The 72,089-nt window shown below is 33.0% G+C and overlaps 5 protein-coding genes across 6 annotated transcripts in view; 4 read left to right on the forward strand and 1 right to left on the reverse strand.

Moving 5' to 3' along the window:
* Window positions 1–35,707: 35,707 nt before the first annotated feature.
* On the forward strand, window positions 35,708–36,647 carry LOC142628575 (uncharacterized). The gene is made up of 3 exons (XM_075802645.1): window positions 35,708–35,711; window positions 36,004–36,413; window positions 36,510–36,647. The coding sequence occupies exons 1-3, from the start codon at window positions 35,708–35,710 to the stop codon at window positions 36,645–36,647; spliced, it is 552 nt and encodes a 183-aa protein (XP_075658760.1).
* A 1,686-nt stretch (window positions 36,648–38,333) lies between these two features.
* LOC142628577 (uncharacterized) lies at window positions 38,334–39,656 on the forward strand. The gene is made up of 2 exons (XM_075802646.1): window positions 38,334–38,700; window positions 38,854–39,656. Exons 1-2 carry the CDS (start codon window positions 38,334–38,336, stop codon window positions 39,654–39,656), a joined length of 1,170 nt encoding a protein of 389 aa, XP_075658761.1.
* Window positions 39,657–40,879: 1,223 nt separating this feature from the next.
* On the forward strand, window positions 40,880–47,434 carry LOC142629696 (uncharacterized). Its single transcript, XM_075803737.1, has 4 exons — window positions 40,880–41,336; window positions 43,560–43,754; window positions 45,255–45,436; window positions 46,804–47,434. Exons 1-4 carry the CDS (start codon window positions 41,030–41,032, stop codon window positions 47,119–47,121), a joined length of 1,002 nt encoding a protein of 333 aa, XP_075659852.1. The 5' UTR covers window positions 40,880–41,029; the 3' UTR covers window positions 47,122–47,434.
* A 6,398-nt stretch (window positions 47,435–53,832) lies between these two features.
* On the reverse strand, window positions 53,833–57,483 carry LOC142627532 (GDP-mannose 3,5-epimerase 2). Its single transcript, XM_075801412.1, has 7 exons — window positions 57,330–57,483; window positions 56,042–56,452; window positions 55,837–55,930; window positions 55,609–55,738; window positions 55,378–55,510; window positions 54,560–54,767; window positions 53,833–54,352 (listed from the first exon to the last, which is right to left on the reverse strand). Exons 2-7 carry the CDS (start codon window positions 56,449–56,451, stop codon window positions 54,197–54,199), a joined length of 1,131 nt encoding a protein of 376 aa, XP_075657527.1. The 5' UTR covers window position 56,452; window positions 57,330–57,483; the 3' UTR covers window positions 53,833–54,196.
* Window positions 57,484–69,876: 12,393 nt separating this feature from the next.
* The window catches only part of LOC142628107 (V-type proton ATPase subunit F), a 7,676-nt gene continuing 5,463 nt past the window's right edge, over window positions 69,877–72,089 (forward strand). Inside the window, exons 1-3 of one of the 2 annotated variants that reach the window (XM_075802099.1) lie at window positions 69,877–70,101; window positions 70,885–70,966; window positions 71,902–71,983. In XM_075802099.1, the coding sequence (XP_075658214.1) occupies window positions 70,904–70,966; window positions 71,902–71,983 (145 nt within the window). In that variant the 5' untranslated portion in view covers window positions 69,877–70,101; window positions 70,885–70,903. Of the gene's footprint in view, window positions 70,102–70,429; window positions 70,566–70,884; window positions 70,967–71,901; window positions 71,984–72,089 lie in introns of those variants that run through there. The other variant, XM_075802098.1, reaches the window with a different exon arrangement.

Consider the following 72,089-nt stretch of genomic DNA (forward strand, 5'->3'; position numbering starts at 1 on the left):
GTTGCTATAGGACTAGATCTTTAACCACCACAGCAGGATTTGAGGACTACCGCGTCATTGTTGATAGTAAGCACTGCCTAGCCGTGGCTTGGCTACCCACCAATTCTCCCACCCTCCCCTGAGTAGGATACTTAACCTTCAGATGCAAGGTTGAGGACATAACACCCATAGCGTAAAGCCAGGTTCTGGCTAGGATAGCTGTGTAGGGGGAAAAAGCCTCCACTACAATGAAGTTAATATGCACCTCCTCATCCCTGGATACTAGTAACCAACACCCTCCTTACATCATAACCCCCAATCCTAATAGTAACAACCAGTGCGTCATCATGTGGTTGGAGAGATCCCTCTTTATCCTCCTCAGAGGAACCCAGGGTAGGGGTGACCATCCCTCTAGCTTTCTTAGAGGATTGAGCATCGTACTTTAGGTCACAACCTTCACCTATGGACATAACCCGAATACTCGGGCCCCCACTACCCTCTGGCTTGGTAAAGATCACATTGATAGTACCCACCGCTGGCTAAGGAGCGCTATCTGGGCTAAACTCAACCCCTGAGTGACTGAACTGCTCTAGAGGCTGATGCAAAAACCGATTAAACTTCCCCGCCTTCACTAACTGGCTCAGGTAATCTCGCAGGATTCTGTAATCCTCGGTGGTATGTCCCCTATCCTTATGGTAATGGCAATAGGGGCTTTGATTTCTTCTGGACGAGTCGCTACCCATCTTATTAGGCCATTTAAAATAAGGTTCATTCTTAATTTTCTCCAGTATTTGATACACAAGCTCCTTAAACAAGGAGTTGACCAACTGAGCTCTCGCGAATGATGGTTGATTAGAAAACTCCCTTCGGGGGCGATTACCCTGGTATCACCCCTCCCCCGTAAGTCCCTCCTATCCGAGAACATCTTAGCCTTACCCTTTCCCTGTATCTAGTCCTCCTCTACCTGCTTGTAGTCATCTATATGCCCATAAGTTGGCTCATGTTCAAGGCGGACTTCATCTTCAATGACTTTCATAACTCGTGCTCGGCAGGGAGCCTAGCCTTAAAAGTCCTCTCGGCCACATCCTCAAAGTCTCCCTCGATCTCATTATATGTTTCCCAATACCTGTCCGAGTAGGTCTTGAGGGTCTCTCCTTCCTTCATCGCCATAGATAGCAAAGAGTCTAATGGCTTAGGGACTCTACTGCATGTTATGAATCTGGCCCCGAATGCCCTCGTTAGCTCCTCGAAAGACCCCATTGACCCTTCCTCCAAGGCATCAAACCAACGCATAACCACGGGCCTGAGACTAGAGGGGAACACCTTACACATAAGGGCCTCATTGTTGGCATGGACTGCCATCTTCTGATTAAAGTGACTGACGTGCTCCACGGGATCTCTTCTTCCATTATAAACGGTATACGTTGGCTGAGAAAATCGACGAGGAAGCTTGGCCTTGTTAATCCTCTTAACAAAGGGTGACTTAGAAATTTGCTATAACGCCTTACTTATTGCATCATTCCCTATGCCATGGTGAGAAGGCCTTTTCTCACGCTTATGACTACCCCTCTCCCACTTATTCTAGCGCGAAAATGTTGAAAAGGACTCACTAGATAGAGTTCTAGACCTGCGACAATATGAACGAACCCTGCTTCCCCCAAAACCATCGCTTGGTAGGAAGGATGGACTTCTCCTTTCACGTTCCCTACGCTTTAGCCTAGCACGCAAGTGATCAACTTTCGGTTGCAACTTTCGTATCTCCTGATCATGTGAGATATGACTCCTAGACCCTAAGTGACTCCACTCAGTACGCTCAGTATGATAAGACTCCACCATAACACTTGGAGTACGTTTTAAACCCTAAACCCTAAACTCTAAACCCTAAAACCCTAAACCCTAAACCCACTTGGAATGCCACAAAGTCCTTTTGACTTATCTCTTCCCCTTCCCGAGCAACCTTCCTCCTCGGGCCTGTGGCATCCCCCCCCCCCCCCTCCCCCTCCACACTACAACTCTTCAACTTCAACCTCGGTCCTCGGGCACCCACATATGGTATGGTCGATATATTAAATTTGTTCAAAGTTCAATTAAACTGAAATGTCATGTATTAAAGTAGAAAGGGGGCATACATGTTTGTCATAATTTAGAATTTTCAAAAAACAATAATCTTTTTTTCAAAAGTTCAAAAGACATTAATCACCCAAAAAGAATCTACTTTTTTTTCTTTTAAGACAATATTTTCCAAGATAAAATTCAGGAGAAATTTTCCTTTATTTGCCAACATAGAGGGTGTAGGACGCATAAATTTAATAAGGTAACAATGTCACGTGTCATATCTGAGGCCGAGGAGGCCACGTTGATGCCGAGAAGACCCTACCCTCGGATGGCGAGGCCAGGGAGGCGAGCCTTGACCGCGTCGATAGCGCTCTACCCGAGGAGGTCACACCATGGAGAAAGGGCTTCAGACAAGGGTTAGTCCTGTCATGTCTAAAGGGATGGAGGCTACCGTCATCGTAATTTCTCCCCACCAAACCTTCTGGTCACATTTATGTGAAGAAAACCCCTGAACAGTGCTGTCTTGGTTGCCGCAACTCACAGAAGATTTTGGGAAACGTCTGATAGGACAAGCACTCAGGTGGTGGCCTACATGATCAACAAATTGACAGTCAAGATCAACGGAAAGAAGTTATATAATGTAAGAAACCCTCCAGAAAAGGAGGGCTACTAAAATTTGGGGAAGAAGACACTGTAGCAACAACAACTGGAATTGTAACCAAGTCTGAAGAAATATATTCAAGAACTACTCTCCTCGAACTTTGCTGAGGAAGGATTTCTTTGCATAAAGCTTGTTTTTCTTTACTTTCTTATTATCTTTAATCCACCGTGAGCGTTGTTCAATCCATTGAAACCTAGTTTTTAAGCCCACTCTCTACAAATTCATTGAGTTAGACTTTTTGGGCCCTAATCCTGTTACTTCTCGGGCTTAGGATCCAAAACGTGCCCTTACAGAAGGAATTTCCCATTAAAAAGAAAAAACTTAGAAGGATTTTATTAATATTTCTAAGGAAAAATCAGGTTATTTTTATAACCATTTCCCTAACTTGTCGTGAACCAAACACAAATAGAGTACCTCTCTTCAAATTAAGTTTCACACAAAATCAAAGGAACAAAAAAAAGGGCATATTCCATGAAGTCTCCATTTTTTACCTTTGTTGTGTTCAATTCTAAAGTTGTTAAAATGTTCAAATTAAAAGTCACATAAATAGAAAAGTTAATAAAAATGGAAGGGAGTCATGTACCATATCCGGTACACCATCCTTCGTAACATAACGGGTCATTGATAGTGTTATACTGTTTTTTTTTTTTTTTTTGATGAAAATAGTGTTATACCATTATTAGATGTTTTAAAAATAAAATAATTTTTTACTCAAAAAAAAAAAAAACTAAAATAATTTTCCTAGTATACCCTTTTTCTCTTTTACACAATAACCCTACACATAGGCAAGTCGATGCCAAACAGAATGAAATAAAAGAAAAAGAAAAAAATCATTATATATATATATGTGTGTGTGTGTGTACTAATTTTAGCAATTTTTTTCTATAAAATTACATTTTGTTTCTCTTAAAAAATATCATTGATTCTTTTAAGCGTAATGCTATACTCACAAATTTTTTTACAACATTTTTACAAACTGTTTTGATAGCTAATTCTTATTAGTTTATATAATAGGTCCACCACTTGCATCATTTTTTTATTTACCAATAAGCACTTAGCAAATCAGTAATTTGTAAAAAAGTTTAAAAAAAAAAATAATTAAAAAAAAAAGCTTGAAGCTCTAGCATTTTCCTCATTTCAGTGACAATAAAGAAATTTATAGATCAAAATCTAAAATAAAATATACTAGCCCAAAAAAAATAGTTCAACAATAAAAATTACCAATAGTAAAACTAAAACAAATTAAGCTTGACTAGCCAATTTTATCCAAAATAAACAACCTTGCCCTTTAAAAAATTCTAAACAAAAATAATTTTATTCTTACCCACAAAAAACAAAAATCTCAGCAGCTAAGTAGTAGCAAAGTAAAAGGTTGAAACTGTCGTACATGTACACAATAAAGCCGCTCCCCTAACTCAAAGTTTTGGCTCCTTCCTTGGTTGCCACTACATTTTAGGTGAGAGACTAATGGATATGAGAAAGTTACAATAATACCTAACATTGTTATTACTTTTTTTTTTTTTTTTTTGAGCTCAACCGTAACTTTCATTCATTCAAAGGTAAAGAGTCATGATACAATACTTCCAAAGCTGGTGGAGAAGAATCCTCCATTCAATACATATCCTCATCTACATTCCTAGCCAATCTAGCCAAAGAGTGTGCCACAACATTAGCACCCCTGTTTACACAACTAAATCCCACCCGTGAGCCAACCATTGTATGTCATGAATAATATGTTTTGGGAAAAACAATTTTGGGAAAAATTTAGGAGGTGGGGAAAATAAAGACACACAAACAAAACTTAAAAACTAAGTTAAGGATACACATGAAGAAAAATATTCTCTCTTTCAATAAATGCAAACCTGACACTATGTGACCCATAAACAATTGCATGAGTAGAAAAAATATTTGCACATTGATTATCTATCATATCTCTTAAGAAAAATATTTTTTGCAATTCACACATAAAAAATAGCATATACTAAAACGTACAAAGGACTTAAAAATTAATCAATCAATTTTTAAATCAAGTTGAGTACCCAATTTAGCAAAGTGTATGCATGTTATGTGTGAAAACAATTAGAGATATGACTGCAAAACTGCAAGATGGATACAAAAAACAGTGCAATGCATGTGAATCCTAAACACAACTGATGCATGGTAAAAATTTGGTCAAAAAATTAGAAACTGAAAATTTTTCAGTTTCGATCAATCGAGCATCGATCGAAGACCAATCAAGTAAGACAGAGGCTAACCAAAAATTTTAACGCATTTTCAATCGGTCGAAAAACACCCTCGATCGATCGAAAATCTGGAAAAATGAAATTTTTGAAAAACAAAAGAAGTTTTATGTAGAAAACACTCGAACCAACTGATTTCATGAATGAAATACATGAGTATAAGTTTAAAAGTTTTTCAAAAACACTTGAATTCAACCCAGATCTTCCAAAACAAGAATGTAACACTTTTTATCCCCAAAAATCAATCAATGAACATATTTTGTATCAACATCAAGAAACATATAATCATGGATGGCCAAACCAAATTCACACACAATTTCATGTACTTAGTTTAGCAAAGAATGACTTGTGTAGTGTGTGCAACTAGTAACAACATGAGATACATGTGAGATGATATGTAGATAGTAATCAATCACAATTTCTACATTATTCATCACATAAATTTAAAAGAGACTATCACCTAAAGAGTTACATCCTATAACTCTCACATCTCCTAGAAAACAAGTTTGCAATCATGTATTTTTTTTTTTTGCCTCATAATGTACACACTAATTTTATTTCATTGATAAATTGATATTTAGGCCAGATATTGTACACACCAATTTCATTTTATTTGAATTTATTATATCCGAGGCTACACCTTATGTTCTTTTTGTGCATTTACTACACTTTCTCGAGCACAAAATCATATGATATGCACTAAGGTGTTCATGATTGGCTAGTAAACAGTGGTGAGATAGTTATTTATGTCTTTCTCTTAGGATTTTTTAGTCCTTACAATCAAAAGCATGCAGTGGCGGCTCTAGGAATTTTTTTCAGGGTGTTCCTCAACAAGCATAAATTACACAATCTAATAAAAAGAAAATTTTGTATATTGACAACAACAACAATAAAAAAACAAGCAAATACATAAAGTTTACAATTGCCTTTTATGTGATTTTCTTATCAAATATTTGTCCATAATTCTAGCAAAAAAATAAACAATAAACTATAAGTTCATTTGAAATATTAATAAAATTTTTAATTATTGTTGTTTAGTTGTTTCATTAATTTGTTTGTCTTTTATAAACTATAATTTGTTGTATTGTTGTTTCATTAATTATAAAATTATTAGTTATTGTTTAGCCTAACATAATTTAATTTGTTTGTCTTTTATAATGTATTATTTCATTATTGTTTAGCCTAATATAATTTAATTGTTTAATTTGTTTATTAATTGTCTTCTATAATTTGTTATGTGTATAATTAATATGTATAATGTAATTAAAAGTTGAGTGGGCCAATCAAGTGATAAACCCAAGCCTTTAATTATACCCATGTCATAACCCAAACCATAAACCAAGGCCCACCCTCTAATTTAATTTAATTTTTAATAATTTTTTTCCCTTTTCCTTTGTTTTCTCCGACAGGTTTTTTTTTTTTTTTGTGGTAAAAGGGAAATCACATTTAACTAACAGCCCATTAATATCAGAAAGAAGAGCAAATTCCAAGTCCAGGCTCATTAACTTTTTTTCCCTTTTCCTTTGTTTTCTTCGTCAATTTTTCTTTACCCTTTTTTCTCTCCTTCACACGTGTACATCTTATCTCTATCCTATCTCTTCTAGATATTTCTTTAGATCTACCTTCCTCTTTTCTTTCTTCTTTTCTTTCTTCGTTCTTATTTTTTTTGTCACAGACTCACAGCTTTTCTTCTATCTCAATGTTCTCCTCACACCGCCACCATGCTTCTTTCAACAAGCATCATTCATCCCTAATAGCACCTCCATGCTCCTCTCTCAAGCCACCTCTACCCAGCAAAACGTCTCCTCACCTCCATTACTGATCTATATCTACTTTGTTTGGATTATAGGTTTATATTTTCATTATTTTGTATGGGAAATCAAGAGTTTTTGTTTCGGCCCAGAATCCTTTTTGGTTGAGGGTGTTCCTAATTTTTTTTAAGGGTAAAAAAATAAATAAAAACTAATTAGTATATATAAATTTTTTTTTTTCAGGTCAGGGTGTTCCTAGGAACACCCTGGCCTGAACATGGCGCCGCCACTGAAAGCATGTGACTTCAAAATTAAAATCATGTGATCAAAAACTATAAACAATTCCCACACAAAATGCACTATATAACTAAAACTAGCAAAGTGCAGTAAAATTAAGCTCATCCAAGCTAAACAAGGTACACAAGCATGTTATGTAAAATACTATGGCCAGCCTCAATTACATATCCATGATGTGTAATACAAAAGAAATAAAAATCTTTTTGGTTAAAAAAAATTTATGACCAAAACTAAAAGTACACATTATGCTAAATGATTAAAAATGCAAATGCAATGCATGACAGTGCTTAACTAAGCTATAAAGGTACACAAACAAGAAATATCAATTTCTTAATTAACCCTTAAGTACATGTACAAACTAATACATACTCATACAAAATCAAAAATAGCTTATCACTTATATAACACACACTATTCAAGTTTCTCCACAATGTCAAGCATGTTCTAAATTAAGAGAGATATTATAACTCATGTAATCCTCAAAACAAATAAAACAAGACACAAAATAAAATATTTTTGTCTTTTTGAAATTTTCAATGTTTTTGGATTTTTTTAATAAAAAAACAACCAAAGAAAATAAAACAACCAAAAACTAAAAGTAAACGAGTCCACAAATAATTGAAAGAATTTAATCAGGGACAAGTCAGTAGCACTCAGTTATTCCTCAGCGTCTACATCAGAACTTTTTCCTTTGTCTAACCTAGCAAAATAAGCCTTTTCTTTATTATTCCTCTTGAAAGGAGGGATATAAACTTTCTCAGTTTTAGGCTTAAGAAAAACAGAAACAATTCTGTTATCAACAGCAGGCTTGGTACTAGTCAAATTTTCAATTTTAGCCTTAAATTCAACTAACTCTTGTTCCAAGTTTTTCATCTTCTCATCTTGAGAGGAAATTTGATTTCTCAAAAATTCATTTTTTCTATTAGATTCATTTAATCTCACAATCAATTCCTCTTGTTCAAGATTAGCCAATTTTAACTTTCCCTTAAATTTCTTAGCAATTTTCAAAGATTTTGATAATTCCTTACAAAGAGTTTCATAAGCATCAAAAAGATCAACAGAAACAATAGTGTCCTTTTTATTCAAATCATCACAATAAAAAACAGTAAGACACTTAAAATTATCCATGATAACAAGGATCAAGGATCAACTCTTAGATCAAATGATCTAAACACTAGAGCTAACCTACTCTGATACCACTTGTTTAGTTTTAGATCCCTGTAAACTAGATTGTTTAGCCTAATTAATTAACCAAGTGCATACTTAGGTTTATTATTCAAATCTAGGTTAAAACAAAATAATCACAAATATTTAAGCAGTGAAAAATAAAGAACACAAAGATCTGATGACCCAGGAAAACCAAACCGGTAAAAAACCTGGGGAGAATTTAACCTAGTTATCCTCAAGGTAAAACAGATCCACTATAAAAGAATTGAAGTTTGTATAATAGAACTTAGACCACTAACATTATATTGCTACATCGAGTAGAAAACTTACTACCACGACCCCATGATAGCTCTGAGTCCACAGACTACTTATTTCCTTGATCTACAGCAACCACAAGTTCTCCTACTTGTGAATTTTGATCTTCTTGAATGTTCTTTATGCAGCAACTGAAACGATCACTAAGTTCTTGACATAAATCTTGATCTTGATAACCCTAAGTGTGTATGAAGGTAAACACATCTAGATCTCACAAGAGATTCAACACATAGCAGAAACAAAAAGACTCTAGAGAGCTTTTGGGTACAAAACCCTAGATCTACAAAAGAGGCACACTCTTCTCTCTCTAAAAAACTCTTTTAAAAATGTGCTTAGGGTTTCCTTTATATACTAGAAGAAGTAGACCTGAAACCCTAATCCTTAATGGGCTTGAACTACTGTTGGGCCGAACTTAAAATTCTATAGAAAATTCTTGATCCACAATTCTCGATCAATTGAGTCTATTCTTCGATCGATCGAGCCTTGCAGAAATAGAACATTAATTTCCTGTAATTACTTGATTCCAAACTTACATTAAACCAAACTTTAAGCAAGTCTAAACCTAGACTAAATATTTGATCATCGTTTGCCAACATAATACATATTGAAGTTCTAATACATTAATCCCTAAGGTCTTAGCACTACAAAAAAATCGTTCTATCCCAGCATTTTTCCCCGGCGTTTTTAAAAACCGCCGCAATAGAGAAGCCTATACCAGCGCTTTTTGAAACCAGCGGTATAGGAAACCCTATTACGGCACCTCAAAACCAGCGCTTTATAAATCGCTACAATAGGAGACCTATAGCGGCAGTTTCCAAAAACGCTAGTATAGGATGCCCTATTGCAACGTTTTATAACCGCCGCTATAGGTTAGGGTAATTTTTTTAAAAATTAATTTAATTTTTGAAATTATCCTATCCCGACACTTGAAAAACGCTGGAATAGGGTGACCCTATTCCAGCGCTTCAAAAAGTGTTGGGATAGGGTCACTCCATAAGGGAATGGAAAGAGGTTTATCCCAGCGCTTTTTGAAGCGCTGGAATAGGGTCACCCTATTCCAGTGCTTCAAAAAGCGCTGAGATAGGGTAACTCCATAAGGGAATGGAGAGAGATCTATCCCAGCGCTTTTAGAAGCGCTGGAATAAGGTCACCCTATTCTAGCACTTCAAAAAGCACAAGGATAGGGTCACTCTATAAAGGAATGGAAAGAGGCCTATCACAGCGCTTTTAGAAGCGCTGGAATAAGGTCACCCTATTCTAGTGCTTCAAAAAGCGCTGGGATAAGGTCACTCTATAAGGGAATGGAAAGAGCCCTATCGCAACGCTTTTAGAAGCGTTGGAATAGGGTCACTCCATAAGGGAATGGAAAGAGGCCTATCCCAACACTTTTAGAAGCGCTGGAATAGGGTCACCCTATTGGGTATTTGAGGGTTGGTTTGCTAGATCAACTATATGGGTCTTGTTGTTGCATATGTTGATATGAGTTGATTTTTGGAATTTTTTCTTTGCATTTTAAATGACTTTGGGAAATGTGGGTGTGAGTGAAGTGATAACTATGAATTTATGCAAGTGAAGTGTGAGCATGTGCTTTTTGCATACCAAGTGTTTGATAAGTTGTTTATATGAGATTTTGGGTTTGATTCCTTGGTTTTAATATGATTTAAATCTTGTGGTTTTAATGGGAGTGATTCTCAAATAATTTGGGCTAGTCTTAAAACTATAACAATTTTCTAAAGCTGTCAGGGACAGATTTGAGTCAGCTGCAATACATGATTTTTAATTAATTATAGAAAAACCTTTTTGAGCTGATTCTTTGGTGGTACATACTAGACACATAAAAGCTTCTCTCTATTTAATTTTAAGCTTTATGGATAACACTAAGTGGACCAAAAGAATTTTATAATAAGGGCTGACATGTTGGAAGTTATTTAAAAGTGTGATTAAGATGCTGAGACTTTAGGGAATTTACTCCAAGCTTTTGTTGTGTGATTTAGCTTGTAAGTTCATATGTGCTTTCTTTGACATGTGTTTTACTTTGGCTAATTTTATCATGGTTTGGTAGTGACATATGTTGTATCAAGTTGGTACATGCACATTGTTTGCGGAAGGGAAATTAAAGGCTTTGGTTGTGTTGTAGTCCTAAGAGTTTCTTGTATGCTTCCCTTTTAGGTAGGGGTACTTGTCAAATTACAAATAAAGTTCTCTTACCTTTTCTTTTTTCAAATTACAAATTAGAACCTCTAACTAAAATGGACAACAAATCATTGTTTTTATGTGGTCCAAATCAACTGGCGCCACCACCCAAAGCTATGCATATCAATCCCTCTCTGCACATCTTAATCATTGTTGCCCACAACCCCAACTATAATAATTAAATTGTTATATCAAACAATCACAGAAAACTTGGGAACATGTGTTAATTTTGATTTTGATTCTGTTCTTGCTAATGGATTTATGAAACTATTTGGCCAAATGTGTTTAACATCCTTGTCTTTCCACGTATTCATGTGGGTTGGAATCTTTTCTAGCATAGAAAATTTGGTCAAGTTAGGAAATACAAGCTGGCCATGTTTGACACAAATATATAACAAAGAAAAAGAAATGGTACAAGTAATTGAAAAGTACCAATACTATAACATATGATCTTTTGAGAATTCATAATATACATTTTGTAATTTTAAAATATATACTTAAAGCATTTAACAGCAATGATGATATGGGTTTGATGCTGGAGTTTTATCAATCAATAGCATTGATTTACATTTATTAACATGATCACCAAAGTTCTGTACACATTCCATACATACATATTAGTGCAGATAAATCTGATATGCTTTTTCTCTGCAGATCTTCCCTAGCATTATTGTACAGCAACATGTATTTCAATAATACATAGTGATGTTGACAAATCTAGCATGTGATTGTGAATTGAGGAGCTTCTGTCCATAGCATGTTACCAAGAAACATGTATGTCGAAAAATTAGTTATGAGACTATGACAGTCTTAAAACATTTTCCCCTTTTAGATTGTGGTATTGTGTATGAATTAATTGAACAATCATGTATATAAGTGAGCCAAGAAACTGAGGATGAAGGTATGAGTGATGAGTTGGTACTTTTCAACCTTATTTATGATATTACTAAGTTCATTTGTATTATTGCTTCTGTTGTATTTCTCCTGCAAGTATAATGTGAAGTTTTAAATTGTGAAGGCTTAACTAAAACATCTCTAGGCAGAGCATTAGTAACTTCAAAAGTTTCCTCCCTACGACAGCAGTGATATATATAATTCTTCATTACTTGTTCTATTACAAATCTTTAGAAGGTCGTGTTTTGTATATCATGGAAGTTTGTAAGCAAGCTCATGTACCGGTCCTTAAAATCTTTTCAGCAAAATGTTTGATGGTTAGGGAATTTCTCTTTTTTCTTTTTAACCTTGAACTACAATCTTGTTTTAGTTGTTAAGTTTTACCAATTACTTAGTTTTTATTTGTTGATTATATTTCAGGAAGAATTGAAAAATTGAAGCCTGTTATTGTACTCGATTGTGGTAAGGTCTTCTTATAAGAGTTCTTTCAATGATTTTTGGTTACATCTTGATGTAATTGAGATGTGAAAAGGCTAATGCATTTAGTACTAATAACTGAAAGGTTTTCTGATTTTGGTCCTTTCATTTCATGGCCTATAATGTGGCCGTTTCTTTTATTTGTAGGTTTTTAGGCTATGGGTCAAATGTCCTTGTCTCACCATCCTTATTGAGTATCTAGACTTAGTTGCATTATATATATATATATATATATATATATATATATATATATATATATATATATATATATATATATATATATATATTCCCCCCTCTTTTTTGCCAATATGGTACATTGCAGGGCAATTCTGTCAAACTAAAGGCTTACATTCATCTATGTCAATTCATGTCTGGTTTCTTAGCCAACCATTTCATCCATCTCTTTCTTTATTCCTTTTTGCTGAACAATCTTTGCAACCATTGTTTATTTTGGTGTGCTAACTATTGATTGAAGTTGCCTATGGCCATCTTGTTGCACATTGATGGTGCATTTCTCTTCTCACAAATGAGTCATTTTGGATTACATTCTTTATTTACACGCTACTCATACCTACTTCTTTTTTTTTCTTTTTTTTTGATAACCCATACCTACTTCTTTTGAATAAGTAATATGAAGTTTTATTAGAATGCATAGATACCTCATGCATACTAGATTACAAAAGGATTCTTGAATGAATTATAATCTAAAATTTAAGAAATCAATAAAGTCTTAAGATGGAGGAGTGGATAAAAGCACTAGACCACTACTACAGGGTCCACAAGAAATAAGGCTTGAGTTGTAGAGGTCTGGAATAAGAATGGTAAAATTGATATTTGTATGTATTTACTTTGATGCCCTTTTTCTATTTAATCATCATGTGTATATTTTTATCAGCCGTTGAGTTTATTTTTATATGTTGTTGTCAGCTACTTTATTATGAAATAAATGCCTAAAAGTTAGTTGCAATTAGTTCTTTATTATCAGAACTCAAAATTAAGTATTTAGCTTAAATGGAATCCTTTTCTGCTAAATGACTTAATCCATGGTTTTTTTTTTTAATAAAATGTATTGATTTACTAATTTTTATGTTGTCAAATCAAATCTAGCTGAAATCAAAGAGTGGGATTGGTGCAATGTGGTAACATGTCATATGAATTGGTATAATCTATTTGCTCATTTCTTTACCATGGAAGCTTCAATTTACTCTCTTGCTTTTGGTGAAACTCTAATGAAATTTTAGACCCACCTCTATTTACTTATTCAATTGCTAAACAATATTGGAGCCTCTTAAATTGATTGTGTACCAAAAATCTAGGATGCGATGTGGATCTATTACGTCAATATACAGTCATCTCCCTACGACCTATATTAGAGTGTATGCGCTTCACATCTATTGTTTTATTGTAATAATATTGATAATAACTATTTTAAGCATTTTTTGTTTTCTTATGAAATTCCAGTTCTGATAATTGAATTGAATTGAATTGAATTTATTTTTAGTTTTCTTTTACACTACTATTACAATTTCCAATTCACATATTTATTGCTATTTCTCTATTTCCTAGTCTTCTTCTACTAGTCTCTTTTGATTCCTTGCACATTTTTTTTATTTCCTAAGGACTATGTTTGTACCTTACATCTTTTTTAGTATCAAACACACTATATTCTTTACTTTAATTTGATTCTCTCTCTGTATGTGTCTATCTGTTTGTGCTTGCCACAAGAATTTAAGTAAAGTTTTACAGTTTGTGAGTCTACCAAGCAAGCTCTCTTATCTTTTGGCTTACTTAAAGTTCATATTATATAATTAAACTTTACTTTTAATAGAAGAAGAATGGTCATGCATTTTTGAGGCAAGTCATTTCATGCATTTATCTTTTGATTTTTGACAAGTTAAATTTATTTTAGAGAAAAAAAGTAAAGCCACAAATCGTCAGGGGTCCACAAATCATTCTGTTACTCCTTTTTGAATCAAGCAAGCGCCTTTAACCATGAGATATGCATTAATCTTTCCACTCAGTTTGGTTGATAATTTTATTTTGCTTTGCCATTTTGTTTTTTATTAAAATAAAAAACAACTCAATTCTAATTGTTGGATTTGTTATTGCCAGATTAAACATTTAGTGGCTGCTGCAATAGTATTGAAGGGTCTTGGAGTTCTTCTTTTCATCTTTGGCATCTCCCTTGGAGCAAAGCAAGGTAGCAACTAGTACGTTAACCTCTCATTCTCTAACTACGTATGATTAAATTATTAAATAACTCATGTCTACTTGTGGAACAAATGCAAACTAGAAAAAATATTGGAGCTTATCTTTTGGTTTGTATATCTTTGCACACCTCTCCCTATTTTAGTTTATATTTTGTTCATTCAGTGTGCTTAGTATATCTTTGCACATCTTCTCCTTTACATGATTTTGGACGTGAAGTCACCTAATTTACGTCTTTTAAGTTATCTTAGTAGTCTATAATTTAGACTTAGATTTTGCAGGATTAGCAGCTTGCTCTAAGTTTGAGTTCCTCTTTCCGTGAGCAAACCAATGAATTGCTAAAGGGTGAGTAAAATTTGCTTCATAATACCTTACTAGTCTATAATTATATGTTAAAAATTCTGCTGTGGTGGATTGTTGGTTTGGAGCAAGCGGGTGGCTTACATGGTGATATAAGGTGGTCTACTTATCATTATTGGGAGTGTTGATTGTCTTGTGAATGTTGTGATATTATTGTTCAACTATGTGTGAATTTATTTTATCAACTGTTAGTAAATTCAAATATTCTGCTGTGGTGGGTTGTTGATTTGGAGCAAGCGGGTGGCTTGCGTGGAGATAAAAGGTGGTGTATTTTATATTAGGAGTGTTGATTATGTTGTTCCTATTGTGCTATAATTATTGGTGATGAACTTGGTCATTCTCACTGGAATTTCTTTAATAATTCCATCTTTTATATGATCATTTAAGTTTACTTTTTATCTATTGTTGGTTGAGTAATACTCATGCATTGGTGTATTCAGTGATTAGGCCTAGGCAGATCAAGTATGGATCTAACTTGACTTAAACTTATATTTTTTTAGTTTCATGAACACTAGGTTCCTAGGTGATTAGAGTGGTCTAGCATTTTTTAAGCTTTTTCAACATCAGCTATAGAGTCAAATTCAAGGCATTCTTGATTATTACCCATGATTAAGTTCAGATTCATCATCGATAAGTATATGTATGGTTTGATTTTGTCTATTCATCAAAATTCTTGTTCTTTGTCTGTAAATCTAATTTCACTAACTTGGCACTTCCTACCATGGTGCCCTGAACCAATTAGGACATTATATTAAACTAAGAGACCGTAATGGTAGTAATGGAGGGTTAAATCTTAACTAGTATGAATCATTACACTAAGATTATTACTTATATATATATATATATATATATAAAAGCAAGGGAACTAGTGATCATAGATTAGATTAAACCTAAAAACTAGGCTTTAATTGATATGCACAATTGACTACATATATTTATAAGTAAGTGAATAGCTAATTGTATTATGATTATATACTAAGTAAGTACAAAGCAATATATGTGGCTATTAGGTGGTTAAGTTATTAGATACATAATTGTTGGTGTTTTAATTGAGTACTTAAGGTGTAATATACCATTGGTGTATTAAGTGTGGATTTAAATCTAAGCCAATCAAGGAGATCAAGGATTGATGTGGTTTAATAAAGGAAATTGTGAATGTGTAAGTCTATATATATAGTGTTTTAAGAAGTTTTGAAACTGTGTTGGTGACTTTTTACGTTTAGGGGGTATATTTTGGTCATTCTTTTTGCCGCGCTATTTTATATATATATATATATATGTATGTATAAAATCACATTTTATGTGGTTGTAATTTGATTAAAAACATAAAATTTATTAAATATATAAAATAGTTCTTCTATTTGAATTCAAAATGAAATTTGTTATTTGACATTTATGACCCTATTTCTAAATGAAGTTACCTTTCATTAATGAAGGTATTTTTGAACCACATAAAAATTACCTTTCATGACTCAACATTGTCGTTTTGGTTTTTTTCTTCACCCTTTCATTTTAATGGAATTTAACTGTGAAGAGTTTTTTATTTTATTTGCATTATTATCTATTGTAAAAAAAATGTTGGCTTCCTTAAGCATATGTCATTTAAAACTTGACACAACTTGGGGTTGTAGTAATTAAGGTGCTTTGGGTGTAATTCTGTGTCTAGGAGTCAAATTTGTTAAGGATGCAATGTGGACCCAGTCTTTAGTAGATTGATCACAGGTCCTGCGAAAAGTGTCTTTTTTCATAGTCAGCTACATGTATGCTATATAACCATTAATTTTTGGCCCACTAAAATCCTATTATGAACTCATGAATTGCTTGCATTTTCTTTTTGAAAGTGGGGGTTTGTGTCTGAATTAGATATAGTGCTAAAAAAGAAAATTTACGAGTTGGAAATGTTCATGAATATGTGGAGCCTTAGAGTTGGATTAATCATGTTTTTTTTTCCCTAATGTTTTCTTGGATTCCACATAATTGCTAGCCTTCCTATATGTACAACTTTGACTATGGATGTAATTGTTCTACTGTCTAATTTTTTTTTTTTTTTGTAATACAATAGTTTTTGTGGAAATTAGTGAAAATGCTGGTTATGTGTTCTTTTTATTTTTTTCACTTTTCAACTACTTAGGCACAAACTCAATTGATGTTGTTGGGCAGGAGAACAAAATTGAATCAACCTTTTTACATATTCAAATGAAGTATTGCCCTCAGTAAAGCATTTAATTTTATTTTCAATCCCAATTCTTTCCATAGAATCACACTTTCATGAAATATAGTCATTTAATTATTCTACTATTATTCAGTTGTCAATCATCACTATTGAAGTGCATAATTGATCTAAAGTTTATCTTGAGTTTGTTTGGATGAGTTTAGTTTTACAAAATAAGTAGTGTAAAAGTAAGTATAACTGTAACTAGGAAAAGTGACACTTTAAAAGTTGTACATAAGTTGGCTGTGAACATAGCATTACGGTTTGATTTTGCTATTGGTATGTTTTCTTCTCATTTTCTTCTTGATTTTGTTTCTTCTTGATTTTGTGCTATGAGTTTATGATGAATTATGCATGAAGTAGGCTATATCTTTTATAAATTTCATAGGTGAACATGAAGTAGTATATTATTTTTATAATGAAGAGTGTTTCTTGTTTATTAGTTGATTAAGATTGTTGTTGAGATGTATCTAGTAGCATTCTGTTCATGTTTATTTTTCGTTGGTATTAGTATATTTGAAAGCGATACCATTTTATCTTTTCCCTGTTGTTTTTTTGGATGTATCATGTAAAGTACTAGTTGAAAGTATAATTGTCATCCTAATGTATTTTGTAATATTCATTAAACGCATTGTTATAATCAGTATTGTAGATCATGGACAACGAGCTTAGTTAAATCATTAGATTATTGTGGTATTGTGTTTGCTATTGTAAATAATTATAAGTAAATATATTTAGTTTGTTGGTTTAATGTGGTATTGTATTTGCTATTGGAAAATATAAATTGTGGTTCATTACAGGTGTTATAAAATATGTATTGGAAAAAATGTATTGTAGGTACATTTCAGGTGCTATAAAATTTAATTTAATTTTTTTTTGTTAAAAAGACCCTATTGTAGCGCTTTGAAAAGCACTGCAATAGGGTCTTTTTAATTATATTCATTGAAGACCTATACTAGCGTTTTTGAGAACGCTGGAATAGGTTCATCCTATGCCAGCGCTTTCAAAAGCGCTGGTATAAGTCTTTTAAATTTTATTCATTCAAGACCTATATCAGCGCTTTTGAAAGCGCTGGCATAGGCAGAACCTATTCCAACGTTCTCAAAAGCGCTAGTATAGGTCTTGAATGAAAATAATTTAAAAGGCCTATACCAGCGCTTTAAAAGGCCTATACCAGTGCTTTTTGGGGGTATCCCAGCGGTTTTGAAACGCTGGGATAGCCCCATTTTTTTGTATTGAACCTAACAAACACACATGCTCACCTGTATTTATCCTTGAGGTTATTACTTGAACAAAATATTAAACATTGATAAAATTAAAAAATAAACATAAATTTGTTAACACGTAACATGGCAAGGATTACCATTGGACTTGACATAAACACAGTATTTTGCAGCCTTTCTATAGTTTAAAGTAAAAATAAAGATGTTTAGGAAACCACAAAGTTACTACGTAAGAATGTCAAGTGAATTGCCATCAAATATAACAAAATTAGAGCATTCATATTACTCTATATATAGTAAAAAAAATGCGTAAATTAAATTTACATAGTTTTGTTTAAAATTGACTCACAAGTCTGTATATAATTGTTTAAATTTACAAGTTTGTTATAGTAACCATGTAAATTTACACTGACACGATTCATTTTGAATTTAGTTGTTTATTCTTTTTTTATGTATCTTGAAAATGAAGAAAGAGAGTGGATAGTGTTTGCTGTGTGTAAAGAAAGAAACAATTTTAAAAATCAAGAAATATTGATATTTTAATTAAATGTAATAGGGCATTTTGAAAAGTAAATATGTAAAATAGAAAAATTAAGTTCTTATATTAAAGTGCTTCCATATGAAGAACGAATGATGGTCACAGCGGTTCTATTTTTTCTCGGTCATCGGGTCCCCACAAAAGTAATATTTAATAGGAGAATCACAAACATAAGACCCATGTCAAACCTTAGTTATCTCCATCAAACATCATGAGTCCATTCATTAGATTAGCATCCAATACTACTCTTGCTAATAACTGCATGCGAAGCAGATTTTCTATTGCCTAGAGTATATATGAAAGTCTCTAATGATTTAGAAAATGGTTTGGTCTTGACCATCCATTGTAAGTCCAAGAATGACGATCTTGGAGTCCATGCACTCCCTAAAGGTGGCACATTTGAATTTTTTAATTTCAAACCTAACTTTTACGCCACTACACAATTCTATTGTAGTACGGATTGGAATGGCGCATTGCACTATTTTGATATTTACATCTATAGAATAGACCTGGACCGATGCAAAACCATTTGCTGGTGGAGTGTAAAAGAGGGAGGACCTTGTCTCTATAATCTTGATAGTGGCAAATATGATATTTGTTCTCCATGGAATTAATTCCTAGAACAATCACCATCCCTAGTCAAATTCTTGTTGTTGGAGTAATGAGAAAATTCACATTATGAACTTGAAGAAATTTGTAAGAGTTTTTTTTTTTTTTTAATGTTATTGGTATCATTTTTCATTTCTTATATATGTAAAAGTATCATGGCAATGTTTTTAATATTTTGGTTTCTTCATTTGCTTGAGTTATAAGGGGAATTTGCTTTGATTTAATAATCTTTTATCGTGGGTTTTAGTTAGCTCAACTGGTAAAGTCTTTGATGATTGAATAAGAGATCTGGGGTTCAATCCCCACCTATACCAAAAACTGATTGGTATCTTAGACTGATAATAAAGAGTTATCATTAGGAACGGACGTTATAAGTTGAAACTCTTTCAAAAAAAAAATTTATCCTTATTACATAATTAACAAGGTGAGACTAAGGGTGTATTTGTTTGGAGGTGAAATAGGGTGGATGGAAAACTTCGGAGAGAAAATGGGAAAGAAAACATTTTTGGAATGTGTTTGATTGAGTGAAAAGGAAGGATAATAAATAGTAGGGCTCATGTGTTTTCTCCCCGAACCCACCAAAAAGATTTCTCCCCAAAATGGAGAGAAAATTGAAGGGAGAAATTGGGCATTATTTTTTGACGTAAATGCCCATGTGCAATCACACATGGGCTTTATCCACATTGCTTTTCTTCACACTTTTTCTTTTTTTTTCCTCCTGGATGTTGCCTGCCTCCTCCTCTTCTTTTTCTTCTTCTTCTTCTTCTTCTTTTTTTGATTTATTGGGCAGGCTTGTCTAGTATTCTTCTTTTTTTTTTCTTTTTTTGTTTAGATGTGATTTTTTTTATGCACATGATTTTTATTTTTTAATAAATTTAGGTGATTGATTTTTTTTTTTTTTTTGGTTTTAATTGAGTATCATTTTTTAACAAGAATATATGCGTAAATTTATACAAACTCACTTTTTCCATCCCTTCATTTTTTCACTCCCAACCAAACAAAAAAAAGGGAAATTAAAATCTTTTCTATTCTCCCACTTTTTTATCATCTCACCATTTTCCTTTCACTTTTTCACTCCTCCAACCAAACGGACTCAAAGAGTTATCAGTATGGATCATATATATGTTGTGCAAATTGCCATTCGAGTACTTAATATCTCATTATGTGAAAATAGACAGGTTGGCACGCATGATAACTGCTATCCCTTTTATCCTCTTTAATCATATTCTTAATTCCACATTCCAAACACTTTGCCAAAAAAATAAGGTTTATTACATTTTCCCCCCTTAAATTTTGCACCATTCATAATGTCCTCTTACACTACAAAATCGATTAGTGTCCCCCCTCAACCATTAGACATAAGCAAATATCTTCATGCAGTCTTTGCTGTTAAGATCCAACAAAATCTTTTGATTTCTATATATTCCATACCGAAAATACCCTCCCTCTAGTTGGGGGTGATTGTAAATGGCGCAATATTTCCAAATCATTTCAGTCTAAGAACTCACAAGATGCATTTTGTTTGTATATATCACAACTAAAAAACCTTTTTCCAAAATTCTCATCTATGAGTGTTTTCCATGAAGCCCGAGACAGACTATAGCATATACTATTTTTACATTATACATGATTATACTTTTTTTTGGGGGGAGGCTTTTGTTTCAGATTGTGTCTCAATCGCTTAACCCACTTGTTATGGTAGTTTGATTCCAAGATTTTGGAATATTGGGCTTTAAGATTTAGATTTTTCACAGTTAGTTTATAATCAGCATGACAAATGTTTGTGAAAATGCCCACCCAAGTCATAGTAGTATAATGGTGCACAAAAATGGATTCTCAAGAAATTTGTTTAGTTAATTACAAAAGTATAATGGTGTAGAATAGTTTGATTTTTAATTAGGTGTGAAAATGTCGAACTAGAGTAACAGTAGTATAAGCCAACAAAAAGATTGTTATTTTCTCTCTCAGAATCCATTGAAAATAGTGCTCATGGTGAGAAATTTGGAAGAATATTTTTTGTTCTTCTAAATGTTTTTGGTAAACTGCAATATATTAATCAAACTGAAACAACTACAAAATGGGCATCTTTCTTACAGACAGTAGCCAAACTGGCTGGAAGATTTCCCGAAACAAAACAAAAGGAACCAGAGGAAGCCAAAGCATATTTTGCTGCCTCATGAGCAGCAACATTTCCACTTCTGTTAACCCAAAGAAACAAACAGGACAAGAAAGATTTTGCAACCAAACAGATGTTGAAAACAAGGGTAGAGATAGGCCACAGGGGACTGTCCGACTGATCAAGGATGGCATCAATGCTAAGTTTAGAGTCGCTTTCCACAATAATATACCTCCATAGTAAATGTTAGGTTCTATACTTGTAGACTTTAGTTGGCAAACACTTAAATACAAACTTGTCTAGATATAACTCATAGAGTCTATAGAATTGATTAGACAATACTCAAGAAGCTAGTATTCAGTGTGCAAGAACAAGAAAGAAGGTGATTCAAGGATATGCATATTTAATAGTTTCGACCAATCGAAACATAACTTCAAGTCTTCGACCGATTGAAAGTCGCATACCAGAATCGGTTCTTCAGCCACCAGCCCACCAGATGTCTAAGGTTTCAGACCTACTTCACTAAGTATATAAGGTAATTCTAAGGCACGTTTTCAGAGACTTTTTAGCTGCTCAATTTGAGATATCAAGGTTTATACTTACTGCTCTTTCAAAGTCATTATTGGTGACCACTAACACACTCATTGAACCAATGGTTTCATGTTTATGATTGTTTATTTGTCAAAAATACATCAAAAAGTTTATGGCATCGCTTCTCAAAAATTTGAGTTGTATTTGATCAAAAGTATGAAAAATGGAATCCAAATAAAAAGCTTTCAATCATATGTAAACACATTGGTGAGGGTCATATATTTTCACTTCTACAAGTGAGACAGGTCACTTGTCTTCGTACTAGTTGTGTATGACTTGATTGAATTGATCATTGAAACTTCATACTAGACTATGGACTAGTTCATACTTGATCCACACACACTTCACACAAGTCTAATGTTCAATGAATGCTTATTCCATTTGTGTGATTGTACATGTTCAAATGTGATGTGTATACTTAATTGCATGTTGATCAAACCCAAAATGTCTATTTCATTTTCTTTCAAAAAACTCTTACAGAGGCATTTTTGCGAGTAACTCGTGACTAAACTCTTCCCGTGAAAATGAGGATGGTAAATTTCAATATACACTGAATTTCAAACAGAGAGTTTCGCGACTAGCTCGCAAGTAAAAGCTACCCGTGAAAACTGTTATGTGCTTTAGTGGCCATTTCACGAGTAAACTTCGCGAGAAGCTTACCTGCGAAAAGCACAAATATGTAGTTTTTAAAGCCAAACAGTGATAGTTTTCAAACCTATTCATTTTGCCTCCTCCGTGCCTCTCTCAATCCAAAACACATTTTCTCTCAAAAACTCACCCAAAACTCAAGATCAATCCCTCCTAAGACTCATCTAAGGTATGTTTCAACACTTTTTCACTATTATTTCCTTAGATTAAGTCTTAGATTCTAGGATTTCTAGGGTTGGATTATTTTTGAAAATGTTGGGAAAAACTTATTTTTCTTGCAAGTCTTTCTAATTTTCTTATTTGGGCTGTGTCCCATTGTGTTTGTTTGTGTTTGTGTTTGTGTTGGCCCCAAGTGGCATTTTAACATGTATTTAGGTAAGATTTTAACATGTTCATGCATTTTTTAACATAGTTGTATGCACACACTGTGTTTGATTAAATGCCCAAATGGCATTTTGTTGTTGTTTTGGACTCCGATGAGTACCAAAATTTGGGGTTTACTATGTTTTTACATTCTTAACATGTTTAAAACATTGGTTGTGTGTTTTACACACTTTTCCCCATGGATGCTTTATCAAGCTTTGTTCATGCATCACACATGTACACCACATGCACACTTGATGCACACACTTGATCACTTGACATGTTTTGCACTTCACTAATGCTAGATAAGTCTAATTACATGTTTAGCACTTGAAACATGGTCTTGTCACATTAGGTCTTGTGTTTTTATGTTCTTTTTAGAACTTTGGTTTGTTTTATGGACTAACTTAGATCTAATCAAGTTTATTTCGTTGTTCGCATTTTTTGTTGTCTGTTTGTGTGGTTGTTCTTTCTGCAGATGTATCGCTGTTCCTCTCTCGGTAAAGAACAAGTGATTGATCTCACATCATCCCTTATATCAAAGAGGAACTGACATTCATCCGATGAATTTGACAACAAGAGATTTAAGACTCTCTTGGACTTTCAGTCCTTCTCCAACAACTTTGAGAGTGCACCTACTTTGGTGGAAAGGGTTGTACAATTTGACACTTTGGGATCCACTTTTATCCCTAAGTAATTTGCGGATAAAGATTAGGCAAACCTGTTCGGAAACTTTGAGAATCCCATTGACGAATTGGTCAAAGAGTTTTATTCAAACGCTTGGTTCACCGGAGCTGAACTGAAGTGTTGGGTTCGAGGAAAGGATTTTATCATCACTCTGGATTATCTTGCAAAGATTCTTCACATCAATCATCCGGCACATGTGGACATCTCACCATATGATGACAGACTAGCTCCAGCAACAAAGATTCTTGACATCCTAGGAGATGATCGTGAGGTTATAACCAAAGGCACGTCCATTGATACTACAAAGTTTGGACCGGAATTGAAGACTCTCACATTGATTATATTTTCCAAACTATATCCATTGACCAACACTGGGTTCATCAATCTTGGAAGAGCACAGTTTTTGTGTGATCTAATCAAAGGAGCTCCAATTGACTTTTGTGCTCATATATTTCAAACTATGGGGAAAACAGCAGGACGATCAGCTGCACGAATGTGTCTTCCTTTCTACAGTCTTGTAATGAAAATCATGGTTCTTAAAGGTGTTCGTCCACCAAAAGATGGAACTATCCTACTCCATCATCGACCAATATCCTTGATGTCACTCCAAATGAGCAAGAGTCACCCTTCTGTTGAACGGGGAAAACAAAGTCCCTCCAAAACTCCAAAAAGCAACTCCTCCCAACATGCCACCCCTATCGAACATCGATCAGCTGCTCCCACTATCCCCAAGCATCCCGAGACTGCTTTTCCTCAAACTCCTGAGCCGCAGTCTACTAGCACTCAGTCGAGACCATCTAGTTCTCATTCCAATAGGTTGACAACCTTGGTTGAAGGTTTGCATGAGCGTATTTCTAGTCTTGCAAATGTCATATACTCCACCAACAACTAGATTCAGATTCGTCTAACAACCATTGAGACACAGTTGGATGAGATTCAACGCAAGCTAGAGGAGAACCTTTAGCTATTCGTGCCAAAAAGGGGGAGAGCATTTCATTTATATCTTTGACTATAGCATATAGTAAGGGGGAGAGCATCACAAGAAATGAGGTATGCATATTGAAAGGGGGAGTTTTGTGGGCTCAAAAGGAGGAAGCTTACCTACTGTCAAACACTTTTGAATAGTCTAACCATTGTTTGGCTAGTCTAGTTTACTTTAAAGTTTTTACAACTTTTGGATGTTTTTACATTGCTTTTGTTTAAAACCTTTAAGTACTTTAGTTTAAAACTTAATTATCTTTAGTACTTTTGTGTATCTTGGTTTTTATAGTCATTTTGATGCTTATTGTTCTTTATTGCTCTTAGCTTTAGTTTCCTTAATGCATCATGCGTGTTGGACATACAATTGATTTTAGCATTGCTCTTAATTGCATTGCGTGTCCGGATGATCATTTACTTGATAAATTTTCATTGTAGTCATTTTTTGATGATTGTTCATGTTTGATCAAGTTATGTTTCATAGCTTATATCTCTTTTGGTATCTTGATCGCATTTTACTTGTTCTTATACGTACCTTGTGTTCTACTTGTTGTAAGCTTAATGAAAATTTGTTGTTTGTGCAAGTGTTTTAGGATATAGGTGTATAAGGTGCAAGTGCTTCACAACTTCTAGAATTAGGTGTAAGTGAGTTTTGCCTATATTCCCAAACTCACGTTTAAGTCTAGAGTCAGTTTAGGGGTTTTGTCACGGAATAGCCAAAGGGGGAGATTGTAAAGTTATAATTTACAATTATTTTATGTTGGCTTTAATTCCGTGCCAAATTTGATTGTAATTTCTTCAATCATATTTCCCTGTATTTATGTGGGTTTTTTAATTGTAAGGGATGAGTGTGAGAGAGTGTGAAGACTCAAGCTTAAAAGGATGAATAAGTGGATTTCGCGAGTGTCTCGCGAGAAGCTTACCCACAAAAAAGCCTACCCGTGAAAAAGCCACGTGTAGAGCACATGACTGGAAGATGAAGAGTCATGCCAGCCTGGAGGTTTTCGCAAGTGTCTCGCGAGAAAGGCCATCCCACGAAGTACTCGCGAAACTCTCTGTTTGGAAAAAAGTTGTGTTTTGCTTTACCAAGTCTTTACCCACACTATATATACTCTCATTACCCACAAATTGTAAGGAGTGTTTTTCAGAGAGAAAACCCTAGAAAATACATCTTAGAGTTAGAGATTGTTATACCCACAATCATCTACACATTTCCTTGTGGTTTTTCCTCAACTCCTACCTCTCCATCTCTATATCCTTGAAAGGTTGATAGCCTAAACACTTACCACACTCATTCTGAGTGTAAAGTGAGATTTTGGTACTATTGGGAAGCATTGGAATGAGCCATTCATTGGCGTATACAATCGGGCTAAATTGCGAAATCCAAAAAGCTAGAGAAGATAAGGTTCCGAGAAACCAGTTGGTAGCAAGAGCTTGGAGGGCTCAAGTACATGGGATAGACTAGGCTTGGAGGGTCTTTTGTTATTCGTGTACTCCAACTTTATTCTTTAGTGGATCGATTTCGACTTGGAGGGTCGCAGAGAGGTTTTTCGCTGAATTCTTCGGTTTCCTCTTCAATAACACGTCTTGATGTTATCTTATGTTAGCATCTCTCTTCCCTACTCTTAAACTTTCCTTTTATTGTTGATAATGGATGAATATGGCTTAAGGTAGTGCTATCGGTTGTTTGCGCTCATTTACTCTTATTCTGCACTTAGTCTAAGTTAGAGTAAAAGTAATCTAGCCGTAATTTTTATTTGGGGGTCTAAACAAGCTCTCGTATTTTTACACAAATCCGAGCTTTCACTAATAATCAACCTAGCTTTAATTTGGTTAAATACAATGTTTTCTCACGAGTCTAAAATTTACAGTAAATATAAAAAATAAAAATGCGTCCTATGGGTTCCTTAAATAGCATGATAAAAAAAATATTGTGTCATCAACTATTAGGTCATTTGCAATTCTCCCCCTTAATTAGAGGATGATGTTTTAGTCATTTCGATACTGAATGTGAAGGAAATAAATTTTTTTTTTTTTAGTTTTTACAACAAAGCGGATGGCACGGTGTTATTTTCTTATTTCCAATGGTTGAGGAACGGCATTGGTCCATTTTACATTTTACGGAAAAAATTGTGAATGGTCCAATAGTTAAGGGGGAAGAAAAGTGTAACCAACCAGACTATGAAATCATTTCTAGATAACTTCAAAACTTGGTTAAAATAGTCTTGACCTAAGGTTGTTTCATGTGTCAACAAGGATAAGAAATTTTCAATTAAATCTAGATTTCCTTGTATATGTTTTCAAATGATCTACAAGGCTTTCTTTTAAAGTCCTAATTCTTTTACATGAAAAAATTCACTGTTGTAAATCAATCAAAAGTATAATTTTTTTTTTTATTCGGCGTAGATCACATCATCATTTTCTTATATTGTTCTATTTTTCTATCCTTTTAGTTATTTGTATAAAAATTTAAAAAAAAAAATTTAAAAGGCCAAAATCCAAAACTCACCCTCTATGTTTCATTATTTTTCATTACAGTCCTCTAAGTTTGCATTCTTTCATTTCAGTCCTCTAAGTTTCAAAAATCTCCAATCCAGTCTTCCGTTAAGTAGACATCCATTGTTGTAGTTAAATCCTCAAAACTACGTCATTTCACCCATAATTTAATATTTATTTTTTACTTTATTATTTATTTCTTAATTTATAAGAAAACGTTAATTAAAAAAGTCTAGAATTTAAAATATATATTAAATTCGGGGTAAAACGACATAATTTCGAGTATTTAACAACAACAATGGACCTCTACTTACCAGAAGACTAAATTGGGGAGAGGACTTAAATGAGAGAACTAAAACTTATAGGGCTGAAAATAGTAAACATTGTTGATGCCTCGCAGCGTTCGACCGCCCATCATGGTGACGCTCACGGTTTCCCCTCCTTGAAACCCTTATTCGAGAAGAGGGCACAGATTTCGGGTGCTGTGAAAGAGGGTTAAAAGAGAGAGAACTTTTGGTGTGTGACTAAATTGAGTCAATTTTAATCTATTATCACCAAATATAGTGAAGTCATCACAAATCATTGAGTTTTTTTAAAGTGTGATTGGCACCTGATTCTATTTGATTTTATTAACAGTCCTAGGCTAAAAAAAATTATTATTTCTCCTAATCTAATATGGATAATAAAAAATCTTAATTCTTGAGTTCAGAAGTCTGGTTACATGTAAAGAAGGTGTTAGACACCCCACAGCGCCATACCCATCAAATATATAAGTTTTCTGTCTCACCATACCCTGATAATGGGTCCGGTAGACTCGACATTCTCTAAGAGAAGTGTCTCCCAAGGGTTGCCTCTCCATGTCATCTGCCTCTAAGTCATCGATTGTTTCTTCCTGCGAGTTAGGTGACTTAGGTCCATTCAGCTATCTTCAAATAATCAATCCAATAACAACAATAAAGTCTATCAACTCAACCGAATCTTGAAAACTCCAATTTAACTTGGCTATTAATCAAACAGAAGATTCAACTTGGCTATCTGGTTTGTGTTCAGTTGATACGGGGGAGGGGACCACACCTTTTGGATTTTTTTTTTTTTAATTTCTGGCTTTTTTAAATTAAGAAATTAATAATAAAATAAATATTAAATATTAAATTAAGGCCAAATTAAAACAATGTCGTTTTAGATAGTCTTCATGGAAACGGTAGATGACAAGTTAACGGAGGACTAGATGGAGAAGTTTTGAAACTTAGAGCATTGAAATGAATGAATACAAACTTAGAAGGTAGGTTTTGCATTTTTTCCAAAAAACTTTCTCACTTTTATTTTGTATAAAAATATGAAATTTGGTAGGTTCTAGATAACTCAACTTATAAAGTTTATGATGGTTGAATAAAAGGTCTAAGGTTTAATTCCCGCCTACACCAAAAACGAATTGATATCTTAATCTAATGATAAAAAGCGCAATCATCAAAGTAGACGCTATAGATTGAACTTTATAAAAAATATATATGAAATTTGATAGTTATAACTTATGATAGTTATTAATAGGCATACATTTTGATTTTGTTTGTATATGAAATATTACGTATGAAATTTGATCATTATGGTATTTATTGATAGATATTTATTATGATTTTGTTTTTAGATGAAACAATTAAAATATGTAATTATGATAAATATGTAATGATTGTCTTCATTTATTGAACTACCTATTATGTTACTATTTAGTAATTATTAAATATATAATAGAATTTAAGTCCAATTAAAAATGAATATAAATTAGCATACATATGTATAAAATAGTGAGTACACAAAAGCTTATGTAAAAAATTATTTCACGGTTATCCTAAAATCAAATGTCTTCGGTATATACATATAGGAGCTGAGTCAAGAAGTTTTGTTTGGGAAGGATCTAGTTGTGACACTAATATATTGGTCAAGACAACCCCTTAATACATACACAAACACACACACACGCATATGTACACACACCCACACATACACGAACTTGAGATCTCTTATTTGAGGACAAAAGAATTTACTAGATGAGGTAACTCAAACTAACATTGAATTGAAGTTAACTAATTCAAAATGAGCTAAGATCTGCGCAGAAGTATTAAAAAAATAATAAATAAATAAATAAATAAGCTATGTGGGATGCCTGTTCTCGGTAGGCAATTATGAAGAGAGATTCAGTTTGCATCATATAATTTATATGCCTTTCTCTCACTCACTCTTGGGAATTGTAATTAACAAAGGGAGAGAAAAAATAAAGCTACTATTAAATGCGCAATAACAACATATCCCAAGGAATATCCATTTTCTACATGTTTTTTTTATTAATTCCAAATTTGTTAAATGTTGAAGTAAAAGTAATATATATAATAGGAAAATCAACAAAAATAATACCCAAGTAATACTCAGTTGTCTCCCTCCAACAAGAAATCTCAATCAAACATCATGAGTCCATTCATTAGATTAGCATTATTGCTGCTTCTCTTGCTCAAAACTACGTGCGACGCCTTTTTTTTCCCACCAAGAGTACATATGAAAGTCTCTAATGATTTGGAAAATGGTTTGGTCTTGACCACCCATTGTCAATCCAAAAATGACGATCTTGGAGTCATTTCACTCCCTTAAGGTGGCACATTTGAACTTAATTTCAAACCTAACATCTTCGCCACTACACTATACTTTTGCAGAATGGATTGGAATGGTGCATCACACTATTTTGATATTTACATCTACAATAGAGATTATGATCATTGCCCACACACTTGTTGGTGGAGTGTAAAAGAGGGGGGTCCTTGTCTCTACGATATTGATAGTGGCAAATATGATCTTTGTTATCCATGGAATAAATCCCAGAACAGTAGCCATCTTTAGACAAGTGGTTCCTTTTGGAATAAAGGGAAAATTCATGTTATGCCCTCTCATCGTCTCATAGTCATGAATTAATTTGTAAGACTTTGTTTCTTTAATGATATTAGTATCATTTTTCATTTCTTATATGTAAAAATTAGTATCGTGGCAATGTTTTAGCTAGTTTGGTTTCTTAAATTGCTTATAAGTTAATAAGGGAATTTGATGTTTTGATTTAACCTTTTATCCTTATTATATAATAGGGTGAGACTGAGAGTTACGAATATGGATCATGTATACGTTGTGCAGATTGCCATAGAATACTGAAAAATCTCATTTAATGAAAATAGACAGGTTTGCATGCATGATACTTGCTAGCAGTGGTGTAGCTAGAGTGGCCATGGCCCCCTAGCTTTTTGAAATTCCCATTTGTAGTGGTACTAAACTTAAAAATTATCCTAAATTAAAAAAATAAATACTTGTTTTGGGTTTCTCTCAAATTTTAGACATGGGGTTAGAAAAAAATCCAAAAAATTACTACAAAAAATGATACATGGAACTCAAAAATAATAAAATCCAGCCCATTGATTAGCCCATAGCCCATCCAAACAGATACAAACAACAATAACATCTTCAGTAAATCCCAAATCAGCAATATTATAAAATAAAATAATTTTAAAAAAAATAAGAGTCTATCTGCTGTTTCACTAATAAAAAAGTAAAATAATATTTTTGTCTCTAAATTTTACTAAAAGTTTTTTTTCATCTCTAAATTTTAAAAAGTTCTTCTTTTCATCCTTATATTTTGTAAATAGTTTTTTTATTAGTTTAGAGACAAAAATAGGGTTGAAAAAAGAATTTTTCAATAATTTAGGGGACAAAAAACAAACTTTTGGTAAAGTTTGAGGACGGAAAGTAAAATATTTTCAATAGTTTAAGGACAAAAATTGAACTTTTCAATTGTTTAGAAACCAAAAAACGAAAGTATTTTAAAGTTTAGGGATCAAATAGTATTTTCCCAAAAAAAATAATCTATATAGAAAAAAATAATCCTTATGCCAGTCTACACACAATGTTCCACACTTTGCCTCCACAACTTGCTAGTAAACCCACACCTAACTACCTAAGCCATAGACGAACTCTTAATCACTTATTGGTGTGCTGTGTGCAATGATATCTCATTATCTCCCTGTGTTTAGGAAATTTATTAAGTCGAGAATGTACTCTCTCCCTCTCACATGGGGGTCACCCCCTTGGTGAGTGGAACCCACCCCTATGCAAGAGGGAGAGAGTATATTACAGCTATCTTCATTTATGATTTACAACTATCTCCATTTATGTTAGAATATAATATTATTTTATATTTGGTAAATTGCAAATTATACTCCTAAATTTTGAAAGTATTTAGATTTTACACTTTGAAATTTCAGAATTTGGATTTTACCTCTTAAAGTTTGGGGGTATTAGATTTTATACTCTAGCGTTTCAAAATTTGGATTTTACCTCTTAAAGTTTGGGAGTGTTTGAATTTTACACCCCAAATTTTGAAACTTCAGAATGTAAAATCCAAATACCTCCAAACTTTAAAGATGTAATTTCAATTTATCCTTTTATATTTAGTGTTGGTAATTGTGCAATCTCTTTTCAATAATGACTTTAAAAACCATGAGTATGTTTTGTGGTTTACAATTACCACTATTAATGTTTTAAAATTTTAATTATTAGTTTTCAGTTTTGTTTATTTCTCTCTCTCTCTCTCTCTCTCTCTCTCTCTCTCTCATATATATATACTCATATATATATATATATATATGATAGGCCAAGAATGTATTGACCCCTTATGACAAATTAACCAATTGATTTAGCCAAGTTAATTAATTAATTCAATTAACATGCAAAATACGTGGTAACACAAACAAATCAACAACTAAGTTAATATGCAGCGGAAAATAAAGTTGATATGGTGATTTGTTTACAAATTGGGAAAACCTCCAAGACAAAAACCCCACTGGGTGATTTTAAAGTCACCACTCCCAAGAATCCACTATTATCGCAACAAGCAGTTACAAAAAAAAAAGCAATCTCAGTACCTTATACCAACTTACAATTGAACCCTTACCCCAATACAAAATTGGACTTATTCTGTAGTGACAATCTCTCCTTTTAATGCACGGCTCCCAATACATAACTAACCAATAGATGCGTGGATCCCAGTAAGCGGCTTAATCACCAACTCGAGAAAGATGTTGGCTGCAAAGTTCTTCAATTCATCAACACGATGAAGATCACGAAACTTCTTGGTCACAAAACCCAACGGCGTATAAACGCAGTAGCCTCTTCAAGAGAAAGAAGAACTAGGGAAAATTCTGTCTCCGATCACAATTTTCATGAACAACACTTTGCTCCACACTCATGCAAATGTGCAACCTTTGACGACCCTTAAAATAATCTTTATATATGTTTAGGGTTGTGAGAAAAGAAAACCTAAACATGTACATACAGATTAAAGTGAAATCAGATCTGAAAAACTGATTTTCGTAAATCTCAATTGATAGGGTATCTATCGAGCAGCTGTCGAGCATCGGGCTGAAGCAGCCTTTTAAACATCGATAGATGCTATCTGTCGAGCTAGTTGTTGAGTTTTAAAATCTATCACTTCTTCACTTGTTTCTTAGATAGATTTGCATAGTTTTAACACTTGAACTTGAATCCTTGTTCCTTGAAGTATTAAACACATCCTAAATCTACCCAATTACAAGTAAAGTGTGTTTTGTCAAAGGATTAGTCAATTCTTAATAACATATGTTCCTAACATGAATCACATATGTCCTAAAAATATATATATATATATATATATATATATATATATATATATATATATATATATATATATATATACACATACACACACACACACATATACATATATTGATAATAGTGGTTTAAATAATTAAATTAATTTATTGTTGTACTTAAATGTTTGTTTATGATAAATATTTATATTTTCAAATAATAATGAGTACTTATCTATTTATTTTATCGAAGAAATTCAATAATTTTTTTTTAATTTGTTATGATATATTTTCTCAAATTAAGATATAACATTTAACAACCTTTTAATTTAAATAAAACCAAACAATTAAAGTGAATTTGTGTTTATTGAATTACTTCGATAAAATAAATAGATAAGTAATCATTATTGTTTGAAAATATAAATATTTATCATAAACAAACATTTAAGTACAACAATAAATTTATTTAATTATTTAACCACTATTATCAATATATATATGAGAGAGAGAGAGAGAGAGAGAGAGAAACGTTTAAGTCTTGATAAAGGGGAAAAATGAGAAGGAAAAAAAAAAAGTAAAAATATTGGGCTTAGTGGTCCTATTTTATAGTAAAAAAAACGGTGTTTTTATTTTTTATATATAACTTCTTCTTCTTTTTGAAAATCTAATTTATAAGTGGATAAAACAATTTGAAAATCAACAGGAGAGTAACCCTATTTTTTAGGTCATGTTTTAGTGGGAGTTAGAGTTGTATTTTTACTAGATTGTCCTTTAGTTTTATCTCTACTTAAACATAGAAATATAAGGGCATTTTTTAACCAAAAAAAAAAATGAGGATCTCAAATAAGGAAAGCTCCTTAAATAGTAGTATAGATAATAAACTTTTAGTTTGAATAGAATTTAATTTATTGACATTTAAATGATAAAATTTTACCTAAATTAAAATTTTGTTAAATATCATTCCTTGATTTGAGGAGATATATTCTAAAAAATAATATAAAATTAATATACTAATTAGTTGTGTGGGAATCAACAGCTCGAATAGGGTATTAGGCCAAGGGCAGCGCCCGAGGACGTCAATGAGCTCGAGGAAAAACAAGTATTAGTAAAGGCAAGTAGGTCGTAGGACCGAGGACAAGGGCTAGTCAAGACAAGCAAGAGATATTGTCCGAGGAGACAAATCTCCTTGGGAAACGGAATGGAAGCATGAAGTCTGATCACTCAACAAGTATTGGGAGAGGGACAACCATGTTTGGAAGGAGGATAAGCCTTGGAGAGAGGAAAATCAACAGGGAATTGAGAAATATCTAGGATTAAAGTTGCTATCACCGCATTTAATGCTCTGCACCTAAATAACTGGCCGCATTAATGTGGAGGTGATACCTGAACAGTGACTTCTAGCTTTACAGCTACCTACCAAGGATTTCAAGAAGGTTCTGATGGGACAAGTATCAACAAGATGAGCTACTTGATCAACAGATGGAATGTTAAGATGAGACGAAAGGGGAAGTACAAGAGGGAAGAGATCCCCTTACAAAAGGGGGATTAGAAAAAAAAAATAGAGCGAAAAACCTCTTTGTAATCAAGAACTTGAATATCTGTATAAGTCTGAGAAATATATATAAGAACATACCATCCTCGGACTTAACCAATGAGAACTTTTCTTTTCAGCTTGTTATTTACTTTCATTCTTAGATTAAGTTAACCCGCATTGATTCTTGTTGGACTCACTGAACATTCAACATCAAACCCACTCTCTAAAAAATTAATTGCTTTGAGCTTATTGGGCCATAGGCCGAACATCTTGGTTGTGGATCAATTTGCGTCCTTACAAGTTGGAATAAAAAAATTAAAAATTTATGTAAGAAAACCAATAACTTAAATGGGTGTCTATTGTTTTGCTTCTTTATATTAAACTACTTTTGACATTAAATCCTTTATGCAAATTTAAATTAAAGAACAATAAGTAAGATGTATTTATTAAATTAAAATATAAGCGTAAGTTGCATCTTAGGAAAAACAAAATACAATAATGTGGGGTGTATTATGTGGGATTTAATTATAGAGATGACTTATTGATTAAAAGAAATTATATCGAAAAGTCATGGCTTAATATATATATATATAGTAGAATTTAAATTTCTCAAAACTTAAATGGTAAAGTTTTATTTAAATTAAATTTTGTTAAATCTTATTCTTTAGTCAAGAGTCTTGTAGCTTAATATTCTAATAAAATATTAATTTATTAAGATGCAACTAAAGGAAAAAAAAAAAAACAAAAGCAAAAATGTGAGATGTATGGGATTTATTTCCCGCCAAGATTTTTCAATTTTGGAGGATTCGCCCATTGAGGAGATTATCCCGCAAACTTCTCAGTTGGAGGATCACCCAAATTCGAAAAACTCAATCATTAACCCGAGTATCCAGGAAGCTGGTTTCACAAATGAATCTTTTGAATTTCAAATACAAGAAATTGATGCTGAGATAGGGCGATTTGATAAAGATAAGGGTGAGGTTACGGGTGCGAATATCTTGGAGGTTGAAGATCATTTTCTAGCTTCAATTCCCAGAGACTTCTTAGGGGAGGATAAGCTCGGTTTTTCAAATTTCTCTACTAACAGTAACTCATTGCATGAATTATCCAATGGAACCAATAGGGTGATGACAAGTGGACAACAAAACCTAAGAACGTGGAAGAGGATTGCAAGGTCAGTGAACTCTGAGGATCAAACCATGCACGCTCAAACTTGCAACGGAAAACATTATGGGACATGTACTGAAGATTTCCAACCTGATTTACCCAGTAAGAAGTTACAGGTTTCGAAGGAGGATGAAAAGACCAATATTCAAATGGTGGAGGCTGCTGGGCAGCCCCGCCAGTCGCAATGAGTTACTTATTCTAGAACTGTCGTGGGCTTGAGAACCTGCGTACAGAGAAGGAGCTTGGAGAGTTGATCCGGGCTAAAGATCACTCTGTCGTGTTCTTAGCCGAAACATGGGTAGATGAAGCAAGGCTAAAAAAAATAAAAAGAGACTTTGATTTCTCTAACATGTTCTTTGTTGATAGGAATAATCGAGGAGGTGGACTAGTGATGTACTAGAGGAGTTATGTGGATTTACAAGTAGATACCAGCTCAAAAAATCATATTGATGCCATTGTTAATAAAGGGAAAGAAGATGCTTGGCAGATAACAGGATTCTATGGAGAACCCATTACACATAAAAGATTTGAATCATGGGATTTATTACGACATCTAAGTAATCGTTTTAATCTTCCATGGATGTGTGCAGGGGATTTCAATGAGTTGCTGAAAAGTTCAGAAAAGTGGGGAGGAAGCAATAGAAGCCAGACACAGGTGCAGTTATTCAGAGAAGCAGTGGATGAGTGTGGTTTTATAGATCTTGGCTTTGTTGGATCTCAGTTCACTTGGCAAAAACATTTTGCTGATGGTCATTCAATTTGGGAGAGACTAGACAGAGCTTTAGCCAATAATGAATGGATGCTTAGATTTGCGGAGTCGAGAGTTCACCATTTATCTGTCACATCTTTTGATCATAGTCCTTTATGGATTAGGCCAAAAAGTTTGGATCTTCCACGTGTTGCCAAACCTTTCCGGTTCGAAGAAATGTGGTTATCTGACAAGGGATGCACAGAAGTGATAAAAGCAGTTTGGTCTTCTCAAGAAGGTCTAGATCTGAGTGTAAGGGTGGTTTAGAAGATCGAGAAATGCGAGAAAGAATTAACACATTGGAGTAAAGTTCACTTTGGGAATGTCAGATCTAAGTTAAACCTGAAGAGAAGACTACTCATTGAAGCTGAAAAGGAAGCTTTGCAGTCTGGGAAAAATTCACGTGTAAGATCTCTCAAGGCTGATATTAATGATCTTATGGATAAGGAATCACGCATGTGGCTACAAAGATCAAAAGTGCTATAGGCGAAGAATGGAGACCAGAACTCAAAGTATTTTCATAGAAGAGCTACCCAAAGATACCGAAAGAATTCCATTGTAAACATCAGAAATTTCGAAGGGCAATGGTGTTCTAATATGGAAGAAGTGACGGCTACATTGGTGGATTATTATAGAGATCTCTTCACTTCCAGCCAACCTCCTCAGCACAATGAGACTATTAATTCCATTCAGAATATAATTACAGCAAATATGAACTCTCAGCTTTTAGCTCAGTTTATGGCATGGGAAGTAAAGGAAGCAATAAAACAGATGGCTCCACTAAAAGCTCTAGGTCCTGACGGTATGCCCCCTCTATTTTTTCAGAATTATTGGAACTTAGTTAGAAATGATGTCACTTTGGATGTTCTCAATTTTCTAAATTCGGCTACCCTACCCCCTGACCTAAATCACACCTTTATCACCCTTATTCCAAAAACAAAAAGCCTGGAAAATGTTTCTGAATATAGACCCATCAGCTTATGTAATGTTCTATATAAAATCTTTTCGAAGGTTTTAGCAAATAGATTAAAGAAAGTTTTACCAAAAATTATTTCGGAACATCAAAGTGCTTTCACTAAGAGTAGATTGATTTCTGATAACATTTTGGTAGCTTTTGAATCACTTCATAGCTTGCAGGAACATAAAGGGAGAGATAATTATATGGCAATTAAATTGGATATGAGTAAAGCCTATGATAGGGTGGAATGGCCATATTTGGAGATGGTAATGAGGAAGTTGGGTTTTAATGAACAGTGAGTGAAGTTGATGATGTTGTGTGTTACCACAGTTTCATACTCTATATTGGTAAATGGGGAGCCCAAAGGTATGATCCATCCAACAAGGGGTATTCGTTAGGGAGACCCACTCTCACCCTTTTTTTTTTTTACTTTGCACAGAGGGTGTTCATGGTCTCATAAATCAAGCCTCACTCTCTGGAGAGATCCAAGGCTATCAACTTTGCAAAAATATCCCGAAACTAACCTATCTTCTTTTTGCAGATGACAGTCTCCTTTTTTGCAGGGCAACAGTGCAGGATTGCCAAAAAGTACTTGAAATCTTGGAGACTTATGGTAGATGTTCTGGCCAACAGATAGATAAGAACAAAACTACCATATTCTTTAGTAAGCTTACCTCAGAAGATATAAGAAACCACATAAAGCATGCTCTGGGAGTCCCTAAAATCAAGCAATTTGAGAAGTATTTAGGGTTACCTTCATTTGTGGGTAGGAGGAAGAAGGCCAGTTTCAACTTCATCAAGGAAAAGGTGTGGAGGAAACTACAAGGATAGGAAGAGAAGCTACTTTCACAAGCAAGGAGGGAGGTATTAATTAAAGCGGTGGTTCAAGCAATCCCCACCTATACCATGAGTTGCTTGTTCAAGCAATCCCCACCTATACCATAAGTTGCTTTAAACTCCCAATAGATCTATGTTCCGAGATTGAAAGCCTTGTCAAGAAATTTTGGTGGGGACAAAGAGGAGAGCGTAGAAAAATCCATTGGGTGAAGTGGGAGAGTCTTTGCCAACCGAAAAAAGATGGAGGTATGGGTTTTAAGGATTTAGCCTTATTTAATGATGCTCTCTTAGCAAAACAGGCATGGCACCTTCTTCACAATAAATATTCTCTATTTTATCGAATCTTCAAGGCAAATTTTTTTCCTAATTGTTCCATCATGGAGGCTACGCAGTCATCTAGAGGGTCTTATGCTTGGCAGCGTATATTAAAAGGAAGAGATGTGTTGAAGAGAGGAGCAAGATGGAGAATAGGCTGTAGGGAGAATGTTAGTGTGTGGAACGATGCTTGGTTACCATCCCGGGATAAGCCTACAATGCAATCACCAATGGTGGAAGGATTCCAAGAAGCCAAAGTGAGGGATCTCATCAACCTGGATTCTCATAAGTGGGAGTCAGATTTGATTAAGGGCCTATTCACTCCCCAAGAAGCTGAATTGATTTTAAGTATTCCTTTAGGTCAGAGGAGGACTAAAGATAAATTAATTTGGCCATTTGTCTCTTTAGGTAACTACACGGTCAAGTCAGGTTATAATTTTCTTATTAAAGAAAATTCATCTCAAGTTACAAGCTCAACCAATCCGGGCCCTAATCAAGCTATCTAGAAAAATATTTGGGATGCTACGGTACCAAACAAAGTGAGGAATTTCTTGTGGAGAGTGTGCAAAAATGCAATTCCAGCAAAGATGAATCTGGTGCAGAGGAAAATTCTAACTGAGGGAACCTGTGATCACTGTCGTGCATCTCCAGAAATAGCCCTCCATGCACTCTGGGAGTGTCCAAAATTGTCAATGGTGTGGGAAGAGAACAACCAATGGTGCTTCAGAGGCAATACAAGCTTCACAACCTTCCAGGCGTTAGTTCAATATGTTATAGACGAAGGTAAGGGTCTAGAGAAATTTGCCATGCTAGTTTGGGCGATATGGTATCGACGAAATCAAGTGAGGGTCAGCCAGAAAGAGTTCCCTTACAATCAAATCGGTCCTTTTGCCATCCAACTGCTACATGACTTTGTGCAGGTGCTTCCAAAGAGACAACTTCAGTCAAGGAGAGCAGATGGTCAGCATGTCCAATGGCAACCTCCTCCAGTGACAAAATTCAAAGTAAATTTTGATGAGGCTGTATTTAAAGAAGATAAACAAGCGGGGTTAGGTGTAGTGATACGAAACCACCAAGGTCAGGTCATTGCATCCTTGTCTGAGAATGTAGTGCTCCCACCGTCTATTGAGGATGTTGAAGCTCTAGTAGCTGTCCGAGCAGTGTCCTTTGCAGCTAAGTTAGGAGTGCTTTCTACCGTCATTGAGGGAGATTTAGAAGTAGTTATTAAAGCCCTGAAGAGTGAGGAGGAATCACTGTCAACTTTTGGTCATCTGATTTCTGCAGCAAAACTGTCTATGGATGGCTTCAGTAGTTTGAGTTTCACTCACACTCGTAGGCAGGGTATTAATTTAGCACATAGCCTAGACATGTTAGTGGTTATCTAGTGTGGATGGAGGATATTCCACCACAGCTACAAAGTGTACTCCAAGCCAATTTTGGCTAGTTTGATTTAATGAAAGTTTATGATCTGGTTTCTCCACAAAAAAAAAGTTTAGAAAATTTTAATGATAGATTTTTACTTTTATTTGATTTACACAATTGTTGAATGTTATTCCTTAATTTCAGGAAATATATCATAACAAATAATATAAAATTAATTTACTAATTAGTTGTTCTTAAAATGTTGATAACAAACTTTTAGTTGAGTAGAAGTTGAGATTTTTTTTTTTTTTTTAAGAAAGAATACGTGGGTTGTTATTTGGGATTTAAGTTTAATTTATTTTTATTTTTTATAATAGACTTTTAGTTTGAATAGAATTTAAATTTATTGAATTATAAGTGTATAAAATTAATTTATTAATTAGTCGTTCTTAAAATATTGATAATAGAGTTTTAGCTGGAGGAGAAGTTAAAATGTGGGTTTTTTTTTTTTTTAGAAAGAAAATGTGGTTTTTTTTTTTAAGAGAAAAAATGGTTGTTATTTGAGCGCTTGTTTGTTTCGGCACATGTCAACCTTCCGCTTACAATTCATCCACTCGAATCCCATTTCTAATATATATATTACTTTATTTAACTCTAGAATTTTTTATAATCTATACTATATGTAAGAGGATTCCCTTCTTTCAACTGTACTTTTATGTCGTTCAAAAATACCCACATTATTAAAGGGTAACTTCATTTAGAAATAAAGTTATAAATTGTCAAATAACAAATTTCATTTTAAATTCAAAAAAAAATCTTAAAATTTAAGATTTTTTCCTTCAAAAAAAAAAATTACAGCTGCTGCTTATTTATAAAGTTTATTATTTTTATTTGTTTGAAAAATAAAAATATATATTTCTAAATTATAATAAATACAAATTATTAACTTTTACTCAAAAAATATAAACTAATAAAAGAATCTTTGAGTAGGTATGCTCAGAGACTAGTAAGTTGATAAAATTTACCTAAATTAAAAAAATTATAAGATACTTCTAAAGTACTACAAATGTGTACTTTCTACTTCACGTAAATAATAAGTCCCAAATTTAAGGATATATACCCTAACAAATAATATAAAATTAATTTATTAATTAGGAAAAGGGGCTACCCAGGCCATCACGTTTCGAGCTCAACTTTTATTATTCAGCGTAGAATTGTATTTAATAATATGATAGGATGTCAATTTTCAATAAAAGCCAACAAATGTCCCAAACAAACAACACTTCGCATTTCAGATTTCAGATTTCAGAGTTGAGAGTTCAGACAACAAAGCCAATTTAGTTCAAACACACCCAAAAAATAAAAAAGTCTTCTCTCTCCCCTTCTCTTGGTGAAAATGTCAGACGGAGCGTTGACCATCGTAGACGGGACTCAGCTGAGAGCTGCGGACTTGACGGTCGTAGCGGCGGAAGACGACGCCGATTTGATGACCGGAGCTAAGGTGTTGGAGCTGGCGGAATCAAGAGCCTCCTCCGCTCTCTTCGGTCTCTCATTACCCCAAACTCTCAAGTCCTCCGCTCTCCAAAGCGTCAATCTCAACGATGAAGACGACGTCGTCTCGTTTCGCCAAACCCATCTCTCATCTGACCAAGCTTCCCTCAAGCTCAACCGCTACCTCACCGCCATCGCTGACCAACTTAAAGGTACCCCCACTTCTAAAAACAAACGTATTATATTTATATCTGTATTTGTATAATGTAAAATAATATAATGTCACGACTTGGACACATTATAAGTGTTAGTCTCATGTGTTTTAAAAGGGACTGATTATAATTGGAGCTTGTCGTAATTGCTTATATAGCCCAGATCGATATAGTATATGTACCACTTGGACACATTATACAAGTGTTAGTCTCATGTGTTTTAAAAGGGATTGGTTATAATTGGATCTCCTCGTAATTGCTTATATAGCCCAAATCGATATAGTATATGTACGACTTGGACACATAGTACAAGTGCTAGTCTCATGTGTTTTAAAAGGGACTGGTTATAATTGGAGCTCCTTGTAATTGCTTATATAGCCCAAATTGATATAATATATGTACGACTTGGACACTAAATATAAGTGCTAGTCACATTTGTTTTAAAAATGACTAGTTATAATTGGAGCTCCTCTAGTCACATGTGTTTTAAAAAGGACTAGTTATAATTGGAGCTCCTCGTAATTGCTTGGTCAATATAATATATATACCACTTGTATATAAAAGTGCTAGTCATAAGTCGCATGTGTTTTAAAATTTAAAATAGACTGGTTATAATTGAAGCTTGTCATAATTGCTTATATATCCTAGATTGATGAAGTATATGTACGGCTTGGACGTATAAGTGCTAGTCACATGTGTTTTTAAATATACTGGCTATAATTGGAGCTCATCGTAATTGCTTATATAGCCTAGATCGATAGAGTATATGTACGACTTAGTAGATGCACATATAGGTGTTTTATACATATATTTAGCTTGATCAGCAATTTCTTATATAATGTAGATCGATGTAGTATATATACATATATATGGAGCTTGATCGGCAATGATCTTAAACGTTTTCTTATAGTTTGTTAGTTGGTTATGTTTGGTGTTTGGAAAAATGTGAGAAATGGAAAGAAAAATCAACTTTTTCTGATCTTACACAATCGAAAATAGTGTGTTTGTGTGTGTTACTTTGGCCTTGTTTGGTTGTTGGGAAGATGTGGGAAAAGGTTAAAAATTGTGTAATGTAGACTATTTGGAAAGAGAGGAACAAGAAAAAGAGAGAAGCTGAATGTTTTTGGATCTTGAAATTCTGTTTTATCAAGTGCTTGGACTAATTAATAGACGATTCTATGTATGTTTTTTTGTGTGTGTATGTATAATTGAGCTCAAATGCCTATGATGTTAATGCGTAATGGTATATTTTGTTAGAAGTTTGGACTTTTGGTTGTCCTTGTTGATTGAGAAAATGTGAGAAATGGAAAGAAAAATCAACTCTTTCTGATCTTACAAATCAAAAACAGTGTGTATCTATATATATTACTTTTGGCCTTGTTTGGTTGCTGGGAAGATATGGGAAAAGATTACACGTTGTGTTATGTAGACTATTTAGAAAGAGAGGAACAATCGTACTTTTGAAGGGGTTGAGAGATCCATTAACAATATCAAGTTTGTATAAGGGGAAAAAAGTGGGAAAAGAAAAAGAGAGCCTGAATATTTGGATCTTGAAATTGTGTTTTATCAAGTGCTTGGAACAATTAATAGACAATTATATGTATTTGCATGTATAATTGAGCTTAATCGCCTTTGATGATAAAATGTTCTGGTATAATTTGTCAGAAGTTTGGACTTTTGGTTGTGCTTATTGGCTGAGGAAATGTGGGAAGAGAGAGAGAGAGAGAATGTCTGGATCTTATTGATTGGTCTGAACAGTTTATATGAAATTATACATTTCATATATACATATGTGTGTATGTGTGTATGAATTTATAATTGAGCTTAATTACCAATGATGTTACATGTTATGATATAATTGGTTAGATGTTTTGGGCTTTAATTACTTATCAAAAAAAAGCTTTTGTGATTTGGCCTTTGGGTATGCTTGGTTGCTAATAAAATGTGAAAAACGGAAAGAAAATCAACAATTACGATTATTAAACAATCAAAGACAATATGAATTTTGTTTTTTACTTTGCCTATGTTTGATTGCTAAGCAATTGTGGGGCAAAAGACAACTAGAATTTTTTAATCCTAAAATCATACTTATTAATTGGTGGAATTAATTAATTTACATTCATAAGTATATATGTATATGTTTTTGTATGTATGCACATAATTTTTGTTAACATTTTTGATGAATTGAAAAAGATACATGCTTATGTGCAAAACTTTGGTCAGATGATCCGCTTGTTATATCAATATTGGATGGGAATATTCTCCGATTGTTTTTGGACGATGAGGATGACTTTGCAATGATAGCGGAGGACTTATTCACAGACTTGGATGCAGAAGATAAGGGAAAGATCAGCAAAAATGAGATACGAAATGCACTTGTCCACATGGGAGTTGAAATGGGCGTTCCTTCTTTCTCAGGTTCGCTTTTCAAATGACTACTAGTAATAATTTTTTCTGGTAAATTGATTTGTGATTTTTTGGTTGACTTTGGATTCTCTGAATATTCTTCTGATATTTCAGTTTTGGATTGAAATCATTGTCTATAAAAGAAAGAAGAGAAAAAAGAAGCAGGATAGAAAAAGAAATTTTGAATCCAGAAAATCGGATAAAGTAGAAGAACTTAATAGACCTAATGGAATGGACTTCTTGGAATTGATACTAACAACTTCTGGCCAAATATTGGTCATTGCATTATCCCCTAAAGGTGACATGGGGAACAACCATCTGCCCTCCATATAATCTGAAAATGTTTTTGCAACATTATCAATGAAAAATACACATGCCCATTCATGCTCAAAATGACACATACACATTAGGCATGGTTGATATTATGTTTGTTCTTGCTATTTATATGACATCTCAATGGCCTTGGTCTACATAGTAACTGCCATGAGAGTTAACTTTTGTCATGTAATATCTCCCGTTTAGTGCAAATCTTCTTTTTTGCGTGTTGTCTTTGTCAGGTCACCTCTAAAAATTGGTCCTTTTAAGGTGTCTAGGCCTGGCATGAACAGTTTATCAGTCTTCTCCTCCCCCCTCCCCTCCCGATTAAATGATTGTAGACCAACCAAACCCCCCACCCTGCTGCAGCAGTGATTGTGCAAGTATGTCGCCTGGAATCAAGAGAGTTTTGTTCTTCATGGGAAGAATCAATTTCCTTCTTCTGGACCAAAGCTAGCTCTTCTATTGATGCCATACCATCTATTAGAATAATGGTTATATTAGATTCACTCCTTTCTAACAATTTAAGCTTTTGGGACAAGTAGTAGTTTATCACGGTATTAGAGCAAGTGGTCTTGAGTCTAGGTCCACACATGAGGGGGAGTGTTAGAATAATGATTAGATGATCAAACTCTCGAGCTTAAGAATTTGGGACGTGTGGTAGCTTATCACCATATATGGGGCTATATTGTTTATTCATCTCTTTATTTTTACATTTTAGTAAAAAGGAATTAGACCAATGGTAAAAAATTTTATTACAATCTAAGGTAGACAAGCCCACAATCAAAGTATTATCCTGGATATCATAGGTTGGGATCTCATGTGGAAGCAATAGAATTCTTGGGCCAATTGGAGTCCAATATAAGGCTAAAAAATCTGCTAAATGGATGATTTGTTTTGAAGTGCACTCCAATTTACTCTTGACGTGATATCCTGAGAAGGAGATACAATTATGTATGTTGCTTGGAATTTTTAACTTTCCAGACATATTATTATGGAAGGCAAGATCAAGGTCAATATTAATTGCTTCCAACCCAGATGACAATAGGAGGAGAGTTCAACAGTGGTACCTAGCCCACAATGAGAGACTCACAATAAGCGTGCTGATAGTATTTACTCTTAAATTTTAAGTATTAGTTATTAATTCCACTCATTCAATTGTTCTAAATTAATAATCCACAAGGTGAAATTGAACAGAATTTCCTCTGCTAAATGATATCTTGAGGAAACATGGGGCCGAGGGAGAAGAAGAATTGGGCCAAGCACAATTTGCACAATTGCTCCAGCCTGTTCTTCAAGAACTAGCAGAGGTGTTGGCTGAAAAGCCCATTGTTGTCATCCAGAATATCAAGGTTATTAATGGCTCTAAGCTAAAAAAGGTAGTCCAACCCCATATCTTTTCTGTTTATTATCAATTCATTGTCCTGAGTTATTTTTTCCTTTTGTTTTTCATTTTTGTCTTTTCTGCTAAGAAGTTTTTTTCTCTTTAAATTTCCTAAATGTATTTATTCAACAACTTGTTTTGTGAAATCTACTTCCTCTTTAGGAAAATGAGGTATTACTGGTCCTTGGGTATAATTTTGAATATAACAAACAATGTTGATTTGATTTCTAGTTAGAAAACTTTAAACTGTAATATGAATGTGGAAAATAACTTTTATATATATATATATATAAAGAGAGAGAGAGAGAGAGAGAGAGAGAGAGAGAGAGAGAAGGGAGGATATGCTATCATCTAGAATAATTGCAGGAAGTTTGTATGATTTTAATAAGCATTTCCTATAGTTTAAAATTTTGTGGAAATTCTAAAGGTGGTATCATACAGGATAAAATATGTTTCAGCTTACTTTTAGACCATTTGACAATATTCTGAATCCTGGATCTGAGGGGCTGGTTTGGAATGCTTTAAGCTGGAACAGCGGCATTTCATAGAAGAAACTTCAACAAAAGCTTGAAAGAAGGGTGTTTTTTATTTATTTTTTTATTTTTATTTTTTTAGTAATTTGAAGAAAGGAAGGAGTAGATGAAGGTACTTTTGGTATTTAGCTTCAAACCCATCCTAAAAGGAGTATACTTGTAGAGTAGCTGTGAGACCCTCGATTATGTGGATAAGATTGGATAAGTGTGATGCGCAGGCATATGCTACAGTCCTGCATTGAGTGTTTACTAGGTCGCATTGGCTTGTATAAGCAATTATGAGGAGTCTAAATTGTAACTTTACTTGTCCTTTTGGGCACGTATGCAGCTTTCCTCTGGTCATGATATTAGTTTAGGCTGAAAGAGTTGTTTTTCAACAATAAATCAACTAATTAGCTTTGGTCAATTGATTTGTTATAGGAAACTTAATACTAAAAATTCTAATAATAAAACATGAAAAAGTTTGATCTTAAAAGTATAAGTTAATGTATATTAGTAAAAACAATAAATATCTAAGTTATTTTAAAATTAACTTTTTGGCATTGGTAATGGGAAGAAGTATTGGAAAGTTATGTGACATTAGCAGCCAGATTGGCCATGCCTTATGAGTTTTGCTCTAGATTTTTTACTATCCTAGCCCTTCATCTGATCGATGACCAAACTAATTTTACAAATTTTGCTGGCCTGAAGCTCTAGCATGTTTCCAGACTTCTTCCAACAATTTTGGAATTTTGTCACAGTTGTAAAAAGCATTATTAATAGATATTCTAATTTGATAATTAGATTTTTCTATTCAATAAATTCTGATAAACTTGAGATAACTCTGCAGCTTTTGGATGATGAGAAGGAATTAAACAACATCGTTGACAAGATATGGGAGGAAAAGCATAGTGGAAAAGAAGGTTTAGCAAGTGTTGAATTAATCAGGGGCTTCCTTGAGAGAAATGGGACAGGGTTGGGCTTGCCACCATCAGAAGCCAATGAGGCAGTGGGTCTTCTTTATGATGCAGTGTTTGCTGATGTGAAGGATGGAAAAGTAGCCGTGGAAGTAGAGAAGGATGAACTTGGAAAACTTGTGAAGGAGATCCTCAATAAATTTGCTGAGCTGCTCGAAGCCAATCCCGTTTTTCATGACACTAATCATTGAGTTTCAGGCAGAGACACAGTCATTAACCGGCATATCAGAGTCTTTAGTTTTCAGAGCTTCTTCTTGCTAAAGAAGCATTACATATCACCAGTTTTTTAATGTTTGTATGTCCCCCTTACAGCAATCTATCAACAAAAAGTGCACTGTAACCTCATTCTATATTGGTGGTGTTGGTTGATAACATGTTTCAAATGATTTAAACAATATATATGAGGCCCTTGAGCGGCTGCATGGGTATATAGACCTATGTTATAGAAAACATAAACAAGTTTTTAATAGAGATTAAACAGGAAAAGAGGGGTTTTTTGATCCAGTTTGATGTCACTGAGTTGAGTTGGTTGTTGCTTTACTGTTTGACATATAAAGAGTCTGTTTGGATAGAACTTATTTTACTGAAACTGAAAACTGAAAACTGAAAACACTGTAGCAAAATAATTTTTAAATGTGTGAATAGTGTTGTGGGAACCATTTTTAATGAAAAAGTTGCTGAAAAGTGAAATTTGTGAGATCCATAAACAGTGCATTTGTGCACTGTTCATGGCTGAAAAGTCAATACATGCGGCTGGGTTTAAAAAAAAAAAAAAAAAAAAACAGAAGCAAAAACGCAGACGTGGACGCAAGAACGCGGATCCAAACGCCCTCAAAGTGTCTGAGCCAAAAACCATCTCGGATGGAATTGGACCAAACAATATTTTAGCAGCCAAGTCTTGTTCTGCCAGCTGAATTCACCAAAAAAAAAAAAAAAAAAAAAGAGTTTTCCCCTACATGTTCATAAGTGATATCAATACTGTCACTCTATGTTCATGAGGGATATTTATGTTAAGCCTGGAATGGAGACTGCTGTCAGATTGGACACCTAGTTAGCTTGTGAGATAATGCTTCTACCACAGCTCCGGCTACACTAATCATTACACAAGTTTTCACAAGAGAAGCTTTGTATGGTCATATAGAAGAAGCAGCCTTGGAATTGAGAATATAACAATGTTTCGCTCGTTTTGGACCTTGATCAAGCTTTTGGTTGAGACAAAAAAAGGAGACTTGGCAGGACAAGGCTGGGCCTGATCACTGGTGCCTCGTTCCCATCTCCCTATATTTGTAAGAGCCATATATATATATATATATATACACGCAAAAACACAAAATAGTATTTGAAACTATAGGCTCCATAATATTTGTTCTTAACCACCATGTCAAGACACCTAATAGTTATTTTCTATTTTTTTATGAAGGAGTGAATCAAATCTAACACGTTTTAAAAAAGAAAACATATTTTTCTCTTTGGAAGTTCCTTTCAAAAAAAAAGTCATGAAGTGTTTTAAAGAAGCGGAAAGGGTGGTGCTTTTTCAAAAGAAAAAAAAATGCTTTTCATGTAAAGATTTACAAAATCACTTTTTTCAAAAATGGGACTAAAAGTCCAAATGTTCTTAAATCTATGATTTTTTTTTTTAATAAAGAAAAGTGAAAATAGAAAGGAATATGAGAAACAAGTTAAAATGTTCAATTTATTATCAGTACTTTGGCTTACCATAAGCACATTTGAAATGCAGTATCACATGCCTATCATGTAGTATGTCAGGCATTACTACTTATCAGTGATCTAAAGATTAAAAGGATATCTCACACCAGTCCAAGTCCCAATAAAGGCATTTGGAAAGAACAAGCACCACATGCAACTCTGCCCCACCGCTTTGATGGACTTTCTCAAATCCATTTGGCAAAATCATTACTTTCGGCGATTTTTTTGTTGTGGATGAAGCATTACTTTCAGAGATTGATATGAGAATTGAGAAAGAGGTTGATAGATAGTATCATAGTAGTACATCCCAGTACTTGTTCAACCTCTTGTGCTACCACGTAAACATAATGGGATCCCCATGTTTTTCGTGAACCTTAACACCTTTGCATCACAACCGCGTCAGATATTATCCCATCTCAAATTCTCAGCCACTCAATCCATTGTCCTAATTTCAAAGGATATCTATCAAAGGACACAATAGTTTTCACCTTTCACTATCTGAAATTATGACAAATAGGGACAATAGCATTACTTTTTTTTATCTGCATGAATTGGCCGGACGATTAGGGGGGCCCAAACACTTTTAAACGAGAACATGACTTCATATTTATCATAAGAGGCTCACAAGTTTCTGTCATAAGCAAACGCAATTTTTCTGTTTTGGGACAAGGGCAATAAAACATTTGGTGCTACTGCTATGTGCTAACTGGTTGGAAATGGTAACCCAAAAAGTAGCTATAAGAGAATAGCTCAACAGCACACATAAAACAAACTCTTCTCTATTTTACTTGAAATTTTTATTTAAAGTAAGTCGACTCACTGGCACGATTTTATTTTTTGGATCAGTGAAATGAAGAGAAGACACCTTATAGTTAAGAATTTATTTTTTGGGATTTGACAGTGTACAAAATCCACAATCATTTATTTATAAAATAGACTCGTGAAATAGATTTGTTATATTTAAATAAATAAATAGATTCATTTCAAATGAAGAGAGTCTCTCACTCTCCCTTTGCCGGTCAGACCAATGTTTTTCTTCTTTCTCCGTGTTTATGGTATTGATCAGTTTGTTTTTTAAAGTACACGTGACTCTCACGTGACTATTCCATTAGCATGATAATGGTAGATTAACTGAAGTATTGATTTGGCAACATTGTAAAGTTTAAGAAGTATATTGGCCAATATAAAAGTTTGAGGGATGTTTTTGCCAGTAGTCCAAAGTTTAAGAGGGTGTATAGGCATTTTTTCCAAACACTAATAAAGTCTTAACAATTAATAAGTAAAAATAACTTGGAATCAGATTGTATTACAACACATGAAAGACATGTTTTGAACCAAATTTTTTGTAGTGATAGTCAATTGAAAAAAATTGAAACACTTACAAACTAAACACATAGAATAACCAAAACCTAAAACATACAAAATAGTTCAAAAGTTGATAATTAAAAAAAAATAAAAAATAAAAAACTTATCTAAGAGAACCAAGAACTTAAATGGTTGTCCCTTGTTTTGTTTCTTTATAGTATACTTCATTTGACACAATATCCATAGATAAAAATTTAGTAACAAATAACAATAAGTAAAATGAATGTATTTAATCAAAAACTATCATATACAAATACATATGCGTAAGTTGCAACTAGAAAAAAATAAAAATGTGAGTTGCAAGAAGGATTCTATAGAAAGACCATTGGTGAATATACATAAGTTTTGAAATTTTGATTATATATTTTTAGTTAGAGTATAATTTTAAAGTTCTCAAACTTAGATGATAAAGTTTTAGCTAAATTAAATTATAATTAAATATTATCCCTTGATTAGAGGAAATATATTCTAACAATTAATAAAATAATATTTTAAAATATCAATAAAATGTAAGATTCAACTTGAAGGAAAAAAAAAATGTGGGGTGTTGCGTGGGATTTTGGATTTCAGTTTAAAATTTTATTTTATTTTATTTTATTTAGGGAAGGAAGTTAAAAAAAATTATAAATTTGTTAAAATTTAAATAATAAATTTTTACATAAATTCAACTATTTTTAATTTTATCCCTTAATTTGAGGAAATATATCCTAACAATTAATTAAAAAATCAATTTAATAATTAATATTGAGAGTAGTTGTTTATTAGGACATAAAATTGAGAGAGAGAGAGAGATTGTGTGTGTATCATATAAATTTATCAACTCCTATGATTTTACATAATATGTATATCCTTCCATTACAAATACATATGCGTAAATTGCAACTCAAAAAAAAAAAACAAAAAACAAAAACGTGGAGTGCAAGAGAGATTCTATGAAAAGATCATTGGTGAATATATATATATTGTTGGGTTATAGATTGACCCAAGTTAATTTCAATTACCCAAATTGATTAATTAAGTCAAATTACATGCAAATTGTGGAGGTACAAACAAATCACCAAATAATCTAGGGTGTAGCTAAAAGTAAATTGATATGATGATTTATTGACTAATAAGGAAAACTTTCACAAGACAAAACTCCACCGGGTGATTTTCAAGTCACTACTTTCAGGAATCACTAATCAAAATTAAGAGATTACAGGTACAAGGAATCTTACCCCAAACTTGACCTATTCCAAATTGCCTACCTACAGTAGAATCTTTATGCCAATCTTCAACTGATCTTGATTTTATAGAGACTTCTTCTCTTTGCACAGATCCCAGTATGTGACAACTTCCAGCAACTTGAAGCTTGTTGTTGGATGCAAAATTCTTCAATACACTTAAAGAGAAAAAGAACTTGATCACAAAATCCTAAAACACATAAAAACATAGTAACTTCACAATAAGTATATAGCTTCTCTATGAGTCCAGGTGTATAATGATGACTATAAAATAATCATGTTATATCCCCTAGAAGTCTAAGTCATCATGGGCCAACAAATAGATTTAGAATTTCTGAATCTACGAAACTCGATAAGTATCAAGCTTGTATCAAGGTTCATTAAGTCTTGATAGAAGCTTGTGTCAAGCTTGTGTCGAGGTCCACTATTTTCAGCTTTTCACACTTGTTTCTTTGTGCAGCCATCATGTCTTCAATAATACCATTTGTTTTGTTTGTAAGACAAATTTCATAATATTCTAGAATCCACTTAGAATTACTCAAATACAAGTAAAATGTATTTTGTCAAAGGATATTCCAACCAACGAGAAATATGATCCTAACATATATAAGTTTTGAAATTTTGATAATAGATTTTTAGTTGGAGTAGGATTTAAATTTCTGAAACTTAGATGCATGATGCATGTTTTATTAAAACACTTATTATTACTTTATCTAAAGAACTTGATAAGAGTTGTTGTCTCTATCAATTAAAACTTAGATACATGTTGCATGTTTTGTTAAAACATGTATTGTTACTTTATTTAAAGAAATTGATAAGAACAAATAAGTTGGTGTCTCTATTAACTAAGGGCATGTTTAGATTGAGGGGGAAGGGAGGGGGAGCTGAGGAGTAAAGTAGAGTTGGCACAACTACTATGATGATATAATATGATTTGTTCGCAAATTAGTTAGAGGTGGCAATTCGTGTTCGCGTATCGGGTTCGTGTCGTGTCAAGTCATGAGTATTCAACTACATAAGTCAACACTAACCCGACATATTTATTAAATGGGTCAAGATTTCTCAACCCTAACCCGACCCATTTATTAAACGGGTTAGTCGTGTCGACCTGTTTATCAGATTTTATTAAAATGAAAAATAAAAATTAATGAAAAAACAAACAAATAAATATTTTTAATATAAAATTTAAAACTAACGAGTAACTGCATCACAAATAATCATTCAAAATAAAAGCATATCCCAATATCACAAATAATCAATCACAATATGTCAAAGAAAATAAATCACAACAACTAATAAGTTTATATACCTAGAGTTTGAAGGGTATATTGGTACAATATCATTTAATTAAACAGGTTAGACGGGTTAGACGGGTTCTATGTGTTCAACACTAACCCAACCCATTTATTAAACGGGTTAGTCGTGTCAACCCGAATATGACACGAACCCGTTAAGCCTTAACCCATAACCTGCTAATTTCGTGTCGTGTCGTGTCGGGTTTGCGGGTCGTGTCAAATTTTGCCACCCCTAAAATTAGTTGTTATTTGAATTGTATTGCCATTTGAATTTGTGAGTTGTGGGGGATTAGAAATTTAGAATAGGTACTATCTGGTGATAGGAATGCCGTAAATAGGATTAGATAATTAATTTACCTTTTGTCGTCTGAATTTCAGTCTAAAACGTATTTAAACAATAAGAAATAAGAGGCAAGCCAAAAAATAACCAAAAATATTTGTCTATATATTTTTTCAAGTTCACAAGATTGGTTATCTTTAATGCACTATCAATTAATTTTCCGGTTCACATCAGTTTCTTATTAGCTAAATATTATTATCACACAGATACAATCATTAGTTCTAGCACACTACCATCTTTGGTTGGGAATAAAAATAAGATTCAACAGCCTGTGAACATTCTTTAATAGGATATCCACAGCAGGTAAGGAATAGCTGCCAATTTTTTGGAGAGAATCAATCATTATGGTGATAGGTGTCGGTAAAGATTCCACTTGTTCAGAAAGCATATTCTACACTGCAACACGACTAACATTAAATGTCCACACCAAAGCTTAATCCATTAAAAAATGATGAATTTAATCACTTAATCATAATTCTAACCCTCTCCCTCACTTGTGAACCTAAATTTTCCCTTTATAAGTAGAGGCGAACCTAAATTTTCCCTTTATAAGTAGAGGCCCAACAAGTGGGAGGTAAAGTAAAACCAAAGATCGAACTCAAGATCTCCTGCTCTGATACCATGTTAAATTACAGATTATTCCAAAAGTTTAAGCTATTAGAAAATGATAAATTTAATCACTTAACTATAATTCTAACAATATTGTCCCCACTTCATAATGCAATCTTATCGAACTTAACCTTAGCTTTCAAGCAGGTTAGCTTACCACAGCCTCAGTCCTCGAATGCTTTCAGTACTGTATACAATCAACACTTTAGAAGCTTTAAAGTGGCAAAAGCTTCAAGGTCTCTAAATCTACTTTCTAAACCAATCTATGGCCTCGGCCCTTGGTGACCACTGCTTAACATTCCAGTTGGTAGCAATTGATCTAATAAGTCTCCAGAATTAACATCTTACAGGCTATAACAAGTATTTGAGCGAAAACGAGCGCAACACTCACAAAATATTACAAGATTCAACCACAAATTTATCTCATAAATAAAAAAAAAAATACATGGATCATGACATCCGACAATAGCAGGTTGTCTGAAAAACTAGATCACATACCTTGGGAGCATGAAAGCTTCCTTATACAAAACAAAATACTACAAACGTGATACCTCTAAATAATAACAGCTCAACTTGGCAAGTTTCGATTACCATAGATACCTTCCTATGCAATGAAACATACTAACCAAACCTTAATAAAACTTGGGACTTTCTCGGAGCAATTTATTGAGCTATCTGGCTTCAACCATCTTGTTCTTTGCCATTGAGCTATCTAGCTTCAACTATCTCATTCTTTGCCATCGGCAGCACGAAGTGAGCCTAGCTGAACTGGAGCCTGGGTTCCAACCACCTTAGATGACCCGTAAGCCGCCAAGTCAACACCTTGAGCCTTCTCTTTCTCAATCTGCTCCTTGATCCAGAAGTATGTAAATCTCAGCCCATCCTACAACAGGCGAAATCAGATATGCAATTAGTATCAGAGCAATTTGATACCAAAGGAGACTTTATGAACAAGTCATGGTTTAGAACTTTATTTTACAATATACACTTAAAAATTACATTAGAGTTGAAGGTAACCTTACTTGACCCAAACTTCAGAGTTATTAAGAAACCTCACATAAAGGGAAGTAAATTACTGTTCTATGAGTACCTTCAACTTCATGGTAGGAGCCCAACCAAGTTTCTCTTTGATGAGTGTGTTGTCTGAGTTACGACCACGGACTCCCTCTGGACCAGGAATGTGGTGGATAGGGAGCTGCTTGTTCTCAAAGCTAAGCACGATCTCAGCCATTTCATTCATGCTAACCATCTCATCACTTCCAATGTTCACTGGCTCGCGGAAGTCTGACTTCGTCAATCTAAACAAAAAAGTTGATTCCGCAAAGGTTAATTCATGAGAAGTGAGAACATGTAACTTCAGAATCCAATCAAACATGTCAATTTGTATGTTACAAACACATTTTTTGTAAGTTTTCAATGTGAAACACAAAACTGGGTACAATAAACTACTATTACCCAGTCAGGGCCACATGAATGTCCTAAATAGTTAGATTCCTACCTTCAGTTTCAATAGAAAACTTAGAACAAATTATGCAAAAGTAATCAGTATGGTTATTGACAAGGTAAAAAATATCTTACTGCCTTAAAAGCCTGATCCTATTACAAGTGATATTCAGGAAAACAACACCTTATTTACTTAATTCGACAAGCATTTTGAAATAACGTAAAATAAATCACATCAGAGCAACCCCTTAAATATCCAATTTCAAGCTGTTCTCTGAATGGTAATACTCAACTCAACCAATTTCAGGCAAAGCTTTGGTACGAAATGGAATAAAAATATACTGTCTACCTTGATACATATTTGTGAAAGGGAAAAAAAAATGTCAACATTACATTAGACACAAGAATCTCATATATGTAAATACGACCTTCTGCTATAAAGTTACAATATAATCAAGCACTTACCTAAGAACACCTTCTACACATTCATCAATGAAGGTGAAGGATCTGGTCTGAAGTCCATCCCCCCACATCTCAAACTTATCGGTGGAAGTTTGAGCCTTTCTACAAAAAGCAGCTGGAGCCTTCTCCCTCCCACCTGTTCAACAGATATTACAAAGCAAAAAAATGAGTAAAAATCCAACAAGCAACAAGCAAAGCATATGCACAAGTTTACCACTAAAATCAAGAGCTTACCTTTCCATGTTCCAAAAGGACCATAAATGTTATGGAATCTTCCAATACGGCACTCAATACCAAAATCTTTGGTGTAGTGTTTGCACAACTCCTCTGTTGCAAGCTTCTCTAAGCCATAAGCATCTTGAGGCTAAATCCAGTTGTAAAAGCAAACTCATTAACTAAATCCATTATTTACAAACGAAAAACTAGTAGATTAAATTTTCTTGACCACTAAGAGTAACAAACCTCTGCAGGCCAGGCATCAGACTCCTTTAGGCTCACATTAGTTTCCAGCTGCTTAAATTCAGGATAGATACAAGCACTAGAGGCATAGAAAAACCTGCACAAACCCAGTTATATTTTTAGAAACATATAATTGTTGAGGTACAAAAAACAATCCTGTACATTTAACGGGGATTTTGCAAGCTATACCATATCCAAGACAACTAACCTCTTAACACCATTAATCCTGCCAGCCTCGAGCATATTGAAACTGATCATTGTGTTGTTATACATGATAACCGAGTGGTTGGACTGAATGAAGCCCATGCCACCCATATCAGCAGCAAGATTGAACACATGGTCAACTCCCTTAGTGACCTTCAAGCAATTATCCATGACCCTCAAGTCCACAAGGTGGAATTCATGACAGAACATGTCTTCAGTCATGTGCTCATTCTTCTTCCAATCAGAAGCAATAATGTAGTGACCCTCGCTCTTCAAGCGCCGGGCAATGTGGGAGGCGATAAAACCACCTGCCCCAGTAATAGAAATTCGGAGCTTCTCTGATGGCCAGTATGGTTCCCTCTCAAGGTTCTCATAGGTGTATGCACCATATTTGGCTTCACCAGTACTTCCCATTCTGCAATAATTGGATTTTTCAGAGAAGAAAAAATGAGTTTACAAGGATTAATGGTTCAATTTAATAAATATACTGAATTAGCCAAAACAATTTACAACTTTTTACACCACACAATCCAAAATTGGATACATCAACAACAAAGCAATCCACAAATCATTTAAACTTAAAACACGAACCAAACAAACCAAAAGAAGAATGCTAACCTACAAAGTTACAAACTTGATACTATATTTCCATTAGTAACCATCCAATTGTAACATGCAACTTTGAAAATACTATGATTTGAAGAACCACGAGTTTAAACCCACCCCCCCCCCCCCCCCAAAAAAAAAAATTGAAGCTGACAAAAAGGACTAATATGCTGACCCAAATCACAAAGTTATTATTTTAAATCTGTGGAACCAAATTATTTAGAAAAAGAAAAAATGGCAGAGCAAAGCAAACACATTTCACTAAGGGAAAAAAATCTTTAATCAGATTTAACAGAATCATATACCCAGAAGTTAATTCTCCAAAGAAAACGAAACATGCAGACAGACCACATTAAGACTTCCTTCTCGAGAAAAAAAAAAAAAAAAAAGTTACCAGTGCACATAAGAGAATATACTTATGAAGAAAACAAACAAACAAAAAAAATCATTAAAAACAAGACACAGACATTTAATAATAAATAATAAAGTAAAGAAACAAAGAATCTAGAAATGTAACGCACAGAGACATAATATAAATAATTTAACGCAAACCCATAAAAATTTATACCCTGACTGAGAAAGAAAAGGTTAAGAACTAAACCAAGAACGCATGTGAATCACAAAGAAGAGGGCAGGGAAAACAGAGAGATTGAGAAAAACCCAGAAAGCCCAGATGAGATTTTGACCTGAAAAGCGTTGAAGTTGAGCCTTTAGAGCTGTGGAAACGGAGATGGAGAAAATATTGTTGAAGAAGAAATGGTTCAAAGAGAAGCTGAATGGGTATGGTTTTAAAGGCAGTGATGGCCCTGCTATATAAAGAACTTGAAGACACAGCAGACAAAGGCCACTCATTTCTATAGAGAGAGAGAGAGAGAGAGAGAGAGAGACAGGAGAGAGACAGGGAGAGAAATTTGATTTTTTGGAGTATTTTTTTTTTAGAGAAATGATATGTCTACAATATTTTTACAATAAATTCTAAGTAGAAGGTTGTTACTGGTTGTTATTGTTGAGGCAAAAAAGTAATTTTCGTGTTAAGTTCAAATTTGAACCAATAACAAGTAAACACATGTAATTTATTGTAAAAATATTGTAAAAATGTTATGAACGTAGCATCTCTCATTCTTTTTAATTTGTATTTTGATTTTTTTTTAAGACAAAACTCGTATTTGATTTTGGTACGCTTCTTTTTCAGTATTTTTTTAGCAGTTTCTATACTATTATTTAAGGAGTTCTTTGTTTGAATTTTTCATTTTTTTAGTTTAAAAATGCTCATATGCGTTTATGTTTAAACAGAGATAAAATTACAGGACAATCTAGTAAAAATGCAACTCTAACTCCTACTAAAATATTGCCTAAAAAATAGAAACACTTTCTTGTTAATTTTCAAATTGCTTTATCTACTTCTAAATTAGATTTTCAAAATAAAAATTATATATATAAAATAAATTAATAAACACATTTTTTTTACAAAATAGGACCACTAAAAAAAAGCTTTATCTCCTTTTAATTTTTAAATTACTTTATCCACTTATAAATTAAATTTTCAAAATAAAAATTATATATATATATAATTTTAAAAAAAACACACAATTTTTTTCTACAAAAAAAAAAAAAAAACCCTTATTGCACGCACTTTCCGCATGTGATGAGGCTAGTTTCTTTTACTAGAGTTTATAAATATAAAATATTAAACGAGTCTTTTTCATTTACAATGACGAACTATACAATATTTGTGATTTATATCTTAAATTATGAAATTCTTTTATAAATATTTAAATACTTTTTTTTTTTGAGAAAAAGGTAAGTAAATTTTATTGAACTAAATCAAGTTGAAATACATCATCCAAATCACTAGGTAGTTTTTCTACTCATACATCAGTGTCTACAAATAAAACTGCTCGTCTAGTCAGGGCGTGGGCCAAATTAATATTAATTTGTTATGTTTACCTTAATTCCTCGTAATTTAAATAAATATATTTTTTCTAGAAGGGATTTACATTAACATATATTAGTAGGCAATTATCTATCAAACTTATTTTTTTTTATTTTTTAGTTTAAGATTGATCTTAGTTTAATATAGATTAGATAGGATCTTTCCTAACTTATGGACTACGTGTCATATGCATAATGTATAGAATATAATTATAAATATTTATGTAATCATCCTAAATCAATATTTTTTTTTGTTGATATATTCATTTAAATGTTAATTTTAAAATAACAAATTTTAAATACTATATCCTAAGTTTTCCTAATTAAATTTAATAATGTAACCGTATTAATTAATATAATAAATCTCTTTGTCAATTAAATTCAATCAGATGATTCATTTATCAGTATAACCATATTATTGAATTTAATTAGGAAATCTAAGTTATACCAACTATTCATCAAATTTGTTTTTCTTAATTAATCTCAAATTAAGGTATTAACTATAAAATTATGTGGTTTAAAATATAACTTGCAAATATTTTATAATTGAAAAATGGTAGTAATAATTAACAAAGGAAATAGTAACAATGAGTGGAGGATCCCCAAGAAAGACAATGGATCCTGCCTATGTTGCCAACCAACCTTCCCTCCTTTGCTTGGTGGTTAGTTGTAGTAGTATGTTTTGTTATCCTCAAATCAAAGATTGTTACTACCAACTTCAACGTTTGGTCCCTCCACCCCCCCACCCCCCCCCCCCCAAATGAAGAAACCCTTTCAAACTTAGGTGAATCAAAAAAAGAAAAAAAAATTGCCAGCCAAAAACACATGTCAGGTGCCAAGAAAAAAAAAATTGATGCAGGAAACATTTATACCACGGGCTTACATACTATAACGTATTTCTCATTATAAAACAAAGTTTTGATCACCATTTTTCGAATCTGTTCCAATTTGTCCAGTAAAACAAAAGATTTCGGTATTAACTTATTTTGGAATTATCACTAGTGTGTATACATGTATACTTATTGGACATATTATGACTCAAGTTAAGTATCAAAATCATTATACTCGTGGATAGAGGTGTTCATCAAACCACAAAAATTGCACCAAAATTGCCCGCAAAATGACATAAGTATAACCACACTGTACTGCACCGCACCGCATTGCATGGTGTAATGTAGTTTGTGGTTTTATAATAAGAAAACCACTCAAGCCGCACCGCAACCTCTCTATATATTAATATATTTATTTTTTTTAATATTAAATATATTATTAATAGTTTAATAACCCTAGTTTTCAACCAAAAAAAAAGTTTAATAACCCTCAAGTGTTAATTAGGAAAGCTAACAAAAAAAAATAGCTCAATAGTTTAAAATTTGGCCCAAAACAAAGGAAAAAAATCAATTTTGGGCTAGGCAGGAAAAGCCCAAAATTTAAAAAATATACTAGTTTCGAACCGCATCTTATATATTGTACCACACATGTGACCGCAAAAATGAAGTGCGGTGCGGTTATGATTTTGACTAAACTCTAAACCACACCGCACATGTGACCGCAAAAATAAGTTGTGGTACCGTTATGGTTTTGAGTAAACCGCACCATAAAGTGCGAAGTTAAAAATGGCCCAAAATTGCACCGCGCCGCACTACAAACACTCCTATTTGTAGAAAAAAGATATTAACCTTAGGCTAATCTATGGTTAGCCTAAGGTTAACCTTATAGTTAGCCCAAAGTTAATCAAATATTCTCTAGTATATAAACCCTGCATTGGGTTTACTATAAACTTGAATATGATCCCCTAAATAATCTATTCTTACAAATAAAGTTACAATTAATTAAAACTTTTGATCGAACCTACAAGTGAAGAGGTTGAATTTAAATGTGATTTTAATTTGTTATTTGTAAAGTGGAGATTGGGGCTCAGTCAATCAATATTTAGTAAATGTTAACACTAACGGACAATGAAACAATTAGACAATGGATGATTCTTAAAAATAAAAATAAAATTGAAAATTAGACAAGGGGCATGAGACAAGGGAGTGATTGAGTGAAGATAAAAACAAATGTTAACACAAAAAAAAAATATATATATATATCTTAATAAAATTACAAAGACCAATAGTTGTCAAAGTTAAGTTGAATTGTTAAATAAAATTACAATTAACTTATATTTTTTATCAAATATGTGAGTGGAGTGGCTAAATTAGAATGTATTTTTTATTTTTTATTTCTTAAGTGGGGACTGAGGCATGGGTTAATCAATCAAGTAGTAGTTTGTAAATGTTAACTCTAAAAGACAATTACCAACCTCACTACGTACGAGTCCTATACTGACTTCCCTCGTTACTGGTCAATGTTTAAGCCAACCACTTAAGACTTCCTCGGGGAGTTGTCCCTTTGACTCGTCATCCCAATCTTAGGGTTGGGCTCCTTGTGATAAGGATCGGAGTTAACTCCCTCCATGTGTACCATAATTAGTTCCTCTAATGGGCCTTGGTCCTATTTTGGGTTCTGATCAAGTGAGTTTGCACGGGCCTTCTAGGCCCAACCCCCCACAATTACAAAGACCAATAGTAGTGAAAGTTGAGTTGAATTGTTAAATAAAAGAATTGTATAGAGTAAACACGAACAAATTGATAAAAATATTCTAAGCAATAATAATTAAAGTTCACTTAACAATAATAATTAATATGTTTATTATATTTTTTTACTCAGAAATAGAAATCTTACTATAGCTTAATTTAAGTATATATGTGTGTGAAGCTCTCTCCTAGAAACTTAAACCTTGAACCATGCCCCCCTTCGCCTCACAAGAATTTTTTACTTGTGAAGTGACCATTACATCAATGGTACATTGTGGTATTATATTTAGAAACAACAAATTATTTCCAAGATTTAATCTTAGCAATCACAGTTAGTATGTTTATTTTATGAAAAAACAATATTTCAAATGAACTTGTAATTATTTTTTATTATCTTCTTAGTACTATGGACAAATCTATATATCTATATATATAATAATAGGTGAAACTGAAAGAAAATACAATTAAATTCTAAATTGAAGTCTAATTTTGTGCCACATGTCTTATCTAATTTTAAATTTATGTGTCAAGTGAATTATTAGGTGGAAAAATCAAAAAGTCTAAATTCTATTAAATTCTAAATTGAATTTTAATTGAAGTTCAATTTTGTGCCATGTGCTCTGTCTAATTTTTTTAATTTTTGTGGCAAGTAAATTATTGGGTGTAAAAACCGTAGAGTCTAGATCCAATTAGATTCTAAATAATGTCTAATTTTACGCCATGTGTCTCATCTAATTTTTTAATTCTTGTGTCAAGTAAATTATTAGGTGCAAAAATCAAAGAGTCTAAATTCAATTTAGAATTCAATTAGATTCTAAATTGAATTTTAATTGAAGTTCAATTTTGTGTTATGTGACCCATCTAATTTTTTAATTTTTGTGGCAAGTAAATTATTGGGTGCAAAAACCGAAGAGTCTAGATCCAATTAGATTCTAAATCATGCCTAATTTTACGCTATGTGTCTCATCTAATTTTTTAACTTTTATGTCAAGTAAATTTTTAGATGTAAAAATCAAAGAGTCTAAATTCAATTTAGAATTCAATTGGATTCTAAATTGAATTTTAATTGAAGTTCAATTTTGTGTCACATTCCCCATCTAATTTTTTAATTTTTATGGCAAGTGAATTATTGGGTGCAAAAACTAAAGAGTTTAGATCCAATTAGATTCCAAATCATATATATATATATATATATATATATATATATATATATATATATATATATATAATTGTGATTGGTTTTAAATGTACATGTGCATATGCACAGAGTTCCATGCTAGTATATATATAATAATAGATGAAGTTGAGAAAAACTTAAATTAGAATTCAATTAGATTCTAAATTGAATTTTAATTGAAGTTCAATTTTGTGTCACATGCCCCATCTAATTTTTTAATTTTTATGGCAAGTGAATTATTGAGTGCAAAAACTAAAGAGTTTAGATCCAATTAGATTCCAAATCATATATATATAATTGTGATTGATTTTAAATGTATACGTGTATATGCACAGAGTTCCATGCTAGTATATATATAATAATAGATGAAGTTGAGAAAAACTTAAATTAGAATTCAATTAGATTCTAAATTGAATTTTAATTGAAGTTCAATTTTGTGTCACATGCCCCATCTAATTTTTTAATTTTTATGGCAAGTGAGTTATTGGGTGCAAAAACTAAAGAGTTTAGATTTAATTAGATTCCAAATCATATATATATATATATATATATATATATATATATATATATATTATATATATATATATATATATATAATTGTGATTGATTTTAAATGTATACGTGTATATGCACAGAGTTCCATGCTAGTATATATATAATAATAGATGAAGTTGAGAAAAACTTAAATTAGAATTCAATTAGATTCTAAATTGAATTTTAATTGAAGTTCAATTTTGTGTCACATGCCCCATCTAATTTTTTAATTTTTATGGCAAGTGAGTTATTGGGTGCAAAAACTAAAGAGTTTAGATTCAATTAGATTCCAAATCATATATATATATATATATATAATTGTGATTGATTTTAAATGTACATGTGCATATGCACAGAGTTCCATGCTACTATATATATAATAATAGATGAAGTTGAGAAAAACTTAAATTAGAATTCAATTAGATTCTAAATTGAATTTTAATTGAAGTTCAATTTTGTGTCACATGCCCCATCTAATTTTTTAATGTTTATGTCAAGTGAATTATTGGGTGCAAAAACTAAAGAGTTTAGATCCAATTAGATTCCAAATTATATATATAATTGTGATTGGTTTTAAATGTACATGTGCATATGCACAGAGTTCCATGTTAGTATATATATAATAATAGATGAAGTTGAGAAAAACTTAAATTAAAATTCAATTAGATTCTAAATTGAATTTTAATTGAAGTTCAATTTTGTGTCACATGCCCCATCTAATTTTTTAATTTTTATGGCAAATGACTTATTGGGTGCAAAAACTAAAAAGTTAAGATCCAATTAGATTCCAAATTATATATATAATTGTGATTGGTTTTAAATGTACATGTGCATATGCACTACATGCTAGTATATATGTAATAATAGATGAAGTTGTGAAAAACTTAAATTAGAACTCTAAATTAGAGTTCCAATTTTATGCCATGTGTCTTAATATTAATCTATTAGTTCTACAAATCAAAATAAAAATGAACTCCCACTAAAAATTCCCAAAATATTCTACTGGTTTGTTCTTTACCATAGGATTTGAAGCCACGATGAACGTGTGCCTTCCAACACCACCACCATAAAAAAAATCCAGAGCACGAGGCTTGCCCAACTGCCCATACAAATTTTAATCACCTAATCAAAATCCTAATTAAGAAAATAGCAAAACTTAGATACAGTTACTTATATACTGTTCCTTATGTTTCTTTCTTAAAAATCAGCCACCTGTCTAAATGAATAACTAAACAAACACCGTCAAAATTACCGTAACTTTTTGTTGTATTTTTTTTCCCTTGTCTGTGAGAAAAGAAAACCCATTGGCTTCAAAACTAATTTCTCACACACAATTGCTTGGGTCTAACTAGGGGAGAACGACGACATGATGGAGATTATAGAGGTGGTTGCAGCATGTAGAGGATTGGGTTTGGGTAGAGTTGTAGCAAATCAGGTTTTGATGGGAAGGGTTGTTCCCCCCCCCCCCCCCCTTTTTCTCTAATTTGTGTTTATTGGGAATGAATGTGATGGATCTACTATTACTATTCTAATGGCTATTTGTTCCAAACTTATGAGAATTAGATTTATCCAAGTAGTGTGTTGCTATGGCAGTCTTCATTTTCTTTTTTTCTTTCTTTTCTTTTTCATTATTTAAAAAGCCATTTGTCTAGCATACAAAGTATGAACAAATCAATAATCTTCTAATGAAAATAATGGGATTAATGGAGATCATTCCAGGCTTGTCCTTCTGAAGCCAGATTTTATTTTGTGATATTGTTTGGTAGAAGTTTGAGAGATTTACAGTCAGGTTTTCTCACACGCGCAAGTGAAAAAAGAGAGAGAGAGAGAGAGAGAGAGAATGGCGTTAAAACTGTGTTAGTTAAGTTATTCAATTAGACAGTTGGTAGATTTTTAAAAAGGGAACCTAAGAAACTGTATATAAGGAACTGTATCTAAGTTTTGACCTTAAGAAAATGGCTATACATGCACTTTCATGCAAAGTTTCCCTAAATCAATATCAGATAGACAATATACAAGAATCCTTAAACCAAAACATCATGCAGAAATTCAAACAATTGAACAGCATATGTTGATCAAAATTTGAATACTTTTTATCAACCAAAATTGTGGCCTTGAGATTAGGGTCTTGATATGGGATAGATCAAGAGTTCGAACTTCTTGGGGCCAATAACCTGACCTTGGTCCAACTTTAGTTATTGTCTCTCACCACCTAAAATGACTTGTGTTTTAGATGGGGTCGAGATTTAGTCATGACTCAACTTATTTAAGAGACTGTCTATGATCTCTTATCTTTATCTAGACTGCCTCTAGTATTAATTCGATTGCCTAACAAATAGACAATCTAATTAATATAATCACACCTACCTAAGTAATGTAAGCCCAATTATTAGTACCATCTTCACCTTTCATTTTCCTTTCTTTTTTAAATATTTTCCCCCCTTAATGCATAAGGCCTGAAATAGAGGATAAGGAAAGAAAAAAAAAAAAGGGGGGGGCTCCGCATGCATGCTACATGTATGAAAACTTTTTACTTCGAATTAAACTCATATTAAGTTCATTAGGGCGTCCTCCTAAGTCCTAACCTTGTTCATAAATATATTACGAAATCTGAAATGCAAGTTATATTGAATATTCAGCCAAAAAAGAAAAAGAAAAGAAGTAATAATATTATACTATCTTATAGTAATAGAAAGCAAGCCACCCACAAAATTCCAGCAAAAAATCACACCTAGGCCTTGGTCCACTGACTTGCTAGGTGTTCCCTAGAGAGTATTTTATAGTAATAGACATAACATGCAAGACAACTCTATTCACAGAGGGCTAAGAGCCTAGGAGGGTTATGGGATTGGCTATTGATATTTGATGAACATTGTAAGATGGGAAAAAAAATAGCATCACCCTCCATATTTACACTTTGCTATAATCCCAGGTAAAATAAGTTTCGAATTCCAATAACAAACCAAAAAACAAATGCTACCAGTACTACGACACAAGATACAAGCACTTACAGCACCACAACTTAAGTTACAAGCATAATAGAATGTTATGGGTAATAGTAAGAGGATTTACACGAAAAAAGAAACATGGATTCTTATAAAGTTATGATAATTGGAAATGAATAGTTTTAGGTTATGGAAATAGGCAAATAGCAAAGGATCTTAAATTTAAATTCAAAAACTCTTAGAGAATTCACATCACTTCATATAGAAATTTATATCTGTTTTAATATAAGAATTTTTTTTCTTTTTTTACATTTTCATTTTTTAAAAAACACTCACAATAGATTATCTTTTCTATATTCTATTTTAACATAATATAAATTTTTTTTCTTTTTATATTTGAATAAATGAGAAGAGAGAAAAAAAGAGAAAAAACAAGAAAAAAAAAAAATATTAATATGCACACGAACCGTAACCATGCATATTACCCAGTTACTGAAACTAAAATGTAAATTTGCAAAATTTTACCTATACTAGTATGAATGATTGTTAGAATTAGATATGTAAAATTTAATTTTTAAGCAAAATTTTGCTTAAATAATGCAAAATTTTACTGGTAAAACTTTAAAAGATCTACATTATTTTAGACAAAAATCCTCTGGATGATTAAAATTATTAATATTTTGGACATACTTGAGGTACTTTTTGTCTTTTAGTTTCCTTTTTGTAATCAAAGTTCTTGACTTTTTATAACGCTGAGACTTGGACTTGTTATTCACGTGGGCAAAGAACAGCCCGCGATTCCGTACCAGCATTAGCATTTGTGAGAAGATTCGTGGAAAGAGGGTACCGAAAGTTTCAGGTCTGTTTGGCTTGGTGGGGACTAAAGAGAAGCTCCTTGGAAATTGCTTATCTTTAGCTCCTTCTCGTTTTACCCAATATTTTTTTTGGATAGGAGAGACCCCACCAAAAATAGGAAGCTTATAATTTATTTATGGCAATTTTTTATTATTATTTATGGAATGGAATGTTGTGATAAGTACACAAGAAGCATCAATTGATTCAATTTTTTTTATATATAAAAAAGTACGGGCATCTTAATTGCCAATGCCATAAATTTTCCAAATTGAAAATTGAAGTACAATGCCTGCCAAAAATATATATATATATATATATATATATATATATTTGAAGTACAATGAGGTATATACTAAATAAATATTCTTGGAATGTATATTGAATTTTATAAAATTATTTTTCTTTTTATGATTGGTTTTGGTTTTAGTAAAACTCCTTTTTAAGAACAAAGTTTCATTCAGTTCTACTAGCAAGCAAATTTGTGAACAATATTTTTTTTTTTTTAGAAAAAAATTTGTGAACAATTTAGGGCAATATAATAAGATTTTAAGTTCATTCATTCCGTGTACTGTTATTTCTTGATTTTTGTTTCTCTACCAAAGAAAAAAATGGAATGTAATAAAAAGAGAGAATAAATAAGAAAATTAAATTTAGATCGAGCTTTCTAGTCTTTAGAAGGAAGATGCTTTTAGATGATCCAAAGTTGTCAGTCAAGATCAAAGTTGTCCAACACTATAAGGATTAAGGACATAGCCTTGAAGTGATACTTGCCACTTTTGAACGCATATCCTGCCAGTGTTGCATCCATTACCATTGAGCACTTGCCTTGGTCAGCTTCCAACCCCCATTCCCTTTAGGTTTTTATATTTTTAGTTTAAAGACAACTTTTGTCATCACTTTGAAATTGTCAATTGTAACTTGTAAATAGTAGAGAAAAAGTTGTGAGTTCATATAAAAGTAATTGTCTATTACTCACAGTTGATCACTTTATCATGACAAAATTTCTAATTATAGAAGAATTGTTTTACCTATCTATTGGTTACATTTTTGAGATGCTCATTGTAAGTGCATCAAAAATTTTTTTATCTATAATCTGATAGTTTGGGAAGAAAGGATTTGAATATGGATGTTTCCATGAAAAACTACAAAGGGTGCTAATTGAGTTATAAAACTCTTGACAATCACAATTACATATAAGCACATTATGAACAAACATAAAGTGGGACTACAGTATCCCTACATTTGACTGCCACAGTCTTCTGAAGGAAGCATCCTTTTTATCTATGGCGAGTTCGGTACGTTATATGTACCAAACTTGTGGTGCATCTTTGAAGAAGGAAGGTGTTGAGACATTTGCACAGATGATACCAAGGTTCTTGTCAATTTTATTAAATCTAGAATCAAATGCAGTCTCACTCCAATTTCCTTACACATATTAATGTAGAATGCGTAAATAAAAACCCATTTATACTCGTGCCCGTGGTATTAGTAACGTCAAACAACTAGGGACTGCTAGTGCTCGCAATTGTTGCCCCACTTGCCTTCAAAAGGAAAGTACATGTGGTATTAATGGGCATGCATCATTTCCAATATTGTTGTACATATATGAAAAAATGATGGTAGTACCCAAAATGCATAGGAAGAGGGGGAAATAGATGGCTGTTCTAAGTTCTAACATATCCAAGAAAGTGGGGATACTCTCAGCATGTATGATTTCTATCCTCTAACTGGTGTGAAGGTTTCCTTACCAAATTAAATTAAAGTGGAGTATGGTCTGCCTCTACGGCTCTACCCATAATTTTTTCCGCTAGACTTTAGTTGAGCTCAAAGCCTAAGAGTAACTACATCAGCTCATCTATAATCTTTTAAAATAGAAAAAAGTACCAATTTTACACATTCTAATCCAAAAAACACTCACATCAGTCTTTGTAAAAATGTGTAAATATACATCATGGCCGTGTAAATGAACAGTAACTGTGCATATATGCACAGTTACTGTTCATCGTGTAAATGACTTTTTTATTCTTTTTTTTTTCTCTCTCCTCTCTCTACCTCTGACTCACCTCACTCTCTGTTTCTCATTTCCTTTCTCACCTCACTCTCACCGATCAACTCTCTCTCAAAGCTGATCAGCCTCTCCGATCCGACAATCTAATTAGCCTCTCCGATCAAATACAATGGTGATTCTGATGGACCATGATTCCACTCAGTGAACGCCAGTGATTTTGACAGGTTTGTTCTATTTGATCGTTGATGGTGGCTGGTGGCTGGGTGTGGGTGATTTTGGGTTTGTGTTGGGTCTGTAACTCAACGGGGAAGACAGTGGCTGGTTAGGTGTGGGTGATTTTGTTGAAGGATGGGTGTGGGTGTGGCTCGACGGAGAAGACGAGTTTGTGAGTTTGTTTCAGAGAGGAGAGTGAAGGAAATAATAAAAAATGTAAAAAGAATGAATATTTTATTGAATAAATGTGTATAATAGATAAATTGATGTGGGTGTTTTGTAAAAGTTGATGTGTAAAATAGAAAAAACCTACTTTTTCTATTTTGCTAAATTATAGGGCAAAATAGACAGAAAATTTGGACGAACTGATGTAATTACTCTCATCACATTCATCCCTCTCAACTTGCACAAAAGAAAACCTCACCCTTTTTTTTTCAATATAAAAACAAAAAACTCAAGCTCAAGATTTTATCCAAAAAAAAAAAAACCCTAAAGGAACAAATTTTAGGGCAATACTCCATTAAAATTGATGAGACCACGCCATTTTGTGTGAGTTTTTTTTTTATTAATCTAGTTTATCTGCTTATATACAACTCTTTAAACTCCTCCATTCTCTATTTACATTTATAGCATTTTTCAAAAAATAAACAAAAATGCTCTTTGCTTAACTTTTTAAGTTCTTGAATCTAATGATACAAAAAGTCAGATACTAAAATTATATTCTATAATATTATCCCCTTTTTTTGCCGAATTAAAAAAATCACCTTTTAAATTTTACTATTTTTCATTTCAATTCACTAATTTTGCATTATCTCATTTGAATCATTTAAGTTTCAAAACTCCCTAATTCAATCCTCTATTAAGTAGACATCAACCGTTGCCGATAAATCCTCAAAACAAATTCGTTCTGCCCCTAATTTAATATTTATTTTTTACTGTATTATTTATTTCTCAATATATAAAAAAAAGCGTTAATTAAAAAAATCCAGAAATTTTTTAAAAAAATTGCCATACGTTGACAGTCCCCTCCCCAGTAAAAAAAAAAAAAAACAAACATCATTCCCAAAATCCCAACTGAGAGAGAAAGAGGGAAGAGGAAATTAAGATCGTGAGGGAGAAGGAGATTGAGAGAGCTATTTTCGGATTCTCCAGTAAACCCAAAACATATCCACATCGGCGGCTCCAGGGAGGTGTTTTCGGCGTCTACTCGGTTGGGTAAGTTCAACAAATTTTTGGCATTTTTGGATTATCAATGATTCTGTATTTCTCGATATCTCTTTCTCTCAATCTCCTCTTCCCTCTTTCTCTCTCTCACTCGGAGATTTTGGGAATGATGGGTTAGTATTTTGATTTTACTGGGGAGGGGAAATTAAATAATAAATACTAATAAAGAAAATAAATAAATAAATATTAAATTAGAGGCAAAAAAACGACGTTGTTTTGGGGATTTAACGGCAGAACTGGATGTCTACTTAACGGCGACGTAGTTTCTGGACTAGTTGCTAACGTTTTAAAACGGGTCGAACTTGATCCAAATAAAAAAATCCAAACCCGGGTCCATTTCCAAACCACAAATGACAAATCCAATCCCCCCATTGCTGAATTGCTCTCGCGCGCTCTCTCTCTCTCTCTCTCTCTCTCTCTGATCCAAAGCTCGTAACACTGATAAATTTTTCCCGGTAATTTCATAATCTGATTACTACGCTGAGTTTTTCTTTAATTTTCTCTGCCAGATTCGATGCTTTTTAATTTTTAATTTTTTTGCTGAGAAAATTTGTCAATTAGATTCTTTTATTTTCTGGGTATCTATTATATTTGATCCCCTCTCTCTGTTTGGCTGCTATGAAAATTTTGCAGTTTTAAAACCTCAGACCATAAATGCATTGTTTGGCAATAGGTCATATATGTATATTATAGTTGTTAAGTGTTTTATTTTATGTAATTGATAGGATCACATTTTTTTTTCTCCTGATGGGTTTTTGTTCTTCGTTGATCCAGTTGATTAATACAACCTTAAATGGCTGGTCGGGCTCCAATTGCCACTAAAAGCTCAGCACTTATTGCCATGATTGCTGATGAGGTATGGTTAATGTAGTAGGTTGTGCTAGTTTATAAGTATTTTAGAATTTCGCTTGGTATTATTGAACATGAACAGCATGATTTTTCGCCTCGTAGTAGCCACTTGAAATGGTGGAATGGGGGTTTACCCAGCTTAGAACCCAACACAAACACTAATTCTCCTACTTGCTGAACATCCCCCCAAACTGGTACCAATTTACTTTTTCCTAGATTTACCTTCAGACATGTTACTACCTAAGAAGCGCGGACACTCCAAAATCCCCGGCCTGTTCGTGTTAGATGGCTGCAAAAAGATTTTTTTTTTTTTAATTAAAAAAATTTACTTTGATTTTAAATATGCTTTTATAGAATTTGATAGTTGTTATTTATGTTGAAAACTTAAACTAGACATAAAATATGCTTAAAACCATAAAATATGCCTTGATGACGTGGAACCTCACCAAGGCAGGGCCTTTGAACCCACCTTTGGGGAGTGAAGTACAGATACACAACCTCACCTGTTAGAACCGTGTATCAGGTAATAAAGGGTAACTCCTAGTGGGGATTAAACCTAGGATAAATGGGTCTACAACTCATCCCAAACCTCCAACCAGTAGGTTGCACCCTTACAGGGTGTCCTTACCATGTCATGTCTTAATTTTTCAAGAATTTTTGTGTCAGCGTGTTTGCGTCCGTGCTTCTTAGGTTATTGCTTTAAAGCAAAGGAGCATGCATTATAAATAGCTTAGTTGTGGTGGGATTGTCTCACAGTTTATGGGTGAAAAGGTCAGACTATAGATTTTATAAATTCATTTTTCCTTCATCAATTCATGCAATTTTTACTTTGTTTAAATTCCTAATAGGTAGGTTTATTGCGTATAATGCAGAATTCACTATTGTAGGACATGTTTTGTAGCTTACTTCTTATAAATTTTGATGGATATTTTTATCATATAGGACACTATAACTGGATTTTTGCTGGCCGGTGTGGGTAATGTTGACTTGCGGAGAAAGACAAACTACCTTATTGTTGATTCAAGTATGCACACTAGCCTTGTAACGTAGAAATTGTTATTTCGTGGGTTTATTGAACTAATAGAGTAACAGTAATCATGTTCTTAACCGTAACAAGTGTATGTTTTATC

This window comes from Castanea sativa, chromosome 3 (assembly GCF_040712315.1).
Source record: "Castanea sativa cultivar Marrone di Chiusa Pesio chromosome 3, ASM4071231v1".
Classification (NCBI taxonomy): Eukaryota; Viridiplantae; Streptophyta; class Magnoliopsida; order Fagales; family Fagaceae; genus Castanea; species Castanea sativa.

Bases quoted from the DNA above. Each gene is read 5' to 3' on its own strand.
- LOC142628575 (XM_075802645.1), top strand. The intron at 36,414-36,509 runs GTAAGGGTGGTT...TTAAACCTGAAG, and splicing joins AAGAAGGTCTAGATCTGAGT to AGAAGACTACTCATTGAAGC.
- LOC142628577 (XM_075802646.1), top strand. From the start codon at position 38,334: ATGGAGGCTACGCAGTCATCTAGAGGGTCTTATGCTTGGCAGCGTATA. The intron at 38,701-38,853 runs GTTATAATTTTC...ATGCAATTCCAG, and splicing joins TAACTACACGGTCAAGTCAG to CAAAGATGAATCTGGTGCAG.
- LOC142629696 (XM_075803737.1), top strand. From the start codon at position 41,030: ATGTCAGACGGAGCGTTGACCATCGTAGACGGGACTCAGCTGAGAGCT. The intron at 43,755-45,254 runs GTTCGCTTTTCA...GAAATTGAACAG, and splicing joins GGGCGTTCCTTCTTTCTCAG to AATTTCCTCTGCTAAATGAT. The intron at 45,437-46,803 runs GTAGTCCAACCC...ATAACTCTGCAG, and splicing joins ATGGCTCTAAGCTAAAAAAG to CTTTTGGATGATGAGAAGGA.
- LOC142627532 (XM_075801412.1), bottom strand. From the start codon at position 56,451: ATGGGAAGTACTGGTGAAGCCAAATATGGTGCATACACCTATGAGAAC. The intron at 55,739-55,836 runs GTTTGTTACTCT...AACTGGATTTAG, and splicing joins CTGATGCCTGGCCTGCAGAG to CCTCAAGATGCTTATGGCTT. The intron at 55,511-55,608 runs GTAAGCTCTTGA...TCTGTTGAACAG, and splicing joins TCCTTTTGGAACATGGAAAG to GTGGGAGGGAGAAGGCTCCA.